The 55,377-nt window shown below is 44.9% G+C and overlaps 1 protein-coding gene across 1 annotated transcript; it reads right to left on the bottom strand.

Annotated features, from left to right (window-relative positions):
- Positions 1-2,897: 2,897 nt before the first annotated feature.
- On the bottom strand, positions 2,898-46,603 carry LOC309544572 (17-beta-hydroxysteroid dehydrogenase 13-like). The gene is made up of 7 exons (XM_082243477.1): positions 46,323-46,603; positions 34,389-34,496; positions 32,016-32,147; positions 19,511-19,617; positions 15,495-15,632; positions 8,585-8,701; positions 2,898-3,085 (listed from the first exon to the last, which is right to left on the bottom strand). Exons 1-7 carry the CDS (start codon positions 46,530-46,532, stop codon positions 2,995-2,997), a joined length of 903 nt encoding a protein of 300 aa, XP_082099603.1. The 5' UTR covers positions 46,533-46,603; the 3' UTR covers positions 2,898-2,994.
- Between the last annotated feature and the right edge of the window lie 8,774 nt (positions 46,604-55,377).

Below are 55,377 nucleotides of genomic sequence, written 5' to 3'. Positions count from 1 at the left end.
TGCGAATTTAGCCATACAGTTTGTATGGCTAAACTCGCACCGCACAGCTGATCGCATGTAATGTCGGAGCAGTGCGCTCCGACATTACATGCGAACCCCACACACGCACAAGTGTGAACCGGGGCTCAACCACTGGCAACAAAAGTGAGTATACCCCTAAGTGAAATACCCCTAAGTGAAAATGTCCAAATTGGGCCCAATTAGCCATTTTCCCTCCCCGGTGTCATGTGACTTATTAGTGTTACAAGGTCTCAGGTGTGAATGGGGAGCAGGTGGGTTAAATTTGGTGTTATCGCTCTCACTCTCTCATACTGGTCACTGGAAGTTCAACATGGCACCTCATGGCAAAAAACTCTCTGAGGATCTGAAAAAAAGAATTGTTGTGGTGGGGGTTCAGCCTGTCAGTGCTCAGACCATACGCCGCACACTGCATCAAATTGGTCTGCATGGCTGTCATCCCAAAAGGAAGCCTCTTCTAAAAATGATGCACAAGAAAGCCTGCAAACAGCTTGATTAAGACAAGCAGACCAAGGACATGGATTACTGGAACTGTAGGTTGCACCTGTTTATCTGCAGCCTTCTCTTCCCCACATCCATTCAAACTCCAGAACTCCAGAATTTATACAGCTTGTCTGAGCTTCCAGAAATCAGTGGGCGAGGAACTGAAATTACACTCTGCAGAGCTCAGTGATGAGAGCTGACTGGAGGGAAGAGGCACCCCCCTCCCCCCCACACCTCTCCCCACACAGCGCATAGGAAAAGAGCAGAGGCTGTCAAATATAGGCAGCTCCCTTTCCTGTCACCTTTTAAGCAAAAAAATGACACATAGTGCTCTAAATTGAGACTAGCACACACAATAGAGGGATATGCTTTATTAATTTTTCCTGTCAGAGGTTTTACAATCACTTTAGGTGACCAATAACAGTTTGCTGGCAATAACTCAAGAGAAAAAAGTTATTCTCATCATATTAGGTATAGTAAACACTTTTAATTTCTGTACATTTCTAAAACACACTGATGAATATTGTGGCTAACATTTCTTATTAAATATGCTACCTCATTCGTGGTATATTTACAAACGCATTAGAAATCATCATTACAGAATTTAGATCCCTGCATATGTGCCTTCATTTATAGCTTATAATCACAATTATCCTATTCTGTCTGTTCAAAAGGTAACATGTTGGTAACAAGACTAACATGAAAAGAAGCAGTTTGCATGTGAAGAAAAATAAAACATTTTATTTATCAAAGTACAACTTTTATTGGTGCAATGACAGAAATCGCAATATGCCTTGGTTTAATACAGCAATAAAAGTGATGGTCCCCAGTAATTAAATTGTTAAACAAAATTATAGAAATAAAAGTGAAAGTATTACAGTTTTAAAATACAGTTTCAGTGTAAAGAGTTATGCGAATTATGAGTATGTCTCTAATATTCAGAGTACAGGTTTGGAAAACACATATGGATTCCTCCCATGAAGATGCAGTAGTAGGGGCTAGCCAGGGCCGTCTTTAACACAGGGCAAAAGGGGTAGCTGTCCCGGGCCCAGCCATTGTTGTGGGGCCCAAAGCAGCTGCCCCTTGAGCCCGCACTGCCCACAAATAATTGATAAGTGCATTTCGTAGGGCCCAAGAAAAGATTTGCCCAGGGTCCAATCAATACTAAAGATGGCCCTGGGGCTAGCTTTCTTTTTAAAGAGTACTTGTTCTTCATTCAAAATGCTGTCAAACTGAGAGGAATTCTAATTGTAAAGAGAACAGTCAATCACTCATTATAAAATAGTAACGCCACCGTGAAATTAAGTCCAGGCTGATACATGGACACTTCAGTAAAAGTGTCCTTAGAGATATAAACAGAGCTATCCCCTCTTCAGGTCATCATGAATGCTGCAGCCAGACTCACCCACCTTAAGTGCTGGTTCACATTATAGCGATGGCAGACATTGCATGTGATTCGCACCGCACTGCTGTGCAAATCACATGCGATTTCTGTGCAATGCAAATTCAGCCATACAGATTGTATGGCTGAATTTGCACCGCATTCGGACCAAAGTCATGCAGGACCCTTTTTTGTCTCCACACCAGAATCGGGCATGGGTCTTCACACCTAGGCAAACCGATTTCTGTACGAATTGACAGTTCGCACTGCAATATGCGAACTAATCTGGGGGTGTCATTAACTTTGTATTGACACTCCCAGCAGTTCGCATATAGCAGTGTGAACTGCCTGTGAATTGGGTGCGATGCGGGAACCCGCAGTGGATTCGCAGGATTCCTGCATCGCACCAGTGTGAACCGCCACTAAACCAGTCTGTTTCAGCACAGGATCCACAAAAGCTTCTAAAGAACTGACAACTGCAACTCTGCACTTAGGAATATGGCTTAGGAATGTGGCAGATAGGCATATTATCTGTATCTGTGCCCCACTGGGGAATTTCCATGTAATAATCAGGGCATTTAATGAGGAAACATCTTCAATTTTATAGAGGGAGAAAGAATTAGAACCTGTGATAGCAATTACATCTGTCTATTTCCCAAAACTAAATTTGACATACTCCTATCCAGACCTAGGAATGAAAGAATCATTTGTAGCATTCCCTTTGGCAGCTATGTGCCCTATGGTGTAATTTACAGAGCTGCAGGGAACAAATAGGAAGCCTAATACAGGGAATTCCTGATTCAACGCCCTTCCCCATGGACTACATTTTCACCCACATAATTCAAATAAAATTTTAAACACACAATACTTATTTGCCTTTGCTAGTATTTGAATCCAGCAGGGTAAACTATCACCAAATTAAGAGAAATTTAAGCTGGCAAATGTACCTTCCTCATTATCAATATGTCTCTTAATCTTTAGGTGATCTCAGTTTAGGAAACAGAACCTGATGCAAGATGCTGATGCACTTTGTATTTCAGCTTTGCATTTATGAAGTCTTACTACATAAACCTGATAATATGAGTATATGGAAAAAAACTGTAGATGTAATTTTATTTGTCCTTGTCAACGTGTCGTACTTTGGCATCAAATTTTATGCTGTTGAAGGCACCTAACGCTTTCAAAGCCCGTTCTGGTAACATTCTGTAAAAAGGAAGAAAGAAAAGAGTTAAATATTTTTTATGTAGTAATCAACTGTATTAGACAGTTTATACCCAGGGGGCAATATGAGCTGATGACTGGGCACTGAGGGCATAAGGTGGTTTTAAAGTCTAAACATTTTTTACCTTAAAGTGTAACTAAACCCAGAACCCTGCATTCACTATATCTGGTCTCCTACAGTACACAGGACATGGAATTATTTTAGTAAATATAAACTGTTAAATACCTTTTCTCATCAGCATTTATAGCAGTCTTGTGACTTCTAACAGTGTCTAGCCAAGCACTGGTTAAAGGCTGTAGGAGGAGTTTTCTAACTATCCTATGAGACTGCAATACCCCTGACCCTCTGTCTGGACAGTGCTGATTGGCCCTGTGCTGATCACATGCACTCTCCCAAGAAAAAAAAAAAAACACCTCTCTAGCAATACACACAAATCTGAGCATGTGCAGCCTGATTACATAGACTGTGTTATCAGAAAATCATCAGGGGACAGTGGAAGAAGGGGAGGATCAGAGAAGCCAGGATCAATCAGCCTTTTTACACAATGCAGAGGATGAACCCCTTAGGTTCCACGGTGAGCATAACAAGAATGCTTTACTGCAAATACAGATGGATTTTACTGTTGTGAGTTTAGTAACGCTTTAATGCATTCCTTGCATTAGGGTAAAAAGTGTTTGGCATCAGTATCTCCCCCTCCACCCACCCCATCCCACCCCCTTTTGCTTACCTGAGCCCTCATTGGATCCAGCGCTGTAGCTGCAGCTCTTCTCTCCCCTCACTACCTGATCATACAGGCTTTGTTGAGGAAGCAGGAGCCATTGACTCCCTCTGCTGTCAATCAAAGCCAGTGACAAGGGAGGGGGGGGGGGAGACCGGTCCGAGTCCCATTGCCTGTGTCTATAGACTCAGACAGTGAGGCTCGGGAGAAAGCCCGCAAAAGTCCCCCCCATAGAAAGCGGCTTTCTATGGGGGCACTTGCCAGAGAGGAGGAGCCAGGAACGTTGGAGGAGAACCCGAGAAAAGGAGGCTTTGGGCTGCTCTGTGCATTTCCATCGCACAGAGCAGATAAGTATAAACCGGTTTGTTATTTGTTTATTTTTTAAAAGCATTTACAATCACTTTAAAACCCCTGCAACTCAGGAATGGACACTGAAAAGATAACACCTGTGGGGTTGGTCCTGATCATTTGATATTCACTGATTTATTTAGTGTCATACTGCAGGGGTGATTTACCAGATTCTGTGCCTATGTGGTAAAATATAGATGAGCAAAACAAAACATGAATTACCTGTAAGAATAGTAGAACACATTTGTGATATTGCTAATAAAAAGCATTGCTAATAAAAAATGACCACTGAAGGCTTGAACAAGGAGAGGAATTTTCATGTCTTTTTATAAGTTGAAATTTATCATCTTATCTGTTTAAGTTCTGAACCCATGGTACATAAAATTTCTTCTCAGGATATGTCCTTGCATTACTCTGGTCAACTAAACTAATATTCGATTGTCCTAAGTCAACTTGCTTTTTTTGCCTTTATTATTTTTGTATGTGGAATTTTAACGACATGCAAATCATGATAGAAAACTGGTCACAGGAGCATGTCCAAAGGGTGGTGTTTAATGGCATATTTTTTGAATAGTCTTTAGTTGTGAACGTTGTTGCCCAGGGCTCTGTTCTGGGACCAATTCTCTTTGATGATATAGAAGTTGGAATAAATAGTTCAATCTCAGTGTTTGCTGGTGATACAAATCTAAACAGGGCCCTCCGCAGAAGTCTTGGAATGACGAAACCGGTCAGGGCGTGAGCAATGCGGTTACCATAGCAGCAGGACGCCAGGTGGGGACTCGACATTACTTGCAGACTTCCTGAACGCTGACGAGCAACACGGAAGCCTGGTAGGCTCCCAATGGTATCCTAAGCTGCCCTGCTTTTACGATTTTTATGCTGTTTTACCTAATGTGTATGTAAGTGCATTTAAGAAGGGGGGTTTTGGGCATGAATAAACTTTTTATCGGCAATACTGCTCTATGTGGCCCTTTATTTTCTCCTATGCACTATGCTGCAGCGCTGCACATCCAGGTGATCAGTGGTATCCTGTAGAGATTCTGGTCCGGATATATGAGTGGATTTTGGGCTATTGTCTTGCCAGTATCTGGTAAGTGTGTTTCCTTAGGGAGTGATACACACGGTGAGGTGAAGGAATTGAGCATTCTTTTCCGGCTCCAACATTGGTGATTGATCCCTTTGTGGATTCCCCAGAGACTTTTCTACCACTGTCCCTACGAACTTCATCTGGATTTGCATGTCATGATAATTAATATGTCATGTGTTTTAGCCCTGCTTGTCTATATGGTTCTTGACTATTGTTGAGGTGATATGCACTTGTTTTGTATTTATGTTTTATATTTAGGCAGCAGCTTTTTCTCATCAATTATATTTGTTGTTATATATGTACATTGCACAATAAGACTACATGTCAGCGTATGGTTCGCAGGCAGAACCGCCGCGGTTCCGCCCCCGATCTGGAGATTATTGCAAATCGCGGGACGCCTGTGCGTTGCCCATTGATTTGCAATAGCCCCCCAAACGCTGAGCGATGTTGCCGCGATTTCCGCCTGCCGAATCGCGGTAACATCGCGCAAAAAAAAAATCGCGGGACGCATTACGCCCAAAAAAGTACAAGAGCTTCTTTGGAGCGTATTGCGTCCCGCGATTTTTTTTGCGCGATGTTACCGCGATTCGGCAGGCGGAAATCGCGGCAACATCGCTCAGCGTTTGGGGGGCTATTGCAAATCAACGGGCAATGCACAGGCGTCCCGCGATTTGCAATAATCTCCGGATCGCGGGCGGAACCGCGGCGGTTCTGCCCGCAATCCATACGCTGACATGTGAACGGAGCCTAAGCGCTGGGTGATTGAGATAGGTGATTTGTCACTTTTAACTCAGTCCTTTTTTTATAGGGCAATAATTTCACAACAGGATATAGCAACTTGACATGAAGACCTAGTTGAAATAGAGGGGTGGGCAGCTATATGGTAGATGGGGTTTAACCACTTCAGCTCCGAAAGGTTTTAGCCCCTTAAGGACCAGGCCATTTTTTGCAATTCAGCGCTGCGTTACTTTAACGAAAACTTGCGCGGTCGTGCGACGCTGTACCCAAATACGATTGATGTCCTTTTTTTTCCCCCACAAATAGAGCTTTCTTTTGGTGGTATTTGATCACGTCTGCAGTTTTTTAATTTTGCACTCAAAACAAAAAAGAGAGGTACAATTTTTTAAAAAACTCCATAATATTCACTTTCTGCTATAAAACAATACCAATAAAAAAAATTTAAAAATCACATTTTTTTTATCAGTTTAGGCCAATTTGTATACTGCTACATATTTTTGGTAAAAAAAAATCCCCAAAAGCGTATTTTAATTGGTTTAGGCAAAAGTTATAGCGTTTACAATCTACGGGATAGATATTTGGAATTTATATTTTTTTGTTTTTATTAGTAATGGCGTTGATCAGCCTTTTTATGCGGGCTGCGACAGATCGGGCTCCTAACTGACATTTTTGGCACTTTTTGGGGACCAGTGACAATAATACAGTAATCAGTGCTAAATAATATGCACTGTTACCATACTGTATAAATGACACTGTCAGGGAAGGGGTTAACACTGGGGGTGATCAAAGGGGTTAATGTGTACCTAAATATGCTTACTAACTGTGTGGGGGTATGGTTCTGTGACAGACACAGACAGATTGGGGTTTCAGCTTAGCTGAAACTCCTGATCTCTCCCTGCCTGTCTGACAGAAGACTCACCTGCTTTGTTTACATAAGCAGGCTGGTCTTCTGTCGGTTTATCTGACGATCAAGGGAGTCCAGCGGCAATCCCCACCACTCCTCCTGCGGCCCGCCTCCTCGCGCGAACCTCGCCGAGACCTTGTGCACAAAATCACATAGTACTATGTGATTTTGTGCAGCCAAGCCACCCTGCCGCAGTAATATTACGGTGGGCAGTTGGCAAGAGGTTAATATTAAAAATTAACTGTAGTAATGCGCTTGGACAAGATCTCTATCTTCCTTACTAGCAGAACGTCGATCTCCCTTGTTTACCGTTCTGCCTCTCTCTGAACAATTGCTGGGTTTCCGCCCACGTCCCAGAGCCCTTGAAAGAAATCACGTACAGGTACGTGATTTTGCGCTTAAGGGCAGAAAAATGTTGGGGGGTTATAAGAATTCTTCATGCCAAAAATGTTTTAGCATATGTGTAAATTATTGGAAAAAGATTGCTACGGTGCCCCGTAAAAGGGTAAAAGTGTGTGTAAGCCCTGGCATGGACTTCTTTATTTGCTCCCTTTTGGTCTGGAAAATATAGCACTAAAAGCACACTAAATACTGCCAGAAATACAGTGAAATTGTAACCTTTTTGTAGTAAGCTGACAGTGCTGCTCTAAAATTGTGAACACTGTTGTTAAAGAGGTTCCACACTAGCACACTAGCACCTTATGAATTTGCTTTGCAGGTAAACGAAAAGATTTATTTTTCCCCAAGACTTTACTTCTTCTTTAAAGCGGAGTTCTGGCCTCAAAAAACACTTTGGCCCATTCTGCTTGCTGACAATCACCTGAAAAAGAGATGGATAGTCCCGATTTTTTTGTTATTGAAGAAAATATACTTCCCTTTCTTCCACTTCCTCCCTCTGCGGCTGCGGCCCGCGCTGTCTCTTCCTGCTAGCATTCACTCCTGGGAGCTGAACGTCATCGCTCCCAGGAATCAATGCGCCTGCACGGGCCCCACTTGTCAGTTCCGGTGCAGGCGCGTCATTCCCTGCTAAACAGCTTCTGGGCATGCCCAGAAGCTGTGCAGGGATGAAGCGCCTGCCCCGGAACTGATGAGCGGGGCCGGAGCATTCTGGGACCGAAGAGGACACGCTGGCTTCAGCTGCCCACACCCGAGATGGCAGCGCTGGACAAGACATTTTCAAGGTAAGTATTTCTTCTAAAAGGTAAGTGCAACCTGGGACAGTTCAGAGGCTATCCATTATGAAATGCACTAGCCCTGACTGTCCCGGGGGTATTTTTATCTAAAAAACGTTTCCGAGGCCAGAACTCCGCTTTAAGGTTGCTTGAGTACCATCTGAACTATGGGCCCCCACCCCCTTATGTTGACTGGGAGAAGTGGAAGGGGGAGATGTTCTATGGTCCTTACAAATTTATTGTCCTAGGATGATAATGCTATTCCTCCATATATACAGCACAGTTAGTGAGCACTATCGTCATAGTACGTTATCACCAGGTAAAAGCAAAGGGATCTACTACTTGCTACAGTATATTTTTGTTCTTGGGTTTAGATACATAAAAAAGAAGTAATTTCTGAAGTCAACTAATCAAGGTATTTGATTATGTATGTGTCAGGTGAACAAAAAAATAATTGTAGTTATAGACCACTGAAAAACCTCTTACTAATACGAAGCAAAAAATATTACTTACACTTCTAGGACAGTAGTTAGAACTACAGAAGGTGGAATACAAATCAATTTCTTGTTACTAAGAATGCCATCCACTAACTTCTTTGCAACATCCTCTGGTGCCAGTATGGGAACAAATCTGAAAAATGAAAATAATTATTTGTGAGCATCTAAGATACCTAAAGAACATCTGTGTTTAGAGGAATGTTAAGGCTTTCACTGTCATTCGCTTTCAAAAATTGACCAAAGTCCCATATCAGCAAGTAAAATACACCTATGTTTCGAGGGTACGACAATCCTATTTATTATGACAGTGACATGCATGTGTCTGCATGAGACCTTGATAAAGAGGGCTGCCACGCCTTTTAAATATTGGTGTATTTTGCTTGCTATTATGTGACTTAGGTAAATTTTCACTTGGGTCTACAGTTGCCATATTTGTTTTATTCTTGTTGTTTGACTTACACGTTACTTCCATGCACTTACACCCATACAGGGATTTCCTAGAGGTCTACAGTGCATTGCGAAAGTATTCGGCCCCCTTGAACTTTTCAACCTTTTGCCACATTTCAGGCTTCAAACATAAAGATATAAAACTGTAATTTTTTGTGAAGAATCAACAACAAGTGGGACACAAGCATGAAGTGGAACGAAATTTATTGGATATTTCAAACTTTGTTAACAAATAAAACACTGAAAAATTGGGCGTGCAAAATTATTCAGCCCCTTTACTTTCAGTGCAGCAAACTCTCTCCAGAAGTTCAGTGAGGATCTCTGAATGATCCAATGTTGACCTAAATGACTAATGATGATAAATAGAATCCACCTGTGTGTAATCAAGTCTCCGTATAAATGCACCTGCACTGTGATAGTCTCAGAGGTCCGTTTAAAGCGCAGAGAGCATCATGAAGAACAAGGAACACACCAGGCAGGTCCGAGATACTGTTGTGGAGAAGTTTAAAGCCGGATTTGGATACAAAAAGATTTCCCAAGCTTTAAACATCCCAAGAAGCACTGTGCAAGCGATAATATTGAAATGGAAGGAGTATTAGATCACTGCAAATGTACGAAGACCTGGCCGTTCCTCTAAACTTTCAGCTCATACAAGGAGAAGACTGATCAGAGATGCAGCCAAGAGGCCCATGATCACTCTGGATGAACTGCAGAGATCTACAGCTGAGGTGCGAGACTCTGTCCATAGGACAACAATCAGTCATATACTGCACAAATCTGGCCTTTATGGAAGAGTGGCAAAAAGAAAGCCATTTCTTAAAAGATATCCATAAAAAGTGTTGCTTAAAATTTGCCACAAGCCACCTGCGAGACACACCAAACATGTGGAAGAAGGTGCTCTGGTCAAATGAAACCAAAATCTAACTTTTTGGCAACAATGCAAAACGTTATGTTTGGCGTAAAAGCAACACAGCTCATCACCCTGAACACACCATCCCCACTGTCAAACATGGTGGTGGCAGCATTATGGTTTGGGCCTGCTTTTCTTCAGCAGGGACAGGGAAGATGGTTAAAATTGATGGGAAGTTGGATGGAGCCAAATACAGGACCATTCTGGAAGAAAACCTGATGGAGTCTGCAAAAGACGGAGATTTGTCTTCCAACAAGCCAATGATCCAAAACATAAAGCAAAATATACAATGGAATGATTCACAAATAAACATATCCAGGTGTTAGAATGGCCAAGTCAATGTCCAGACCTGAATCCAATCGAGAATCTGTGAAAAGAACTGAAAACTGCTGTTCACAAACGCTCTCCATCCAACCTCACTGAGCTCGAGCTGTTTTGAGGAATGGGCAAAAATTTCAGTCTCTCGATGTGCAAAATTGATAGAGACATACCCCAAGCGACTTACAGCTGTAATCGCAGCAAAAGGTGGCGCTACAAAGTATTAACTTAAGGGGGCTGAATAATTTTGCGCGCCCAATTTTTTAGTTTTTTATTTGATAAAAAAGTTTGAAATATCCAATAAATTGGGTTCCACTTCATGATTGTGTCCCACTTGTTGTTGATTCTTCACAAAAAATTACAGTTTTATATCTTTATGATTGAAGCCTGAAATGTGGCAAAAGGTCGAAAAGTTCAAGGGGGCCGAATACTTTCGCAATGCACTGTATTTGTTATGGTTTGATGAACTCAATACATAATAAATGCTGTGCTATGTGAATACTAAATGACTGTATAATCAGAATATAACAATATTAAAATTGTAAGTGCATACATATAGTGAAATATTGTCCAACATATGGAGAAATATTTTCCAACATAAATGTGCAATCACCATATAACAACAAAAGAGTCAATTCAAATGATTGCTTGTAAGAAATTATAAAGCAAAAAAATCTATCAAAAAAACACACACTGCTTGATCCGCAGTGCAAAAAAACAATAGTGTACCACCTTGATGTGCTCCCCCCCAGGAATATTGTCAGCTCGGATAATGTGATCGCTGCAATTAAGCGTGATCCAAACCAACTTTTTAGCCCACTATTGGTTATATCCAACTTCACTAATCTCCTTCTAGGCTCCTCTCATTACGGATTGTAGTATCCCGATATATTGAATGAAAGATAAAAAAAGCGAATAGTGCTTATACCCTTTTAAAATGTGCATTTATTAAAAAAGGATCACAGGATACTTACTCTTTACAGGTGCTTGCAGCGCACCAAACCAACACAAGCATTCACAATCCGAAGATACGTTGTTTTTGGGACAATCAGTGTAAACAGCAGCCTTGCAGACAAACTTAGCCTCCAGCTCCTTGAGGACAAGGGGGAGGGGCCAGGACGGTGACGACACCTAGGAACCAACGTTCCCCGCCCCCTCTGAAATATTTGAGTATAAACATCACCTCATGCAATATGTTTTTTAGGGATTTTTTTGTTTTCCAAATAACTATTTTGAGATAATTGTGGCAGAGCAGTGTGACAGGACTTGAATTGTCTGTGATTTCATGCTAGTCTTGTCCGCTAAGTTAGACATCCCCAGTGAATAATCAGTGCCAAACTAACACCTCCCTAATGTGTGGTAGACCTTTCCATATATGCACTCCCCAATGCCTCCTTCAAACCATTTGTGTTTTCTATCCAAAATACTTACTGTGATGTCCTTAAAAAGAGTCCTTTATCTTTTCGAAGTAGACAGAATTATAAATCACGCCCTGAGGAGTTGGCCCTTAATTGATGGGACTAGGTGTTAGAAGATTGGTTGCTTTGTTCCAGTATATACCTCTGTCTAGTCTTTGCAGCTTTGATGGTCATACTGTGTTCCTCCCCCAGAGCAGCAGTCACAAAGTCTGCCACATGCCGGTCATAGTGTGTTCCTCCCCTAGAGCAGCAGTCACAAAGTCTGCCACATGACGGTCATAGTGTGTTCCTCCCCCAGAGCAGCAGTCACAAAGTCTGCCACATGATGGTCATAGTGTGCTCCTCCCCCAGGGCCGCAGCCACAAAGTCTGCCACATGGCAGTCATAGTCTGTTCCTCTCCCAGGGCAGCAGTCAGAAAGTCTGCCACATGCCGGTCATAGTGTGTTCCTCCCCCAGGGCAGCAGTTACAAAGTCTGCCACATGGCAGTCATAGTCTGTTCCTCCCCCAGGGCAGCAGTCACAAAATCTGCTACATGCTGGTCATAGTGTGTTCCTCCCCCAGGGCAGCAGTCACAAAGTCTGCCACATGCCAGTCATATTGTGTTCCTCCCCCAGTGCAGCAGTCACAAAGTCTGCCACATGCCGGTCATAGTGTGTTCCTCCCCCAGGGCAGCAGTCACAAAGTCTGCCACATGGCGGTCATAGTGTGTTCTTCCCCTAGAGCAGCAGTCACAAAGTCTGCCACATGCCAGTCATAGTGTGCTCCTCCCCCAGGGCAGCAGTCACAAAGTCTGCTACATGCCGGTCATAGTGTGTTCCTCCCCCAGGGCAGCAGTCACAAAGTCTGCCACATGCCAGTCATAGTCTGTTCCTCCCCCAGGGCAGCAGTCACAAAGTCTGCCACATGCCGGTCATAGTGTGTTCCTCCCCCAGGGCAGCAGTCACAAAGTCTGCCACATGCCAGTCATAGTCTGTTCCTCCCCCAGGGCAGCAGTTACAAAGTCTGCCACATGCCAGTCATAGTGTATTCCTCCCTCAGAGCAGCAGTCACAAAGTCTGCCACATGCCAGTCATAGCCTATTCCTCCCCCAGGGCAGCAGTAACAAAGTCTGCCACATGCCAGTCATAGTCTGTTCCACCCCTAGAGCAGCAGTCACAAAGTCTGCCACATGACGGTCATAGTGTGTTCCTCCCCCAGGGCAGCAGTTACAAAGTCTGCCACATGGCAGTCATAGTCTGTTCCTCCCCCAGGGCAGCAGTCACAAAGTCTGCTACATGCTGGTCATAGTGTGTTCCTCCCCCAGGACAGCAGTCACAAAGTCTGCCACATGCCAGTCATATTGTGTTCCTCCCCCAGTGCAGCAGTCACAAAGTCTGCCACATGCCGGTCATAGTGTGTTCCTCCCCCAGGGCAGCAGTCACAAAGTCTGCCACATGCCGGTCATAGTATGTTCTTCCCCTAGAGCAGCAGTCACAAAGTCTGCCACATGCCAGTCATAGTGTGCTCCTCCCCCAGGGCAGCAGTCACAAAGTCTGCTACATGCCGGTCATAGTGTGTTCCTCCCCCAGGGCAGCAGTCACAAAGTCTGCCACATGCCGGTCATAGTGTGTTCCTCCCCCAGGGCAGCAGTCACAAAGTCTGCCACATGCCGGTCATAGTGTGCTCCTCCCCCAGAGCAGCAGTCACAAAGTCTGCCACATGCCGGTCATAGTGTGTTCCTCCCCCAGGGCAGCAGTCACAAAGTCTGCCACATGCCAGTCATAGTCTGTTCCTCCCCCAGGGCAGCAGTTACAAAGTCTGCCACATGCCGGTCATAGTGTATTCCTCCCTCAGAGCAGCAGTCACAAAGTCTGCCACATGCCAGTCATAGCCTATTCCTCCCCCAGGGCAGCAGTAACAAAGTCTGCCACATGACGGTCATAGTGTGCTCTTCCCCCAAGGCAGCAGTCACAAAGTCTGCCACATGCCAGTCATAGTGTGCTCCTCTCCCAGGGCATCAGTCACAAAGTCTTCCACGTGCTGGTCATAGTGTGTTCCTCCCCCAGGGCAGCAGTCACAAAGTCTGCCACATGCCGGTCATAGTCTGTTCCTCCCCCAGGGCAGCAGTCACAAAGTCTGCCACATGCCGGTCATAGTCTGTTCCTCCCCCAGGGCAGCAGTCACAAAGCCTGCCACATGACGGTCATAGTGTGCTCCTCTCCCAGGGCAGCAGTCACAAAGTCTGCTACATGCTGGTCATAGTGTGTTCCTCCCCCAGGGCAGCAGTCACAAAGTCTGCCACATGCCAGTCATAGTCTGTTCCTCCCCCAGGGCAGCAGTTACAAAGTCTGCCACATGCCGGTCATAGTGTATTCCTCCCTCAGAGCAGCAGTCACAAAGTCTGCCACATGCCAGTCATAGCCTATTCCTCCCCCAGGGCAGCAGTAACAAAGTCTGCCACATGACGGTCATAGTGTGCTCTTCCCCCAAGGCAGCAGTCACAAAGTCTGCCACATGCCAGTCATAGTGTGCTCCTCTCCCAGGGCATCAGTCACAAAGTCTTCCACGTGCTGGTCATAGTGTGTTCCTCCCCCAGGGCAGCAGTCACAAAGTCTGCCACATGCCGGTCATAGTCTGTTCCTCCCCCAGGGCAGCAGTCACAAAGTCTGCCACATGCCGGTCATAGTCTGTTCCTCCCCCAGGGCAGCAGTCACAAAGCCTGCCACATGACGGTCATAGTGTGCTCCTCTCCCAGGGCAGCAGTCACAAAGTCTGCTACATGCTGGTCATAGTGTGTTCCTCCCCCAGGGCAGCAGTGAGAAAGTCTGCCATGATGGTCATAGACTTTGTTGCTGTCCTGGGGGAGACAAACACTATGACTCGCATGTGGCAGACTTACTCACAGCTGCCCTGGGGAGGAACACACTATGACCGGTATGTGGCAGGCTTTGTGACTGCTGCCCTGGGGGAGGAACACACTATGACTGGCATGTGGCAGACTTTGTGACTGCTGCCCTAGGGGAGGAACACACTATGACCAGCATGTGGCAGACTTTGTGACTGCTGCCCTGGGAGAGAAACACACTATGCCCGGCATGTGGCAGACTCTCACAGCTGCCCTGGGGGAGGAACACACTATGACCAGCATGTGGCAGACTTTGTGACTGCTGCCCTGGGGGAGGAACACACTATGACCGGCGTGTGGCAGACTTTGTGACTGCTGCCCGGGGGGGGGGGGGAACACACTGCCACACGCCGGTCATAGTGTGCTCCTCCCTGAGGGCAGCAGTCACAAAGCCTGCCCCATGATCTCCACAAGAGTCCCAGTGTCTCATTTGGCCCCTAGTGAAAATTAATTGGCCACCCCTGCCTAAAGCCTAGTACACACTAGTAGGTTTATTTCATTCAACCCACTAAAGAGCTCAGGAGGATTTGCTGTACTAACATTGGATCCCCCCACTGAGCTATTATGACAAGGGGATCCCCCCTACAACACACTGGTTAGAGCTGGCAGCCATTGGCTGAGAGCACTGATTGGATGCTGATCAGCAAATCTTTTTAGGTCGGCTTCTGTTGGACCGGCAGCAGTACACATGGCCCCAATGCTGCCCTCGTGTACTAGGCCTAGGGGCTTCCCTCTGCTTTAGCTGGCTGGATTTTTTGTACATCAAGGAGATGCATGCAAATACACTGGTCCTCTTCCAGCCATATGAAAGATAAGAAGTAGTCTAGGGTGTGAATAATTATAACAGTTTTTTTTTTTTTTTCTATAAATACAAAAGTTATTTGTGCAGCATATATTCTTTAGGCCACAGGAACATATCCTGCATTTCAGATCTCTCCGCTTTTTACCTTGTGCTTGAATTTTTTACAAAGCCAGTGTCAACAAATACAGGGCACAGACATGATGTTTTCACTCCTGTCATCTGCAGTGCTGCAAGTTCAGCTGTCAGAGCCTTGTGGTATCCAAGGGCTGCAAACTTAGTAGAGCTGCAAGGCAAAAGTTCATACAAAATCAAAAGTAGAACGTAGTTATACTGTAACTCTACCTAGTTGATAAAAAAAAGTTCTAGCAAACTTCATTACATTACAATATTGTTCCTCCTATAGACATATCAGGGTTGGTTTACTGAAGACACATAGACTGTTCAATTTGGAAGTGTAGTGCATTCTGTAAGGCAATTTTCAAACAAAATAGTGAATGAGCTGAAGCTCTGCTGACTGCCATCATCCGATCATATGCAAGCAAAAATGCTGTTATTTGTTTTCCTTGCATGTGATTGGGTATTGTTTGCAAAATTAAGACGAGCACAGCGCTGGATCAAAAGAGGAGCCAGATAAGTGTTTAGGGGGGCTGGGGGGAGATGATATTGGAAGGGTTTTTTTTCCCCCTAAAGCAAAAAATGCATTGGGTTAAAAAAAAAAAAAACGGATACTTTCACCCCCCTTCCAAGGCCAATTTTCTGTTTCCAGCGCTGCCACACTTTGAATGCCAATTGCTCAATCACACAACTCTTTATTTAAATGAAAATGTCATAATTTGTTTTAGACAGATAGTGCTTTTTTTTGGTGGTGTTACTGGTATTAAACCAATTCAGCTCCGGAAGGTTTTACTCCCTTAATGACCCCCCTTCCAAGGCCAATTTTCTGTTTCCAGCGCTGCCACACTTTGAATATCAATTGCTCAATCACACAACTGTTTATTTAAATGAAAATGTTATAATTTGTTTTAGACAGATAGTGCTTTTTTTTTTGGTGGTATTAAACCAATTCAGCTCCGGAAGGTTTTACCCCCTTAATGACCAGGTCATTTTTTGCAATACGGCACTGCGTTGCTTTAACTGACAATTGCGCGGTCGTTCGAAGTTGTACCCAAATAAAATTGTTGTCCTTTATTTCCAACAAATAGAGCTTTCTTTTGGTGGTATTTGATCACCTCTGCGGGTTTTATTTTTTGCGCTATAAACAAAAAAATTCTGAGAATTTTGAAAAAAAAAAAAAAAAAACAATATGTTTTACTTTCTGCTATAAAACACATCCAATAAAAAAATTAAAAAAATCAAATTTCTTTATCAGTTTAGGCCAATTTGTATTCTGCTACATATTTTTGTTAAAAAAAATCTCAAAAAGCGTATATTGATTGGTTTGCGCAAAGGTGATAGCATTTACAAACTACGGAATAGATTTATGGACTTTTTATTTTGTTTTTATTGGTTTTATTAGTAATGGCGGAGATCAGCGATTTTTAGTGGGACTGCGATATTGTGGTGGACAAATCTGAGACGGGGTGACACTTTTTGGGGACCAGTGACACCAATACAATCATCAGTGCTAAAAATATGCTGGCAAGGAAGGGGCTAACATCAGGGGCGATCAAGGGGTTAAGTGTGCTCCTAGGGAGTGCTTTCTGTGTGGGATTTCCGGATTAGTAGCAACAAAAGATCTCTCTCCCTGTCTGACGGAACGGCTGTCTGCCTTGTTTACATAGGCAGACCGCTTTTCTGTCATTCTCCTGAACGATTGCGGGTGGCTGGCGGCCCTGATGGCCCACTGATTGGCTCCCGCTGTGTCCACTCACAGTGGGAGCGAGGTTCCGACATCGTGCACACGCCCCCTAGGACCCCTCTACAAAATCACGTACAGGTACGTGATTTTGCGCTTAAGGGCCGCCCTGCCGCAGTTGATGTTTTCTGGTCTGGAACCCTGTGGTTGGTGGCTGGCACCCTGTGGTGGGTGGCTGGCTGGCATCCTGTGGTGGGTGGCTGGCTTGATGGCACCCTGTGGTGGGTGGCTGGCTGTCTGGCATCCTGTGGTGGGTGGGTGGCTGGCTGGTTTGCTGGCACCCTGTGGTGGATGACTGGCTGGTACCCTGTGGTGGGTTGCTGGCTGGCTGGCACCCTGTGGTGGGTGGGTAGCTGGCTTGATGGCACCCTGTGGTGGGTGGCTGGCTGGCTTGCTGGCACCCTGTGGCACCACAGGTTGCCAGCCAGCCATCCACCACAGGGTGCCAGACAGCCAGACACCCACAACAGGGTGCCAGCAAGCCACCCACCCACCACAGGGTGCCAGACAACCAGTCACCCACCACAGGGTGCCAGCAAGCCAGCCACCCACCACAGGGTGCCAGCCAGTCAGCCATCCACCACAGGGTGCCAGCCAGCCACCCACCACAGGGTGCCAGCAAGCCAACAGCCCACCACAGGGTACCAGGCAGCCAGCCACCCACCACAGAGTGCTATACAACAAGCCACCCGCCACCACAGGGTGCCAGCCACCCACCACAGGGTTCCAGAAAGCCAGCCACCCACCCACCACAGGGTGCCAGTCAGCCAGCCACCCACTACAGGGTGCCAGCCAGCCACCTGGAAGAGCAGGATGATGCAAAAATGTCCAAAAAGACAATGGACAGAAACTTCATTGTGGTCGAATAGATGCCATGTTCAGTGTTTTATTGGGGCCCCATGCAGAGGATTCTTCTGAATCTGCAATAATCAGCCTGGATGATGAATTAAATGAATTTGGCATGATTTGGTACTTTGTTAGAGGTCTAATGAAACAGCAGGTCGACTCGGAGTAAATCTTACAATCCAATCAGCTGATTCATTTTGTGCTGGAGGTTGGATTACTAATACTGGCAAAGTGTATGCCTGAGGACTGAGTGAAAAGAGTGTTGTATAGTATTTAAGAGGAGGAGATTTAAAAAGCAGCAGAAGAGATATTGTCATTGTATGTGTGTGTTAATGGATTCAATAAACAAACGACTTTCCGAACTACGAATGTCTATCACGAATAAATAACGAATTATCCAAAAATCCAAGAATAAAACTTACCGATTCGTTATAACGAATATCTATACTCTATAGAAATAACCAATCATCCGAAAATGAATTAATGAACATAACGGATATTACAGAATAAAATGATGTATTTTGCGAATGAAAACAAAATGAAACACAATTTTCCATCGTGCACAAGTCTATATTGCAGCTTACCTATTCTTTGAGATGTTGGTTGCATTCGTTTTAATTTTTTTGGCATCTTTCCCTTATTTTCATCTGGTGATCCTGCCAGTAAGTCTGTTGTTTTTCAACAGAACAAGCTCTCCTACAAGTGTATCAGTTAGTGTTGAGAAAAACCATTTGCCACTAACAGGAGTGCTTACAGTGATCAGCTTTTATTTATTCCTGTAAAATCTTTATCCCAAAAGGAACAAAAACAGTTGCTGTGACTGTTTTGTGTAACTGCAGTACAATTTGAAGTTCAGGTTCAATTTGTTAGTGCATCCAAATCTGTTAGTCTTTCTAACAATCCCCTTCCCCTAGACTGGCAATGCTGCTGTCCAAAAGGTGCCCCCTTGGCTCCGTTATCCAGAGTGTGGGCATGCTAAAACAGGAGGTGTGTTACTGACCAGGCCACCAGGTGAAAACAGAGAGGGGGAAAAGCCTAAAAAAAAAGCCTAAAAAAAAGGATTGGTAAGCTGCAATATATTAAATTTTTTGTTTGGGGTTTAATACTGCTTTAAAGTATATCCTAAATCAAAACGTGTTTTGTACGTAGTTTTTGATTGGGTAGAGAATGGTTTAAACCACTGTCTGCTTTTCCCCGTTGGGGAGAGTCACTGCTCAGTTTGTCATAGTTAAAGCTGAGCTCCGGGGAAATGGAAAAACTGCCCCTGCAGTTATCAATACCATCTAGATTGTAAGCTCCAAGGAGCAGGGCCCTCTAATTCCTCCTCTATTGAATTGTATTGTAACTGTATTGTCTTCCCTCACATTGTAAAGCGCTGCGCAAACTTTTGGAGCTATATAAATCCTGTATAATAATAATAATAATAATAATCAATAATAAAATACATCCTGAATTCATACCAGTAATCTACCATATATGGCACTCCAACAAATCCTGCAGATGAAGCAATAGTAACAATGTGACCATGATTTTTCCTCATCATTGCTGGAAGGAAGGCCCTTGTAGTCTGTAGTAATAAAGTGAGCCTACATTAGTATAGTACATAAAAAGTATTTACAAAACGCACAATTTAACAAATCCTTTTAGTTGTTTAAGAGTTTGCAAAATAATGCCCCGTACACACGTACCGATTGTCGGCCGTAAATATTCGGCCGACGACCGATCGGCCGATTGTAGGCTTGTTAGTATGATGCGTCCGACAGCCGACAGTGCATTTTCAGCCGAACAGAATCAGGATTATGCAGGCATTAAAATTTTTGTTGGCCAACACCAGAACGGCTGATTGTTCGCCAGTCAGTACAGATTTCGGCCGACAGACAGCAGATTTGTAAGATTGGGCATGCTCAGAAAAGAAAAAAGACAAGGAAAGTTAACCATCACATGACATCACTTCTGCAGTCGGCTGTTGTTGGCCGACAAAATTTGTGTGCAGTCTTTTGCAGTTTTCAACAGACATGACAGCCCTGGACAAAAGACGGCCGATCGTTCGGCCGACGATCGGTACATGTGTACGAGGCTTAAGAGAACACCTTCACTATACAAAAAAAATGCACGGTTTCTTGTGTATTTAAGAAAGAGCATTTTAATGCACACAGTGCATGACTAAGGCACCCCAGATGTAATTATGACACTTACCTAAATCCCAACCCCTTAAATAAACTTCCTGCAATAAATACGCGGACACCGTTATTGGAGTAAAATTGGCCAACGTGGCCATTTATTAACCAGTAACAAAAATATATATAACACATTCCTTAGAACAGGAACCACAATAGTATAATAAAAGATAACATAAGGTTGCCGATCTTTGTAGGCCCCAAATATCAAGTACCATTTTTGTATCTGTGTAACTCTTAACTGTCCCCAGCCGCACCACCGGCTCGGGGACGACCTCAACACACAGCAGATACCTCCCAATTTAAACTACCAGTTAACCCATCTATTAACTGGCATTCCCCAGGTGACTCCATACCTTAGATGGGTCCCTCAGCTGATAACTACAGCAGGGGGGTATTGCAAGTAGGGATGATTGGGCTAATTGTGCTAGGAGAGGAAATTTGTGGGGGGTATGTGCTAGGATGTGGGATTGGGGGGAGGGGATATTGTGCAGGAAAAGCGGCGTTTGAATGTGGGGGGGTGATTTGTGCTTGGAGGGAAAATTTGAGGAGTAGAGGATTTGTGGTAGGAGGGGGAATACTTTTTTTTTTTTGTGCTGGGGGAATATGGCGAGAGAAATGATTTGAGCTGGGTGCTCAGGGGGTAAGCATGCATTTCGCTGACACGTAATGCTCATACATCTTGGGGGGGGAGCACAATTTGACCTTTTTGCGCCGGGCCCTTCGACCAATTTATTGAATCAAAAAAATCTGACAGGCTGGTCTCTAGACCGATTTCAGTACAACCAGTCAGTACAGCCCGGAGCAAAAGAACAAAAGAAATAGGCGGAGGGATAGCATGACTTGGCCATCAGTGGAATTGTCTCTGAAAGGGTTAACATGTTAGGCAGTCTGGGGTTTGTCCTTCTATTGGTCAGGACAGCTAAGGGAGGGGCTGTTAAAGGGGGGAAGTGAGCTCACTGTAGTCTTTCCCGCGATTGGTCAGGGCAGCTAAGGGAGGGGCTGTAGAAGGGGGGAAGTGAGCTCACTGTAGTCTTTCCCGGGCTTCAGTTCCAGCGTGGGTGAAGAAGCATTAGAAGCATTCGGATCGTCTGCTGCCGTCGGGTATTGTGGCCCCCCCCCTCCCCCCCGCTATTGCCCCGCACTGCCTGACTATCTCCCCGTGCCTCCTCCACCTCCTTACTGCTTTTAAGCCCCATGTCAGACGCTCGGTCCCTCGTGGAGCAGCTGCGGTCCATGGCTGAGTCCATGGGACAGGACTGGCTGCAGCAGCAGGTCTCCGGACTGCTTGCCCCGGCCGCAGCGAATGCAGGGGGGAGACGTGCTCGGAGGACTCGTCCCCTGGAGCGCTTCAGCCCCCCCCCCTCCCTCTAGAGCTCAGCGCCGCTTTGGGAGCCCCTCGGAGGACCCTCCAGGCACGTCGGAACAGCGCTCTCCAGCTGTCTCCGGCGCTGGCACTGGGAGGAATCCCCGTCATCGGCGGAGCTCTGCAGGTGGGGGCCGCAGCCACACTCTCTCCCCCCCCCCACCTGTGCGTCGTGGGCATCCAGAACATGCGGCTGCCTCCCCTGTGGATGCTCCGGCAGAGGGGGCAGCCCGGCGTGGGATGGTCAGTGCGGCGGGCTCCGGTCAGTCCGGTAGAGCGGCCGGAGGCCCCTCCCGCCCCAGGGCCTCTTCATCATCTTGTCGGGATCTCGGTCAGGGCAGATCCCCTCCCCCAGCACCAGCAGGAAGAGGAAATCGTGGGGGTCTGCCGTGCGGTCGGGGGACTGCAGTCGTCTGAGCCGGGATGGTCGTCCGAGTCCGGGAGCGGTCGGTGCGGCCGTGCCAGACCTTTCTACCGCAGGTGCCCTGCATGAATCATCCAGGTCCGAAGGCGAGCTGTCCAGCGCGGAGGAAGAGGCGGCGCCACGTCCGGCGGCAGCGATGGAGTCCGGTGACGCGGCTGTGGGGTCCGTTCCTAGTCAGCCCGGTGAGTACAATTTTGCTTCCTTGTTTTCTTCACAGAGTGTGCAGTCTTCTGGGGGGGTGAGTGGGGGATGGGGGCCCCCGGGGCGGGTCTAGTGGCGCCTTCTCCCGCTGTGAGCGGGTTCTCCTCGCCCCAGACAGCGGGCATGGCGTCTGCCGTGCCTGCTTCCGTCGCAGCGTTTCAGGAGCTGGTGGCGGGTTTGCGGGTTTTGGTACAACGTTTGGACGCGGCTACTCCTCCCGCAGCGTCGCCGGTGTCGGCTTGGGTGGCTGCTTCGCCTGTGGTTGGCGTGGCGGTAAATCAGGGGCAGGCTGCCCCCCCTGCTGTGGTTCCGTCTGGTGCGGCTCTGGCGGGGGGCGCGGTGGGTGAGCGGCCCGCGGCCGAGGCGTCTAAGGACGCTGGCAAGGGCGCGGATTCTGTGCGTTTGGCGGACTCCGCCAAATGCGAGGTTTATGTTTGTTTTGGGTCCTTTGGGCGCCCATCTTAAACCGGAGGTGCGGGAAAAGATTTTGAAAGGGGACTATGTGGAGATTTTTACCCTTTTGCCCTTAGAGAAGTTTAATCTGGACCGGATTAGGCCTGAGGAGTCCAAGAAGGAGGATGAGGAAAAGCGCTGGTATCGCCTTATTCCGCGGACGTTTAGCAATTGGCTACAAGCGTTTGCCATTTTTGCTAGCGTGATTGGGGAGAAGCACCCCGAGAATTGTTCACCTTTATTCTGCTATCTTAATGCCATCGGCGAGGCCCACAGGGTGTATGGGGGTGTAGCCTGGTTGCGGTATGATGAGCAGTTCCGTTAGCGGAAGGCGGTGCGGCCGTCGTTGCGTTGGGATCATAAGGACATCGGTCTATGGATGAACCTTATGACCTCGGCGCGGGCCTCCTCTTTGTTTTTTCCAGGGGGGGCCGGGATTCCGACCACCCCAGGACAGCCGGCCACAAAAAGACGGGGTTGCTGTTGGCAGTTCAACGAGGGTACCTGTAAATTTGGCGCCAGCTGCCGTTACAAGCACGAGTGCTCCCACTGTGGCGGATCCCACCCCTTGTCCCGGTGCTTTAAGGCAGGCAAGTCCCGTTCCGGCGACGCTTCGGGAAAAAGGGTGGACTCCGGTGAGGGTGGACAGGATGGCCCCCTTCCTAAATAGGTACCCGGATCGACAGGCCGCTCGCTTGTTGGAGGCGGGTTTCTCGGGGGGTTTTGTCATTCCTTGCTCCCTGGCTCGGATTCCTCCCCTGGCTGACAATTTGCGGTCGGCTCAGTTGCACTCCGCGGTGGTTTCGGAGAAACTCGCCAAGGAAGTGGCGTTGGGGCGTATGAGCGGCCCCTTTTCTGTCCCTCCTTTGCCTGATTTGGTGGTCTCCCCATTGGGGGTGGTCCCTAAGAAGGAGCCTAATACGTTTCGGCTGATACACCACCTTTCTTTTCCGAAGGGTGGGTCGGTCAATGATGCCATTGCCCCAGAGTCATGCGCGGTTTCATATACCTCTTTCGATGCTGCGGTCTTCTGGGTCCGGCACTACGGCAGGGGTTCTCTGATGGCAAAGACTGATATTGAGTCAGCTTTTCGGCTATTGCCGGTTCATCCGTGCAGTTTTCATCTTTTGGGTTGTAGATGGTCTGGGGGTTTCTATGTGGATCGCTGTCTACCTATGGGGTGTTCCATTTCCTGCGCCTTGTTCGAGACCTTCAGTTCCTTTGTGGAATGGGTGGTCCGGGATGTGGCGGGGGTGAATTCGGTCATCCATTACTTGGACGACTTCCTGTGCGTTGGCCCACCTTCTTCTAAGCTCTGTGGTGTACTGCTGGCTACGGTTCAGCACATAGCAGAGCGTTTCGGTATTCCACTGGCGGCGGATAAGACGGAGGGCCCTCTCGCCGTCATAAAATTCTTGGGGATCATTATAGATTCCCAGGCCATGGAATGTCGCCTGCCGGAGGACAAGCTGTCGGCTCTCAAGGATGAGGTGCGGGTGGTTGCCGGTAAGCGTAAGGTACAGCTTCGCGAATTGCAATCGCTCCTGGGCAAGCTGAATTTCGCTTGCCGCATTATGCCGATGGGCCGGGTTTTTTGTCGCCGGCTCTCTTCTGCCACGGCTGGGATACAGTCCCCCGGGCACTTTATTCGTTTGACGGGGGAGCACGCAGCTGACCTGAGGGTGTGGCAGGTTTTCCTGGACACGTTCAATGGGCGGTCGTTGTGGATGGACGGGCCGGTCAGCAACAGTGATATTGATCTTTTCACCGACGCGGCCGGGTCGGCCGGGTATGGTGCATACTTCGGGGGGCGTTGGAGTGCGGAACGATGGCCGGAAGACTGGCGGGGGGCAGGTTTTTTGCGCAATCTGGTCCTCCTGGAATTGTTTCCGGTTCTAGTGGCCATTGAGTTGTGGGGGGGGTTGTTTCGTGACAAGAAAGTCCGTCTCCACTGCGATAATTTGGGGGTTGTCCAAGTCATCAATACTCTGTCTGGGTCTTCTCCGCCGGTGGTGCGGCTCCTGCGTCATCTGGTATTGCGTTGTCTGCAATTGAATGTCTTTCTGTATGCTGTGCATCTCCCGGGGGTGAAAAACACTTTGGCTGATGCATTGTCTCGTTTTCAGTTGGACAGGTTCCGGGAGTTGGCACCGGGAGCGGAGCGACACGGCACCCCTTGTCCACGACGGCTTTGGAAGATTGCATTGGCATCGCCTCCGGGTTGATTCGCGGCTCCTTGAGTGGGTCCACGTGGTCTGCCTACACCAAGGTTTGGCGGGAGTGGGGGGCCATGTTACTTGAGGCAGGGGTGGATATGCTCGGGACAGAGGTCAGGAATCTTTTGATCTATTTTATCTGCTTGAATTTCACGGCGGGGGTGTCGGTTTCTGTGGTCAATCGTAAACTATCGGCTATTGCTTTTCTGTGTAAGTTGAGGGGTGTTGCGGACTTTACCAAAGATTTTTTGGTTCGGCAGGCGCTGAGGGGTTATCGGCGGGGTGCCCCAAAGCTTGACGGGCGCCGGCCGATCACGTTTGAGCTCCTGCAGATGTTGTTCGCCCAGGTGGTTCTCCAGTTTTGAAGTCCTTTTGTTCCGGGTCGCCTTTGCACTGGCCTTTTACGGGGCTCTTAGGGTGAGCAAGCTCGTCAGCTCCTCTAGGGCGGCACAAGGGGGATTACAGATGGCGGATGTTCACTGCAATGGTTCTTCCGTGGCTTTGATTATCCGCCGTTCAAAGACGGACCAAGTTGGCAGAGGCGCATCCGTGCGTCTTGGCCACATACGGGGCTCGCCCATTTGTCCGGTTTCGGCGTTTCTCGAATATCTTAGGGTTCGACCGGCTGGGTCCGGTTCTTTCCTGGTGCACGCGGACGGGTCGGCCCTGTCCACTTTTCAATTTGTTTCGGTGATGCGCCGTTGTCTTACGGCCGCAGGCTTGCAGGCACTGCAATATTCTTCCCACTCATTCCGCATAGGGGCTGCTACAGAAGCTGCTAGGTGGGGTTTGGATGAGTCTGTTTTACGGCGTATTGGTAGGTGGGAGTCAAACAGATTCAAGCTTTATGTCCGCCCCCATTTGGTGTAACCGCGGTTCTTGCAGGGTTTCTTTTTTGCTTGTTATTTGCTTAATATGCTTGTTTTGCCCCCTTTTTTCCTTTCTCTGGCGCTGTTTTCGTAGTGTTATCGTTGGTCTGTTTTCGTTTCAGGTGCGGTGGCCCTCGTGTGGATTTTGGGACACTCTTTTGTCTATTGGGGGGCCAGACGGGCGGATGTTCGGCCGCAAGGGCGACAGCTTGGTATCCCTCGGTCTGAGGCTACCGTCCGGTGGATCGGCGTTCCAGGCATGTTGTGGGGCAGGGTGCTTCCAGAGGTACACAGGGTATCCCGGTTGGACAGGGCCCCGGACGTTTTAGTCATCCACGCCGGCGGCAACGATATGGGTGTTAGGTCTTGCCGCCACCTGATTCGGGATGTCAAGTTTGACATTCTCCGGCTACGCATGGAGTTCCCGGACACGGTGGTGGTATGGTCGGACATTGTGGGCCGCGCGTCTTGGCGTCAGGCCCGGTCCGTGGAAAAGTTGAACAAAGCCCGGGTGAAGGTCAATAAAGAGGTTTCCAGGTTCCTCGTGCGTAACGGGGGGTTCGTGGTCAGACACAGGGAGTTGGAGGTTGATACATGGCGGTATTTGCGCAGTGATGGGGTGCATTTGGGCCCTGGGTCTGCAGGAGGGGATACAGAGAGCGTTAGGTTTTTGGCGGGGCACAATGGTGTGAGGTTTCCCACCTTGTGCTGTGGCGGTTGGGGGTCTTTGGAGGTGTGTCTGGTAAAACCTGCTGTACTCAGCAGCTGAGGGACCCATCTAAGGTATGGAGTCACCTGGGGAATGCCATGTTAATAGATGGGTTAACTGGTATTTTAAATTGGGAGGTATCTGCTGTGTGTTGAGGTCGTCCCCGAGCCGGTGCTGCGGCTGGGGACAGTTAAGAGTTACACAGATACACAAAATGGTACTTGGTATTTGGGGCCTCCAAAGATCGGCAACCTTATGTGATCTTTTATTTGAATATTTTGGTTCCAGTTTTAAGGAACGTGTTATATATATTTTGTTATTGGTTAATAAATGGCCACGTTGGCCAATTTTACTCCAATAAAGGTGTCCGTGTATTTATTGCAGGAAGTTCATTGAAAGGGTTTGGGATTTGAGATAAGGGTTATGGTAAGTGTCCAAATTTCATCTGGGGTGCCTTAGTCATGCCCATACATGGGTTGAAATTTGCCCGCCTCTTGTTGAGGCATGTAGAAAATGTAAGCACTTTTCATAGTACTTCCCACCCTGGCAAACTATGTGTAATCTCTCTATCGTTCCACATTCATGTTCAGGAAAAAACACATATTTAGCTCAAAGAGGCACCTGCACACCTAAGGGCAGCTATTTGCCCCAGTGGATACCAAACTGGAACTTCTAGATTTACACTCCTAATGTTCCTCTTACGCTAACAGATTTTGCATTTGCACTGTTGCATCCTAAAATGTACGTGTGTGTGTGTGTGTGTGTGTGTGTGTGTATATATATCTGAGTGCATGTATGTGAGTGTGTATATATGCATCTGTGTGTGTGTGTGTGCACTGGGCAGTATATGACATACTCCTGACTACTGCATACTTTACATGACTGAGGGACCTGCAGAATGCTGAGGCTCCGGGTATCTATAAAACATTAAACACTTGACCCATCCCCCCTTCCAAAGTAACCAGAGGACACATTTTATTTGGAGTCGATTGGCCATAGCAGCCTTTTTATTACAAATCAATTAAATAAAACATTCACAAGAAAAAAAGTTTAATGCATATAATACATTCAATGCATACCAAATAAACCTACCTCAGCTTATGCCCAGTCTAAGGTCTTTGAAGGCCTATATACTCACGATTAACCAGTTGTATCTGCCACCCAATCAAAGGCCCCTAGCCACAACTACACCAGCTCAGGGACAATTAACTACTTACGTACTACCACGTATTGTTAGGAAGGGGCACCCATACCTCAGATAGGTCCAACCCACAATTTTCCACAATTATTCAACCAGCACCACCTTCAAAGACCCAATAGCCCCCTGCCACAGCACACGTGGCATGTGTTGCCTCCCGAACACAGAAAGCCCGCTGAATACCCTTCTGCCAGATGCCACAAATCAATGCCAATGGCATTCAGATGCACACCATCTCTTCTTAGATATTGCCAGGACTCATCCTCTCAATGACCTATTGCCAGGTCCCCATTTTAGGCAAAAAACCTTGCTACCTCCTTGGTCACCTTTATCCTGGCTATGTTGATCTTTTCAACAGAATGAGCCATATGCCCCTCAGACCTGGCAACTATATCGGACCACACAAATATGGTATCTGAGAAAAAATTACTGAAGTCGTAAAAAAAAATCGAACTTAATATCCCGTATTAGCTCGAGCATGGAGCGCAAGCCAAGATCATTGCCCCCGACATGCAAGAGGACCGCATTAGGGGGCCTGTCCAATCTAGAATAAAGATGCATGTTGGGCAAGATCCTAGACCACAGGATTCCTGGAACGCTCAGCCAGCGAACTCTGACCTCACTCCTAGACAATCCTAACTGCCTACCCTCTGTCCTAACCTCCGTCCGCCTGGCACCCCAAAAAACATAAGAGTGACCCAGGATCCACACCAAGGACACCTCGAAATCAGCAAGAGAAAAAAAAAAAACGGGGAGGGGTAAATACAACACCCCCAAGAATACTAACCATATCAACAAACAACAATAAGAGGATAGGAAACACATTAAAATATGACGACAAGTTGTATTCTATAAGACGGCACAACTTAGCCCAACCCAACAGATAGCAAACCTTAGAAGTTACAATAAATGAGGGCGCACATATGACCAAAACCTGACTGATTCCCACTGCCCAATGCGCTGAATGACCTGGTCATTAAGTCTCCATCGGATCGCTTCCATTGCCACCCAAATCCGAAAGTAATGAGAAGAATAGTTGTCTGCACTCAAATAGCCCTAAACTAGAATCGAGACATTGCTGTCCCATCCGCATGGGACAGCAATGGAAAACTCCCAGAAGGAAACTCCCAGCAGGACAGGGCAAACTGGAGAAGAGGGAACCACACACAGCTCATTCCAAGAACCCCTCCTACTAATCTGTGTTAGATTTTCTTAACGGAATACCCAATTTAGTGTCCCGTAACCATACATCCTGTACGCTTAAACCACCCTCCCCACGTTTGGTCTGGCCCACCAATTCCCCCAGCTGAAAAGCCCCAAAAAAGGCCAGCACAGAGACAGCCTTGAACAAAAGCAACCTCATAGGTGGAAAAACAAACCCTATACAAGTGACCCAATACAGCACCAAGAACTCCAAATGAAACTGGGCATCGAGCGTTCGCCACAGAGAGACCCTTCCCATAATCCCGCATAGCCTGCCTGGCCAAAAAAAACCTTAGAAGTTGGCTGGTCTGGTTTTCATGTTTAAGTTGTCGGGTCACAGAGATGTTACTGAGTCATAGCAGAGACTGACACACCTTGTTCAAAATTCCTGCCAATAAAATAAAGCAACACCTGTACATCATTGTCCTCACGAGAACACCCCCCAACTTCATTCACCAGATCGCTCCATTCCTGCCATGCTCTGTAGTTTGAGGGCCAAACTGACGCACATACCGAATGACAAATAGAGAACTTGGAAGCGGCAATGCAATGCTCCACAGATGCTTGGGGCATGGAATTCCATGGACAGTACATTGTGAAACAGTTCCAGAACAGCCAAATTACGCACTAAACCAACCTTCCTCCATTTCACCTGCCAACTCACAATACTTCAATGACCCTGACAATAGGTTCCATAAATAGCAGAGCCCACCATGTCAGTGAACAGTTATAGATCAAAATTGGAAATCAACTGCTCCTGCCAAAAAGAGCGACCATTGTAAGAAACCAGAAATGAATCCCACACTCGCAAGTCCTCACGAGCTCTGACACAATCCCCCCTGCTCTCTACCCACTACAGGACACACCCTCTTCCTTGGACCCTTCAATCTGGTAAGCAGAATGTATCATTCTAAATCACCCCACTAATACTCGGCCTCTTCTACAGGCCCCAGTCATGCTGGCCCTCCTCCTAGTTTCACTTAGCTCCAGGCCACATACTTTATATACTCCTGACCCCTGCACTCTTTATGCTACATCTTACAACAGTTCCTTGTTGCTAAGTAGTCTCTGACTATGCTAGTGAAGTTTTTCTTCAAGGTACACTATGTGCAGGAAAGCGTATGTAATAGAACATGTCACTTTTTTACAAAAGATTGTGTTAGGGTTTGCACGTTGGTTTGACTCTTGCTTGTGGCACAGTAATTAAAGTGGTTGTAAACCCTTACATATACCCATATAATATTCTTTAGGTGATACACAGAGGTTAAACAAATCCTCCTACATAGGTTGTATATGTCTTCTATTCCCTACATCTATTTAAAGTGCTGAATTTATATGTTTGTCTGAGAGTTCAGAAAGAAGGGGGTGGAGAGCTGAAGTTACACTCTGTAGAGCTCAGTGAGGAGAGGTCTGAGAGCTGATTGGAGGAAAGAGACAAACCCTCCTTCACATAGCTCACAGGAACAGAACTGAGGCTGTCAATCTGCTGGACTTCTCTTCCCTGTCACCATTTTCCTTTCGGTGTCCGGAAAATTTATCAGAAGGGATTCATGCAGGTTGCCGAGGAATGAAGCAGCAGACAGAAATAACACTTAGTGCTCTTAATTGACACAAGCAAACACTGTAGAGGGATATGTTTGAACATATTTCATGTCTGAATTTCACAACCACTTTAACCACTTCAGCTCCAGAAGGATTACCCCCTTCATTGCCAGGCCATTTTTGGGAGACCGCGCTGTGTATTTTAACTGACATTTGCGCAGTCGTGTGATGCTGTACCCAAATAAAATGTATGTTCTTTTCTTATACCCAAAAATAGAGCTTTTTTTTGGTGGTATTTGATCACCTCTGCGGTTTTTATTTTTTGCGCTAAATAAAAAAAGACTGACAATTTTGAAAATAAAAACAATATTTCTTACTTTCTACTATAAAACATATCCAATAAAATAAAATTTGTAAAAAAAATCGAATTTCTTCATTAATTTAGGCCAATATGTATTCTGCTGCATATTTTTGTAAAAAAAAATCCCAATAAGCGTATATTGATTGTTTTGCGCAAAAGTTATAGCGTCTACAAACTATGAGATATATTTAAAGATTTTGGTTTTTTTTTACATTTTTTTGCTAGTAATGGCGGTGATCAGCGACCTATAGCGGCAGACAAATCGGACTCCAAGTGACACAAAGCAGAATGACGTACCTGTACGTAATTCTGCGCACAGGAGCTGCCGCCCTGCAGTTAATGTACACGGGGCGGTCGGCAACAGGTTAAAACACATTTCACAGGCACAAGAGGATGCCAAGCCCACGAACACCCAGGGACAACAACTATCACAATTATGTCTACGCCAACATAAGACCTGTACCATAGCCACTTCATTTGACCCTCTGCGGTCGCATTTACTCCACATACTAAAGGTATCACAAATGATTATACTCTCTTATATGTGAGCGGTCCATGCTGAGCCATTACTGACTGGTCATCGTGGTGCCCTGCTGGTCCCTCCGGGCAGCTACTGCTACTATACTTTCCATACTCGCACGGAGTTCTCTTGCCCTGAACGGGCTTTGGGAAACTTGGGCATCCCTCCACACGGTAGCAATACCGTTTTTATTCGACAGACCGATACAATCCACTGGTTGGACACAAAGGATACACTAGGCGCTCTACCTGGAACTCTGGGTGACCCCTGAGGAAGGGCTGATTCCATGCCCGAAACGCGTAGGGTCGGTTCCGGTTCCATGATTGCCCTATGTACCTAAGCGTCCCCATCCTGGTTCGGTATTCGGTCTGTCAAATGCATGCATTTTTAATGCCCTGTATGTGTAATTGTGTCCTTTTCTAAATATTGTGTTTTTTATGATTTGTCCTATTTTGTATCAATAAAGATTATTTTATGCAGTATACAGTGTTCAGCGGCATTTATAGTCCCATACCACAAGGGGAATTCTTTTTGTATTTCACAGGCACAAGGACTGTGGCATGTAACCATGTACACAGCAAGTAGGCTCAAGTTTTGAGCCCCTCCCACTGTTGGCGCAATTTTGCCACATAAATAATTCACAGTGGAATGTGTCACCTAAAAGTTCTCTGGGTGCCCAAGGCTGACTTCCTGCCCAAAAATAAAGCATTATCAGTGCACACTCACCCAAAAGTGAGCAAGAATGTTCACTTCAAATATCTTCTCAATCTGACGATCTTCTAGTGATAGTACATCCGCACAGAAGATAATTCCAGCATTATTTATAAGAATGTCAACATCTCCAACTTCTTGTTTTACCTGATTTAGAAAGTAAACAGTAAGATACTTTTATTTAATTAGCACACATTACACAGCAAGATATGTCAATTGCTCAGGGGAGAATGATTCATGCTACCAGGACCATAAACAGAGAATCAATGTAGCTGGTTCCCAACCTGCACAAAGATCACGACCAAGACAGTGAGCTTGTCTGTAATGCCCAAAAGATATTTCAAGGACATTCACTGGGACCAGGACTGTGATCATAAATGGAAGCTTATTGTGCAGATGCATCCAAGTATGCCCAGCTAAGTTATTTAACTGTAGCCCATAAGCATAATGGCTGCCTGTCAAGGACAAACCACATCAGGTAGTAGCATTCTAATACACAATGTGAAAAGTCACTGATCATGCTGTAACAATGCTATTACTAATCTGAACTACATAAGGACCAGTCATGAGGATTGTTTTCTTAAGACTCATGCACGCAGGACGTTTTACAAATTCTCCAACAAAAATTCTCCCTCCTTTCCTCCTGGGAGCAGCAGCTTGGCAGAAAAAAAAAACACCTGACGCTTGTAAAAGTGTGTAATGCGTTATGGCGTGTTTACAGGTGTGGCAGAGCGTTGCCCTGGCAGGGTCTAGAAAGAGGTTGTGACCCAGAATTCTCAACCAGACGGGTTGAGGGGCTCCGGGGAGCTTGTGATATGAAGAGGAAACTGGCTTTTCAGTTTCCTCAGTGTTTTAAAAAGTCCAGTTTGGGACCTGGAGCCTGGAGATTTCTAAGTGACCCGGGTGGGATGATATCGCCAATCCTGGGTCCAGGTATTCAGTTCAGGTATAATAATTGATCAGGTGTATGCTGGGCTTTTAGTAGTAACCTGACCATGGTTCTGGGCTCCACCCCGGCAGACAGGAGGTCTGGCCCAGGAGTCAGGAGGGCTCCACCCCGGCAGACAGGAGGTCTGGCCCAGGAGTCAGGAGGGCTCTTGCCCGGCAGACAGGAGGTCTGGCCCAGGAGTCAGGAGGGCTCTACCCCGGCAGACAGGAGGTCTGGCCCAGGAGTCAGGAGGGCTCCACCCCATCAGACAGGAGGTCTGGCCCAGGAGTCAGGAGGGCTCTTGCCCGGCAAACAGGAGGTCTGGCCCAGGAGTCAGGAGGGCTCTACCCCGGCAGACAGGAGGTCTGGCCCAGGAATCAGGAGGGCTCTACCCCGGCAGATAGGAGGTCTGGCCCAGGATTCAGGAGGGCTCCACCCCGGCAGTCAGGAGGTCTGGCCCAGGATTCAGGAGGGCTCCACCCCAGCAGTCAGGAGGTCTGGCCCAGGAGTCAGGAGGGCTCCACCCCAGCAGTCAGGATGTCTGGCCCAGGAGTCAGGAGGGCTCCACCGCATCAGACAAGTGGTCTGGCCCAGGAGTCAGGAGGGCTCCACCCCGGCACTCAGGAGGTCTGGCCCAGGATTCAGGAGGGCTCCACCCCGGCAGTCAGGATGTCTGGCCCAGGAGTCAGGAGGGCTCCACCCCGGCAGACAGGAGGTCTGGCCCAGGATTCAGGAGGGCTCCACCCCAGCAGTCAGGAGGTCTGGCCCAGGAGTCAGGAGGGCTCCACATGGAAGTCAGGGAAGCAAGAGGCTGCTAGCTGTGTGCACCATGTTGGTTGGTGAACAGTCTGTAGGAGACAGACACAGGCTTGGAGTGTAAGGCCAGAGCAGCAGTGCTACCAGTACAAGCCAGGAGGGCTAAATGTTTATGTTGAAAGAGAAGAAATGTTGAAAACTCCTGTGAGGAAAACCTATGTTTGTGCTTTCTGAACTTTCTTATGATAAAAATGGGCAAGAAAAGCCCTTAAAAAGAAGACAAGCGAGTGGCGGTGTCCTTAAGCGCTCTACCTTTGATGCTAGTTCTTACATCAAGCTCTTGGGCGGTAATTCATTTCATTGGCTAGAATAATAATTTATTTTGCCCACTAAAATAAATTATCGCTCAATCGCTAAAGGCGCTATTAACACGCGTTTAGATGCAATCTCTCCATTTACACGTGCTTACAAGCGTCAATCGTTTTTTCTGCCTAAACGCTGCTTCTGGATGCGCTGGGAGTGTTTTTTTTCCGCTAAAAGCCCCTGCCACTAAACGCTGTTAAAAGCTTATGTGTGCATAGACACATAGGTTAACATACAGGGATGTTTACAGGCAGGAAAAAAAATGCATTGATGCCCCTAGAGGCAGTTAAAAAAATGTCAAGTGTGCATGAGGCCTTATAATAATAATATATTAATCTCACCTTAGCAGCAGCTGTAGTGATTTCTTCACGTTTGCTGCAATCCACCACATAGGTGTAAACCTTGGCTCCAAGCTTTCTGCATTCTGTAGCAGTTTCTTCAATGCCTGCCTGTTGAACACATTAGAAAGAATTTTGTTAGAATTACAGTCCACCCTAAACTGAATACTGTATTCTCTGCAAGAGATTTAAAGTAAACCTGTAGCCAGACTATTCACACCAATGTATTTACATATTCTAAATAGGCAGTGAAATTTAAAACAGCCTTCATTCACCTCTGAGTTATGGGAATCATTGGAGAAATTAATCTTCAAAGTTCACAGCAGAAGCACAGAAATGAACTATTTTCCTAATACTTACTACTGCAAAAGAATCTTGGCAGGCTGGTAGCATAAACACACAGCGGGTGCTTCTAGATTTTAGAAAACTGACTAAAACCTGACTTTAGAGTCTTTGTTGTGATGCTGTATATGCCAATAAACTGCCTTGGCTTGTTTTATTCAAGACCATGTGTTATATGCTGTCATGTTCAGGTGAGGACACTAGAAAAAAACTGTAGATTGCTGAAAGTGGGAGAGGTTATAGAGGATGTCCTTACAACTTTTTGTGCCAGAGTCCCTAGGGCAGTGGTGGCGAACCTTGGCACCCCAGATGTTTTGAAACTACATTTCCCATGATGCTCATGCACTCTGTAGTGTAGGTGAGCATCATGAGAAATGTAGTTCCAAAACATCTGGGGTGCCAAGGTTCGCCACCACTGCCCTAGGTGATGGACAGGTGAGAACAGGTTCTGCCTTATACGTCAAATTTCTACCTAGAGTATTAGAAAAAAAATACTCCATTATTCACACAGAGAAGTCCTTTTACCATCTGGCTGCATCCTCAGCCACTGCAGCTATTTCTTGCAGCTTCTAGATTGGTCACCCTTCAGCAGTGCCACAGGGAACCAAATATTTGCAGGGCGTGGTGTTCTATGGGTACAGGCTGGAGATCCTCTTCTACTGCCACCTCATTTTAGGTCATCAAAACTGCCAGCTTTTCTAAAGAGACTGCAGCACTTTCCCTCTCCAGGAGCAATTTTTCAGTTTCCTCTGTGGAACAATGTCAAACCAGTTTACAGTCCCAAAGATCAATGGGGATGTTCACCCCATCCTATATCTGAAGGTGCTCAGCACCTTTTTGCATATGAAATCAGACCAGTCTGCAACAAGGGGGATTTCCAGCATCAATAAACATCAAGGATGCATATTTACATGTTCTAATTTTTCCCACTGCAGTAAAGATCCCTTCAGTTTGCGGTGGGTAAGCAGCACTTCAAGTCTGTGGCTCTCCCCTTTAGCTTGTCCATGGCTCCAACCCTTGCTTACACCAATCCATGTGCTGATGTGGTCTCAGGCACTCTACTTTACCCGATATCTTGATGTTCTCTGCCCAGGCCTTTGCTACCAATGTCCAGGGGACAATAAGGACACTTTAGAGTTTCAGGTTGATCCTCAACCTCCGGAAATCTGCGTTGGACCCGACCAACTGCTTGAAGTACTTTGACCTATTACTGAACATGGCCCAGGGTTGGGTGTTTCTTCACCAGGAACAAGTAATGACTCTGTGTCTTAATGTTCAAACCCTTCACTCTAGGAAGCTTCCATCAGTCTGATTTTGCCTTAGGGTACTGAACGTCATAGTGGACTCTTTTGGAGTGGTGATGTTTGCACAATTTCGCTCTAGGCCTCTGCAGCTCATGTGCTTACTGCATGGAACTCCTTCAGTCTCTGGATGGGACCGTGTGGCTGTGTTCCAAGGCCAGGATATCCCTGACCTGTGGTTGATCTGCACTGGAATCAGGAAGCTCCTTTCTCCCAGTAACCTGGATGATTCTCTAAATGGATGCAAGCTTGTTTCACTGGGGAGGTTCCTGTTGATGGAAATGGTCAAAGGTACATTCCCCATTAAGGCCACACTTCCTATAAACATTCTCAAACTGAAGGCAATTTGCTGCTGTGGATCAATTAGCCTAAAGGATGACTGATGACAGTTCATTTAGACAGTGCCACAGCCGTAGCTTATGTCACTCATCAGAGCAACACTAGAAGCCACATGGCCCTTTGAGAAGGAGACCTAATTCTGGCTTGGGACAAATGTTTTGGCATGTTTCAGCCTTGTCCGCATCCCACTTTTTTTAAGTAAACAATTGGCAGGCAAACTTCCTCAGTCACCACCCCAAGGTGTTCCTGGATATGTGTCACTACTGGGGGACACCAGACTTGGTATAGATGTTAACCGAAACCCCCCACCCCGCAAAGCACCTTGTCCCCATGTTGCCCCATCCCTCTTGCTACTGAACTTCCAGTGCTGTGGGGTTAAGAGGTTGGTGAAGCTGCTCTAAAACAGTTCCCCCTCCTACCCCCTCCTCCATTGAGAAACATTCTTTCATTGCTTTCACTGTAACACAATCTGAGATTGGTGGAGAGAGTTCTGTGACTAATCAGATTTTTCCCACATTCACAAATCATTTTTTTTTTTTAACTAAACTTCAACTTTAAGAAAATGTAAATACATCAATGTCAATCGTCTGAGCACAGATGCACTTTAAATCAAAATTCTGTAAATCAAGGAGGTTAGCAGTGCAAATGCTGAGCTAGCACTCACCAGTGCCGAGCCAAAACTGAAATGTCAGGTTTGGAAAGATGTAGCCCTGATATGAACTTGTTGGTCTTGTTTCTTTGACCCTGTTGACTTTGCTGTGAAACAGGATTGCATCTTACAGTCTGTCAGTATGCAAATTACAATGTATTAATGTTCTTTAATGACATATGAAATGCATGTTCATACAACAGCTAAAAGTGTGTGGCTGATGACTCATATGAGATCTAGTATAATGACAAGTAACATGTTGGGACCAGCTAATTATGAGTAGGTGTAAAAAAGTTCCATCATTCATGCTGATGAGGTATTTTTGTCCCTTTTGGATTGTACTGGTGAAAAGCATTTTAAAAGATTGTTTATTAGGACAAAAGTGTAGCCAATCAAACATCAGGCAACATAGAAATGCTGTAAAATACCAATATTCTGACACTTGGTCCCAGCAGCGTGACACTTCAGTCTCTCCAAAGTGTTTACTCGTCTATTAAAATATAGACTTTCTAGTAAAGGAGCTATAGGCATACAAACCACTTGCACTCCAAGCAAAGCTTGTGCCTGTGCCATCTATCCACAGCTACTGCCATGTTGAGATTTTTTGGGTTTACACGGGCACAGTAGAAGAGGGGAGGAAGTTACTAATAGTATGTTATGACACTATTATGGATTCAATGCTATTTGTCCCTGAACTTTTTCTGTACATGTGCTCACAAGCATATGTACTATTCTAGAAGACTTAGGGGTCCATCCATAAAGCTGCAAAACTGCCTTTGCTCACCTATTCAGTTGCTTAAACAGTGGGTGCCCTACAAAGCTACAAGCAGCGCACATAAAAAATAAATGGGAAAACAAGCTGGGACATGTGAAAGTCATTTGAGCAAATCTTCCCCAATCCTGAAGTTCTTTGCAGTGAATACCTTGTAGGAAAGTGCAAGCTCCATACCACAGTCTGCATTTTATAAATGGGTTGCAAAATGCAGGCCATGCTATGGCGTAACTCTGTGGCATATAACAGACAGCAAATAAGGGTATGAGCTTCTTAGTGGGTCTGAGCTTGAATGTCCATGTGCTTGCATACCCTGTGTAGATGTACATTGATGAACATGATCATGTGAATGTTAATGCTTTATTATATTCTATACAAACTTGGTGTGATATGTACAGTAGGTCATTGCTGATAGATCTTTAACTAATTTGAGCACTACATGCATACTATGGCAATTTGGCCTAGAACAGGGATTACTACAGTTATTCTATGGTTTTACTATGGTTACGGTTATTCTTCCCTGTATGATGTGTTGTAATTGGCACATCAGAACTGTTTACTTCTGAATGCTCAACAGTGGCACTAGTAGCAGTGTGCGGCCGCTGGTGTGAACTAGCCAAACATATCCTTACCTTAAAAATGTGTCTCCTAACTATTGATCCCATACCTTAACCATTACCTTATTCCTCCACAATAAACCAATAAGCATCTTAAATTAATGTAAGGTGTACTTTCCTTACTGGCACTAGGGAAGAGTTTCGGGTCAGGTCGAGTGGGTTTGATTACCAGAAAACCAACCCATTCAGCCCTTTGCTCGCCATTGATTTACAATAAAGTACTGTGAGGGCCTTTGAACTTTGGACAGCTGACTTTTAATGGATAGTAATGGGGTCTTTGTTACCTGCCATCCCCTCATTATGAAGAGGGGAAACAGCAAGGAGCAGCCGTAGTGTCAATCTACTATCAGGAAAGGATAGGAAAAGCTGTCAAATTGCATAGAGAGAGATTCAGAGTTAGGAAGAAAATTGTACTTTAATTCTGATTTGCAGCTTTTGGGGACTGAAATACTTTGCTACCTTTTTATTGAATGCTTTTTTATTTTGGTTGATTTGTGGTCAGCAGTCACTGTTAGCATTTTGTCTCATCCGTAGGTACTTTTTCTATTTTTCTGCATATATTCACTTTAAAAAAGTGCCCTTGGTTTCGGGGGTGTAGCATTGATTTTGATTTTGGGGCTATATTGGTTTTTCGGTTTTTTTTGTTAGAGCCTTTATTTTAGTTCAACTTGTTTTTTTTTTAGCAGCAAAGCTTTTCTTGGGTATTACTTTTGGGTTATCATTTATTTTGGGAATATATTGTTTTTTTATTGTAACACTGGGCTGTGTTCTTTAAATCTTACCCTGCAGTGCTGAGAATAAACAGCAACAGGACATCTTTTTCTCTTTTTTCTGCTTGAGAGGCAGTTGCAGGGAGAAAAGGAAAGGCCTGAGGTCTGACCGCTGACTGTACAATTAAGAGGCAAGACCCCCCCAGCAACCAGCGAGGAGGATTTTGACGTTTTCAGCCCAGTCTACCACCCCAGGTTGCAGAGGACACTGTGACTGGCTGCTGTTCAACCAGGGAAAAGAAAAGACTGGTGGGTGCCTCTTGTAACTATGGAGGGTCTAGTCCCCAGGAGACAGCCTTTATCAAGCCAAAGAGAGTTGCTTACTGTGAGTGTTCACCCCACAGTGTCACGCACCGCACAGCTGATCGCATGTCATGTCGGAGCAGTGCGCTCCGACATGACATGCGAACCCCGCACACGCAGTAGTGTGAACCGGGGCTCAAAGAGAGACTGGGCTGCCCCATATCTATGCAGAGGGAACAGCTGTCGGAGAGATACAGTGAGCTGGAGGAAAGGGGCATTACTGGTTCTGTGGGGATCCTCATTAACGGGTCCAAAATTGGCTCCCACACCACGGTTTCTGATACCACTGAGCAGGAGGGGGCTTAACACAGACTGAAAAGACAGACTTTATTATCCAGTTCTTAAAAGGGAGATTGTCACCTTGCCCTAGGATACAGTTTGGATATATATGCCATTTACTGTGGGATGTACCTAAACCTGTGAGCTCCAACACAGAAACTTTGGGCCCCAACAATTAAAAGTACTGGCCAGTGCGAGGAATTTGAAGAGGACCTTTTAGCTTCCAGTATGGCCCCTTTTGTTAGGACCTCCCTAGATTTAGGGCTTAGTTACAAAGACTTTTTAGAGGTTCTCTCAATGTATGTGCTGTTGTACAAAATTTGTCATTGCTTGTTGCTATTGGCATTCGGTATCTTGCTTTGTCAAGAGCATCTCTCTCTTTAGCATTGGTGTGTCAGAGGGTGTGGCATTGCCAGAAGGATCAATGTGATCTTAAATCAGGGGTCCCATTCATCAGCAGTTCCTTTGGAGGCAATTACTACATTACTGTATGTTATGTTGATAGGACTTTTTTGGGTTAAACTTTTTTTTTTTTTTTGCTGCAATTTTAGTTTGATAGTGCCTTTTTTTTAGGCTAAACTGCCTTTTTTTACTGCAAGGCTTCCTGTTAAAAAAAAAATGAGCTTTTGTTTCAAGGGTGGTCTTTTGGGTTTTTTGTTTTTTTGGGGGTTTTTCTTGATTTTTGCTTGGGTTTTTTTTTTTTTTTCATTTTGGGATGCTCAAAGAACAGCATTCACTTGTTACTGACCATCTGTTCTTGGAGTTGCCTTTTATTCACATAACACCTCTTCATCATTTGAAAAAAAACTAAAACTAAGTGAAATCAATGCTTACACTTAAAACACCTTGCATTATATCACTTGCATTCAGTACATACCACTATCCCCATACATTAGGCTTACACCAGTTAGGCCTACTATCCCTGATAAAAATGTCCTTCTGCTGGCCTATTTTTCACTGTTGTATCATCTGTGAGACTAATGAGGAGGTGAAGTCTTTGTGGCTGTCCCTTCAAAGAGATGAAACAAATGGTAAAAAAAATGTGGGTGTATGCTACATGCCCCTTTACCCTAAGGATGAGGGGGAGACCCATCTTCTTTCACTGTTAGAAATTATAGTGAGACAGGGTGATGTTGATAGGGTGGACGAAACTGCAAACTCACCTAAGGCCCATTATTTCTTGATCATATTGTAGGACAATTTCATGAGTCAAATGATGGAAGCCCCAACTAGAAATGATGCCCTGGACCTAATTTCAAAGAACACAGAACTAATTGCATATGTGAAAGTAAGGAATAATTTAGGAAATAGTGATCACAGCAATTACGTTAGCTGTAAAATATAGGAAAGGGGATAGGTTGGAATACTTTAAGGATATATTAAACAGAAATATTTTTCAGTGCATTCCACTGGGCAACAAATGTAAAAGAGCAAAAGTTAAATCTGGGTGGTTAAATGCTAAGGTTAAAAAGCATATTATTGGGAAAAAAAGTGTCCTTTCAAATAAAAATCAGAAGGGTCGCCATCAGCATTCCGAAACTACAAAGAATGTAATAAGAATTGTAAGAATTGCAAGCACATGATTAGGGCAGCTAAGATAGAGAACAAGATCATTTGTAAAATAAAAAAATAAAAAATAGAATACAAAAAAAAAATTGCTGAGGAGAGTAAAAAACAAAAGTTCAAAAAAATAATAGTAAAAAGGCTAGGTCAGAATATATTAGCCCAAAAAATATAATCAGGGGAAGTTGGTAACAAGTGACTGGGAGAAGGCAACTGTATTAAATACATATTTCTCTTCCATTTATATGGATGAAATTTAGGGGTATATAAAACAAGACAGTAATTTTAATTCTATTATATTAAATGTACACTTGTGGCTAACAGAAATCAGTGTTCAAAAAATACTAAAAGACTTAATGTGAAAAAATCAACAGGACCAGATGGCTTACATCTCAAAGAATGAACGTTTATAGCCGGACCATTGCTTCTAATTTTTCAGGACAGCTTACTGACAGGAATGGTACAAGCAGATTGGAAAAAAGTGAAGATGGTACCAATTTTCAAAAAACGGCTGAAATAGATACCTGGCAACTACAGACCAATCAGGCTAACATAAATAGTATGAAAACTATTGGAAGGAATGGAAAGAAAGCATATCCAGGAATTTGCCAGTGAAAATGGTATCATTAGTAGTAACCAACATGGATTTATGAAAGCTTGTTCCTGCCAGACCACCCATTTACCTTTCGAGGAAGAGGTGAGCTGTAATTTTGAAAGAGGAAGGCATGTGAGCCTCATGTATCTAGATTTAGCTAAGGAATTTGATAAGTAGCTAAAAAGGCTTAATTTACAAAAGAAAGTAGTTTGCCATTAATGATATTGTATGCACCTAAAACACTGGTTACAAGAGTGCATCCAGGGGGTTAATGGCATATTTTATGAATGATCTAAAGCTGTTAGCAGTGTGCCCCAGGACTCTTTCCTGGGACCCATTCTGTTTAACTTGTTCATAAACGATATAGAGATTGGAATAAGTAGTTCAATCCCAGTGTTTGCAGATGATACAAAGTTAAGCAGGCTAATAACTTGGGAGTGAAAAATATGCATGCCCTGGAGAAGAGACACTTAAGAGGGAATATGATTGCAACATTCAAATCTTTAATCTTTATTCTTTAAACTGTATCATTAGGAGAAAACTATTTAGGCAGGACTCACAGGCACTGACTAAACCGTATGATTGCAGACTACTTAAGGTCCAGGGATAATGAGGACAATCTTTGAAATAAAAACTATTAATGAACTATTGGGTGTCTGGATTGGACAACTAGCCAGAGTTTGCACAGTATGTGCTGGAGATTCTGGAAAAGCTTATTGATGTAAACCGTGTCGACCTCTTGCACATTTCAGCAAATCTAATAATGAACTAGGAATATATATGGCCTATATTGCTTGATAGGGATTTGCTTCCATGTGGTTTTAACATTTTATTTTAAATTTTGTAATAAAAGTTCATATTTCTTATATATTTCATGTGTTTGTCCTTTCTAGCACCAGTAAAGTCCAATATACATGTTTTTTTGACATGCTGTACCCTAGGCTAAACATTCTCTTTAACCACTTTAATACAGGGCACTTCCCTCCCTTCCCGCCCAGGCCAATTTTCCCCTTTTAGCGCTGTTGCATTTTGAATGACAATTGCGCGGTCATGCAACACTGTACTTACACCAAATTTATATCATTTTCCCCCCACAAATAGAGATTTCTTTTGGTGGTATTTGATCACCTGTGCGATTTTTACTTTTTGCTAAACAAATAAAAAAAGACAGAAAAGTTTGAAAAAAGAAAAAGTTTTTTTGTTTATGTTATACAGTTTTGTAAATAAATAATTTTTTTCCTGCACTGATGAGCACTGATGAGACTGCACTGACAGGCACTGATGAGGAGGCAATGATGGGGTGGCACTGATGGGGTGGCACTGATAGGCGGCACTGAGAGGCGGCACTGATAGGCACTGATATGTGGCACTGATAGGTAGCACTGATATGCAGCATTGGTGGGCACTGATAGGCGGCACTGCTGGGCACTGATAGGCGGCATTGATGGGCACTGATAGGCGGCACTGACGGGCACTGATAGGTGGCACTGACGGGCACTAATGGGCACTGATAGGCAGCACTGGTGGGCACTGATGGGCACTGATGGGCGGCACTGATCGGCACTGACGGGCGGCACTGATGGGCACTAATGGGCACTCATAGGCAGCACTGGTGGGCAATAATGGGCACTGGTGGGCGACACTAAAGGATGGCAATGATGGGCACTTGTGGGCAGCACTGATAGGGAGGACACTGGTGGGCATCACTGATGGGGAGGGCAATGGGGGGCTCCCTGAGCCCTGATTGCCATCCCTGGTGGCCATAGTGGGCATCCCTGGGGTCATAGTGGGCATCCCTGGGGTCATAGTGGGCATCCCTGGTGGTTCTAGTGGCATCCCCCCCCCCGAGGGTCTGCACTGGTAATCAATGATCTGATTACCAGTGCTGACCCCCCCCCCCTGTCAGGGGAGCCGCCGATCGGCGCTTCTTTACTCGTGCCTGTCAGGCAGGAACTAAGGAAAGCCGATCAACGGCTGTTCCTGTTTTACTATGTGACCAGCCGTGATTGGACACGGCTGATCACATGGTAAAGAGCCTCCGTCAGAGGCTCTTTACCGAGATCGGAGGTGCAGGGTGTCAGACTGACACCTCGCATCACCGATCGCCGCTCTGCGCGCCCCCGGGGGGCGCCCAGAGCGGTGTTATCCTGCCGCTGTCATATGACGTCCGGTCAGGATAACTCAACCACATTCCCACCGTCATTTTGTAATAGGGCGGGCGGGAAGTGGTTAAAGAAGAAGTAAACTCCCCCCAAAAAAATGAAAAAAAAACAAAACCTGTAAGATAAAGGCATAATGAGCTAGTATGCATCGCATACTAGCTCATTATGAAATACTTACCCTTAAACGAAGCCCCCGCAGTGCCGCCCACTCAGCAACAGGATGGCCAACATGTTCGCGTCCTCCGGCCATCTGATTGGCCGGAGGCACGATTACATCACTCCCGCGCACGCGCGAGGGAGCCACTGTTCACGGCACAGGGCTCTGAAGGAAAGGCACGGGTGGCCGTTCCTTCAGAGCGCATCATGCGCCGATGATGTAATCGGCTGTATGCACTGTAAATATCTCCTAAACGGTGCAAGTTTAGAAGATATTTATAGCACCTATAGGTAAGCCTTAATATAGGCTTGACTATAGGTAAAAATCTTTAAAGTGGGTTTACAACCACTTTAATTTGCACAAATGAAGCACATCAAAGACCTTAAACAGACTTAAAATTTGTCTTAAGAGCCCCTGTACACATAAAGTATACCTGTCGCTTTAAACTATGGCTTAAACTAGAATTTAAAAAATATATAAAGAGGGTGCACTGATATGAACAAAAAAAAAGCTGCAACCAAAGATCCAAATACCCGATTTGGAAAATTAAGTGAAGAAAAAAGTGGTCTGATAAATTGAAATCCAATAACTGGACATTGGACTTTGGACACTGTCATTTGGGCTCATTATCACACCCCTATTGGGGCACTTCACATTGATAGTTTTTAATTGATGGTGGAAATCACCATTGTCACTCTATCTATATGTATAGTCATATTTGTGTTGTTGGCTTAATCACTGGTATCATATATTGTTAAATTTGTGGTTTAAGTATTAAGCACAAGTGATTCAAAATTTGTTTAGCGCACCAGACCACTTTTTTCTTAAATTCGAATTTTACTTGAGCAGCTCCATTCTCCCTTATTTTACCTTGGATCCCTAAAAATCACAGAGAACTCTCCCCTTCAGACTTAATTTGCACCGAGGCCCGCCAATACTTCCCTAACCCTGCTTCTCTTCTTCATTTCTAATTCACACTGCCAAACACATGACGCACGGTTGCTGCATGATACTTCAATACAAAATTCCCTTGGGCTTGGTTTTAATCCCCCCCCCCCCCCCCCCAAAGAAATAACAGACATTCAGTAGGTGGTAGGATCGCCAAAAAAAAAAAGAATCCACCAAAAATAGGCAGCCTGCCAAGTTTATCACAACATTACTCAAGCTGAGATGAAAAGAAACATTGTATCATTTGGTTCTTTTAGATCAAAGGGCCGAACTTCGGTCTGTAAATGACAGAGGTTTAACCACTTAAAGATTAAAACTTTTTCTGACATTTGTTGCCTACAAGTTAAAATCAGTATTTTTTTCTAGAAAGCTACTGAGAACCCCCAAACATTATATATATATATGTATTCTTTACCAGAGACCCTAGAGAATAAAATGGCGGTCGTGGCAATATTTTATGTCACACTGTCTTTGCGCAGTGCTCTTTCAAAAGCAATACACTTTAAAGCAGAGTTCCACTCAAAAGTGGAACTTTCGCTTATCTGTCTCCTCCCCCCCCCCTCCCCGTGGCACATTTGGCACCTTTCAGGGAGGAGCGAGTACCTTGCGAGGTACGTCAGAGGTTCAAGCCCCCTCCCTCTGCTTCCAGGCCAATTATCGAGCGCAGCGCGCTCCGCGCAGCATGCTCCGCGCATGCACAGCAGGGACTGCAAGGCTTCACTGCCAGGTACCTTTACCGGCAATGGCAGGGGCAGCACCCAAAAGCCGATGGAAACATTGGCTGCGGTGCCAACATCGCTGGATTCCAGGACAGGTAAGTGTCGCAGCTACAGTATGTGTGCGGAACTCTGCTTTAGTGAATTTAAGAAAAAAATAAACAGCTAGCTCAATTTTTTTGTGAAAGATGATGTTACGTCAAGAATCATTATATTTATTCTAAGCAAAAAAATTGTGATTCTGATTTTATCCAGAATCGTGCAGCTCTAATACAAGAGCATTTTACCAATCAAGCTGAACTATCTAGGAGACCCAAAAAGACTGTTTCCCTAGTACATGGTAAAGAAATCTGCATTGGTGTAAGCTTTCATTTGTTGCTGCCTGTGTTATGAGCTGAGTAGGGAAATCTGATCTGTGTCTTACCTTATTGATATCCCACAATACTAGCACAGACTGAAGTTCAGCAAATTCCTTGGCTGTATTTCGTCCTATGCCATGCCCAGCGCCTGTGATCAGTACAATTTCTCCATTCACAGCCTTCCTTTTCACAGGAATAAATAATTTCACAAATGACTCCAAATAGGAGTAGAGGATAGTAAGCAGCAGCAGAAGGATTTCTACAATCACATTCATTGTGGCTCATGCATGCAAATGTTTGTCACTGAACTAGGAAGAGAAAGGTTGAACTTGTACAGTAGCTTGGAGTGACTCACTGCTCAAAGTCAAGCCCATCTGTTAACTCATACGTTGCCTTTACCAGACATCTTCTTGTCATTTTACCACTGTTATGGATTTTTGTGTCTTTTAAAAATAACCATTGGCAAATGTGTTTTTTTTTTTTTTCACAATAATGTATTTCTCTTAAATGATAAAATCCTGAAAATAAAAAAAATAAAGACTAGTGCATTATATTTTAAAATACTAATATTAAAATCCCACACTCGTTGCAAAAATATAAATGTGCAACATGTGTAAAAATTACAGAAATATGCAATAATGATAATAAAAAAAATGGGCAGTTGTCACATAGTTAGTTAGTTGAAATGTTGAAAAAAGACACGATTCAATCTAGCCCAACCAATTTAAAAAAAAAACACAACCATACAATCCCATATACACAATCCTATACCCACAGTTGATCCAGAGGAAGATGAAAACCCCCAGCAAAGCATGATCCAATTTGCTTCCTTCCCGTTCCCCCGAGAGGCAATCGGATTTTCCCTGGATCAACTTTACCTATAAATGTTAGTACCCAGTTATATTACATAAAATATCCTGATATAAGATAAAGAAAACTTTTGCCAATAATGCTACACTATACCATTCAAATCACGCATATAAAATCACTGATACATTATGCAAGAATACTGTGAACATTGAACATATTCTAAATACAAAGTCCAAATGTCCCAGGTGAGTGAACATTGGAAAGCAGTAGTAAACTCCTTGAGGAAAAAAAAAAAAAAAAGCTTCCAACTGCAAGGAACTATCATATTGTGCTAGTATACACCTCATACTAGCACATTAGGCAACACTCAAGCCGGGTTCACACACAGGTTCAAGCTCGGGGTTCGGTGCATCCCTGTTCACTAGACATGGGCTAAATGATCCCAGTTTGTGCCAGAACTTTCGAACATCACAAACGTTCGGAACAGAATAAGGAACCCCATTAAAGTCTATGGGACTTGAACTGGAAAAATCAAAGGTGCCCATTTTGAAGGCTTATATGCAAGTAATTGGGCATACAATGGTTATGGGGACCCAGGTACATCACTGGGGGACATGTATCAATGAGAAAAAGTAAAAAACATCATTTTCAAATAAACAGTGATTTACTGATACTTGAAGTGCATCCATAAAAATGAGAAATAACATTAAAAATTAAATATTCCTTTAAATATAGTGCCTGGGGGGGGGTCCCCTTAGTCTGCCTGTAAAGAGGCACGTCTGTACTGTGTAAGCAATATACTGCTGCAGCAATGATGACATTTATAAAAAATGACATTTTCCCTGCAAGCTTTCTTTATTTTGTAAACGAGCGCTTGGGGAGCCAGTATCTATAATGAAGCTGCACTGGGAACAAGATTAGAGATTTTTTGGATAAATTCTGGTGTCCCTTTCGCAGACTTTGGATAGAAGTAACAGGTGCAGAATAATTAGTCTTTGGGTGTTGGAGGCACCTTCTCACCATAACCCTATAGAGGTACTCTTAATGAAAGCAAGAATTGGCCTTGCTGTAATGATATGATGTGAAATGATATGCATCTGTCAAACAGTGGCGAAAAAATTGGGCTTTGGGTGCCTGTAGGTAAAATGAATATCTCCTAAAGGTGCACCATTTAGGAGATATTCATTTTACCTACAGGCAAGCTTATTTATAAACTTACTTACTTAAACTTAAGTAACAATAAAAAAAAAAAAAAAAGTTTACTACCACTTTAACCACTTCTATACTGGACACTTTCACCCCCTTCCTACCCAAGCCAATTTCTGCTTTCAGTGCTGTCACACTTTGAATGACAATTACTCAGTCAAACAACACTGTACCCATATGAAATTTTTATATATTTATTTTTTAGACATATAGAGCGTTTTCTTATATATTCACCACTGTTTTTTTTATTTCTAATATATAAATGAAAAAAAAAATAACATTTTGCAAACAAGTAAATTTTCTTCATACATTTTGACCAAACTTTATACTGCTACATTTCTTTGGTAAAAATAACCCAAAACAGTGTATAATACTTAGGCTGGCCATACACTATACAATTTTCTTGTACAACTTTCCTTTAGATTTACCAAAACCATGTAATATAGGGTCAAACCTAAACACTTTCAATTTGTATGCAATCAGGCAGGCCCTTGCACTACATAGTTAAAGGTAAATCTAAAGGAAATGGAATAAGAAAATTGTATAGTGTATGGCCAGCCTTATGCCCTGTACACACTATCAGATTATCTGAAGACTTTTGTCTTCAGATTTACCTTTTCTATGTAGTGCAAGGGCCTGCCAGATTGCAAACAATTTGAAAGTGTTTAGGTTTGACCTCATATTATATGGTTTTGGTAAGTCTGCAGACAAAAGTCTTCAGATAATCTGATAGTGTGTACAGGGCATTAGTCTGTGGGAAGGTTGTAGAGTCTAGAAACTATGGTACCTACTATTGAAAATTAATCACACCTGATGTACTGACGGCCTCTGTCATTTCTTGGGGTCCTAACATGCCAGGAAAGTACAACTGCCCCCCCCCTCCCCCAAATGACCCATTTTTGGCCTTTCTGGAAATTAGACTGTCCAAGGTATTTAGTAAGAGGCATGGTGAGTTTTTGGGAGTAGTATTTTTTTCCACAATTCCTTGGAAAAGGAAGTTAACCACTTTAAGAAGGATTTGCCCCCTTAATGACCAGGCCCTATTTTGCGATTCAGCACTGCGTTACTTTAACAGACAATTGCGCAGTCGTGCGACACTGTACCCAAATAAAATTGATGTCCTTTTTTTCCCACAAATAGAGCTTTCTTTTGGTGGTATTTGATCACCTGTGTGATTTTTATTTTTTGCGCTATAAACAAAAAAGAGCAACCATTTTGAAAAAAAAACAATATTTTTCACATTCTGCTATATGACATTCTCAAAAAAAAAATTTTAAAATCAAAATTTTTTAACATTTTAGGCCAATCTGTTTTCTGCTACATATTTTTGGTAAAAAAAAATTGCAATAAGCGTATTTTGATTGGTTTGCGCAAAATGTATCGCGTCTACTAACTACGGGAAAGATTTATGTCATTTTTATTGTTTTTTTTTTTTTAACTAGTAATGGTGGCGATCTGCGATTTTTTGCGGGACTGCGTCATTGCGGCGGACAGGTTGGACCCCTAACTGACATTTTTGACACTTTTGGGGGTACCAGTGACATTACTACAGTAATCAGTGCTAAAATATGCACTGTTACTGTAATAATGACACTAGCAGGGAAGGGGTTAACCCTATGGGTGATCAATGGGTTAAATGTGAGCCTAGGGGAGTGATTCTAACTGTGGGGGGCGTGGCTTGTGAAATGACCCTAGACATAAGATCCTATATAGAAGGATCACATGAGCTCTATGATCATTTCAGGGAGAAGAATGTCGGTTATGCGCGGGAAGCTAGTGGGCGAGCGAGCGGTGCCGCCGGCGCGCTTACGCCCCCACTCGGCAGCGGGGAGCGATCGCGGGTGTCAGGCGGCAATCGGAGCCGCCTGACCCGTGCATCGGCTTCCCCGCTGCCGAGTGGGGGCGTGAGCGCGCCGACGGCGGCGCGCACTCGCCACCTAGCTTCCCACGCACGACCGACGTAGGTCTATGTCAGTTTGCGCAGGAGAGCCACCCTGCCTCAGTAAATAGGCGGCGGGTGGTCGGGAAGTGGTTAAATAACACACAAAAATGTCATATTAATAACTTATTTCTCACACACTGCATAGGCATACTTGCAACTACACCCCAAAACACATTCTGCTACTCCTCCTGAGTATGGCAGTACAACAGGGGTGAGATTTTATTTTATTTTTTAAATCGTGCGACTTCATCTGAAATCGTACGGTTTTAAGGCTGCATGTCAGTGCAACTTTGAGTGCGATGTCTATGCAATTTGCATCTTAAATCGCAAAATGTAGTGCAGGAACTACTGTAAAGTCGGTATCACACCGATTTGGACAGTGTGATTGCCGGTGTTCTGTCGAATAGTGCAGATAGTCAGATAATGCCTCCGACGATCTGCGAATGCACAGCACTGATCGTCGGAGGCATTATCCGGCGATCAGCAAATGCAGTAATCGACAGAACACCGACACGTTAACACCGGCTGGTGTGTGCTGTGCTCTCCTAACTGAGTCACCTGCCCAGCCTCCCTCACCCCTCCTGCCATGCAGGTCATATCGGACTGCCTCCGGTGTTCTGTCGAATATTGCATTTGATGATCGTCGGATAATGTCTCCAACGATCAGCGCATGCACAGATTTGACATCACGCCAGCTGTAGAGTGACGTCAGTTTTGTGAATGCGCAGATGGTCAGAGGCATTATCCGATGATCTGCACTATTTGACAGAACACCAGCAATAGAGTGCGACTTGTCAAGCAATTTTACCTGTCAAATCGCATGACAAATCACTCCAATGTGAAAGTGTAAAAAGACCAGGCCTTCTTCGGACAGTTTTTGTTAACAAGTAAAAATCTATATTTTTGCTAAAAAATTACTCAGAACTCCCAAACACTATATATTCTTTTAGCAGGGACCCTAGAGAATAAAATGGGGGGTTTTGCAATTTTTTATGTTACACAGTATTTTCACAGTAGTTTTTCAAATGCAATTTTACACACTAACACAAAAATACACTTTTATGAATTTTAATGCATACAAACACAATAAAATACCCAATTTTTTGTAAAATAGTTTTTGGTAAAATATAAAGTATGGTGTTGTGCTAAGTAAATAGATACCAAACATGTCATGCTTTAAAATTGCGCACGCTTGTTAAATGGCACCAAATCTTGGTGTTTAATAATTGCATTGAAGCACATTTTGTTCTCATAATAAATGAATAATCCTTTGCAATATTACGCTATGTGGCTTATCCTTCTCTGACTGTGTTTAATGCAAATGGTTGCTGAATACCCGGTTGTGGATTAAAATTCCAGGCCTGTATTCCTGCTGTGGACACACTATGGCTACATCTTACTGACAGGGTCACTGAGCTAACCGGATGCTTAATGGTGAGAGCGTTAGCTATCCAGTAGGTTTTTAGCATATTCCATCTCTATAATTTGAGATCTCCCCAGTTTGGTAAGAGGCCATCTATATTTGTTTGAAGAGCACCTTTTTGCACTAGAGCACTTTATACTTTTTAAGCCCCGGGCACTTTCCAAAGCAGCTGGACATTTTATGTTTTATTACGAATTTATCGAATATGGACTCTGTATCTATATGATTTGCACATACACACATTAGGTGATATATATATGGATTTCTTTATTTAATTTTTATATAATTTTATGCACTGCTATTTTTTGTACTGCCTTGTTAATTGACTTAAATGGACAGCACACTTTTCATTTTACAGGGTTAAGAAAAATAGTCATTAATTTACTTTCCTGTGACTTCCATTCCAACACCTTGAAAAGAATGGACTTTTATCAAAAGATATGGACCCCTAAATTAAATGAGGTCACAAGCACCCTCACAATTCATAAGTATGAATCATCTCATGTGGTGGTGAATGGCATGGCTCCACTGTAGAATCTCAAGGGATGTATCCCAAAAAAACAGAAAAGGAAAGAAAGTAGAAAGAAAAGTGCTTCACACAGTGTTGTAATGTCAGGTCCACAAGTATTATGCAGTGGTTACATGGGATTATGAACTCCTGGCACCCCTTGTTAATATTCATTAACAACTGGTTTAGTTGTTAATCACTTGCCCACTGGGCCCCTTTACCCCCTTCCTGCCAAGGCCAATTTTCTTCTTTCAGCGCTGTTGAACTTTGAATGATAGTTGCGCAGTCATGCAACACTGTACCCAAATTACATTTTTTCTTTTTTTTTTAAAGTTGGTATAAAATTTTGGAAAAAGGTAATTTTTCTCCTTCACTGATGTGCGTTGATGAGGCGGCACTGATGGGCACTGATAGACTGCACTGATGAGTACTAATTAGGGGTGGCATTGATGGGCACTGATAGACTGCAATGATGGGCACTGATGGGTTGGTACTGGTACTGGTGGGCACCGATGAGGAGGCACCTTTGGGTACTGGTAGGCAGCACTGATGGGCACTGGTAGGCGACACTGATGGGCACTGATAGGTGGCACTGATGGGAACTGGTAGACGGCACAGATGGGCACTTGTAGGCGCACTGATAAGTGACACTGATGAGGAGGCACTGATGGGCACTGATTGGCAGCACTGGTGGGCACTGATTGGCAGCACTGGTGGGCACTGATTGGCAGCACTGGTGGGCACTGTTTGGATTGAACTGATAATCAGGACACTGATAATCAGTGCTCTGATTATCAGTGTAGATGTCAGCATGAGGAAAAGAGTGCCGATAACCGGCTTCTATTTACAGCTGTGATAAGCTGTGATTGGACACAGCTGCTCAAGTGGTAAAGTGCCGCTGATTGGCTTTTTACCCTGATCTGTGATCAGCAGTGTCCTCCAGGCACTGTGATCACAGAGCGCACCGCCCACGTCCTGCACACAGCAGGCGCAATCATGGGACGGCCACCCAGAACTAGCAATCAGCGCTGTAGCCATCATTCAGCTATAGCACAGTTACCAAGTGGTTAATGGGGTCTTTGTACTGGCCACTTTCTTGGCTCTTCTTTTGTCAGTTTCAGGTACCCCCTTCTTCCTGTATCCGGCAAGATTTCAGCTATTAAATGTTGCTGGGCAGATCAGCTAGTTTCCTTTCACTGTGTGATTGGCTGAGGACTTTCTTAGGTAAACCTCACTTTTAACCACTTTACCACCGGAGGATTTTGCTGTCTTACGTCCAGGCCACTTTTTGCGATTCGGCGCTGTGCGACTTTAACTGACAATTGCGCGGTCGTGCGACGCCATACCCAAACGAAATTTACGTCCTTTTTTTCCCACAAACAGAGCTTTCTTTTGATGGTATTTGATCACCAGTGCGCTTTTTACTTTTTGTGCTATAAACAAAAAAAGAGCGTTTATTTTGAAAAAATAACAATATTTTTAACATTTTTTTATATGAAATTCCCCCCAAAAAAAATGTAAAAATCAAATTTTTTTAAAATGTTTAGCCAATTTGTTTTCTTCTACCTCTGTTTGGTAAAAAAAAATCACGATAAGCGTATTTTGATTGCTTTGCGCAAAAGTTATTGCGTTTACTAACTACGGGAAAGATTTCTGTCATTTTTGATGTTTTTTTTTTTAACGCTTAATGGCGGTGATCTGCGATTTTTTTTGCGGGACTGCGACATTGCGGCGGACAGATCGGACCCTTGACTGACATTTTTGACACTTTTGGGGGTACCAGTGACATTACTGCAGTAATCAGTGCTATACATATGCACTGTTACTGTAAAAATGACACTGGCAGTGAAGGGGTTAATTTTATTGGAGAGGGAGGGGTTAATGTATGCCTGGTGCTTACTGACGTGTGGGGGGGGAGGTGACTGAGTGACAGAAGGACAGATCGGATGTTCAGCTATGCTGAACACTCCGATCTGTCAGTCCCTGTCACTTAGGAGATCCGCCCGCTCTGTTTACACAGGCGGACGGATCTCCTCACTCGATTCCCCGACGATCGGGGCAGAGCAGCGGCGATCGCCGCCGCTCCTCCCCTGGCCCGACTCCCGCTGTGAATGAAAACAGCGGGAGCGCGCCTCCGGCGGCGCGCGAGCGAGCGCCGCCTACAGGGGGAGGAGTCCAGCAACATAGGTCTACGTCGCTGGACGGGAACGAGCCACTTTGCCGCAGTACGCTCCATGTGAGCGGTCGGCAAGTGGTTAAATATTTTCTCCCTGAGCTGTTTGTCAGCAGTTAGAACTTTAATCAAGAGAAGCTATCCCGCCCTTCCTTCTGTTTGTCATGGCTATCCTTTTTTGGGGGTATTGGCACCCACTATTATGGGTGGACAGTTTGGGCTAAGACTTTAGCGCTGGTTCACACCAGATGCAGTCCATATAAACTGTGTTTATTATAAAAAAACAAAAGTACCATTTACAAATTTCTGCAGAATAATAATGTACAAGCAAGCGCCTCGCCGTTCAATCCAGCCACAGTGAGCATGAAGATGTCAGCATGCTATGCTCCACCCTGCGCGTTTCATCTGCGTCTGCACACAGTGGGACTGAATGCATGGATGATGCACAGAGTATGGCCCTTCACATGGGTATATGCTTCAATATGTTAACAAGGGCTTACCATACCTTGGATGTGACTACAGCAAGGAAAAAAACACAGAATTTCTAGGATTGCACCCAGGGATAAAAAATGAAAGCAAATATATAAAAATATTTCCCATGTATTAGTCACAACCTGCAAATATTTGAAGGAATCACATATGATGGAAAAATATGAGGCACAATTCACTGACAGGGCACCACTTTCATAGAAATATGAAAAGAACAAGTAGGGGGGGCGTGGCGACCGCCAACGAACATGGCCGCATAGAGCCTGAGCTCCGCTCCACTCGTTTTACACCTCCGCCGAGCCGCCTGACATCCACTCTCCCCGCCGCTCCTCCAGAGGAGAAAGAACCCTGCTCTCCAGTGTCTCAGAATATTTATCCACACTCCAGCCCCCTACTGGACACTTCCCCTCCAGGGATAGGCTGGAGCCAGATAAATATTCCACCTGATTGATTTGAATATCCTGTCCTAAGCTCTGGAAGCTTCTTCCAGAGGCAGGGGAAAGCAATCAAACTCCCAATCTGTGAGACCCTGAACAGGCCAGGACAAACAATCAGAGCTCCCTTTAATA

The sequence above is a fragment of the Pelophylax lessonae genome (assembly GCF_965119305.1).
Source record: "Pelophylax lessonae genome assembly, chromosome: 1".
In the NCBI taxonomy this organism is placed as follows: Eukaryota; Metazoa; Chordata; class Amphibia; order Anura; family Ranidae; genus Pelophylax; species Pelophylax lessonae.
This window is presented reverse-complemented; position numbering and strand designations above follow the sequence as displayed.

What these genes read in the sequence shown, in the direction of transcription:
- LOC309544572 (XM_082243477.1), bottom strand. Translation starts at nt 46,532, where the DNA reads ATGAATGTGATTGTAGAAATCCTTCTGCTGCTGCTTACTATCCTCTAC. An exon ending in TATTGTGGGATATCAATAAG is followed by an intron (nt 34,497 to 46,322) that starts GTAAGACACAGA and finishes TGTGTTCAACAG; the next exon opens with GCAGGCATTGAAGAAACTGC. An exon ending in ACATTCTTGCTCACTTTTGG is followed by an intron (nt 19,618 to 32,015) that starts GTGAGTGTGCAC and finishes TTATTACTACAG; the next exon opens with ACTACAAGGGCCTTCCTTCC.